General features: G+C 39.4%; 1 protein-coding gene and 1 long non-coding RNA gene across 7 annotated transcripts; one reads left to right on the top strand and one right to left on the bottom strand.

Annotated features, from left to right (window-relative positions):
* Positions 1–4,552: 4,552 nt before the first annotated feature.
* On the bottom strand, positions 4,553–27,267 carry HNRNPA3 (heterogeneous nuclear ribonucleoprotein A3). Of its 6 annotated transcripts, XR_012154303.1 has the most exons (14): positions 26,607–26,736; positions 25,375–25,491; positions 22,066–22,168; positions 15,694–15,816; positions 15,458–15,604; positions 15,165–15,375; positions 14,824–14,913; positions 14,628–14,741; positions 14,457–14,531; positions 13,348–13,515; positions 10,673–10,798; positions 10,520–10,589; positions 6,669–6,744; positions 4,553–4,631 (listed from the first exon to the last, which is right to left on the bottom strand). XR_012154303.1 is itself a non-coding variant. In XM_073305958.1 (13 exons), the coding sequence occupies exons 3-12, from the start codon at positions 22,129–22,131 to the stop codon at positions 10,537–10,539; spliced, it is 1,173 nt and encodes a 390-aa protein (XP_073162059.1). In that variant the 5' UTR covers positions 22,132–22,168; positions 25,375–25,491; positions 27,190–27,267; the 3' UTR covers positions 7,404–10,409; positions 10,520–10,536. The 6 variants fall into 6 exon arrangements, 4 of the variants coding, with proteins under 4 accessions (XP_073162059.1, XP_073162060.1, XP_073162058.1 ...); XR_012154304.1 differs by lacking the exon at positions 10,520–10,589 and having other exon boundaries at positions 26,607–26,745; XM_073305958.1 differs by lacking the exons at positions 4,553–4,631; positions 6,669–6,744; positions 26,607–26,736 and adding exons at positions 7,404–10,409; positions 27,190–27,267.
* LOC140895677 (uncharacterized) lies at positions 25,933–49,002 on the top strand. The gene is made up of 3 exons (XR_012154307.1): positions 25,933–26,194; positions 35,280–35,397; positions 48,515–49,002. It is a non-coding gene; the product is annotated as an uncharacterized lncRNA (long non-coding RNA).
* Positions 49,003–63,383: the final 14,381 nt, after the last annotated feature.

Below are 63,383 nucleotides of genomic sequence, written 5' to 3'. Positions count from 1 at the left end.
TCAGGTTGGCCACTCCTACTCTAGATACTAAAGAGTGCATTAACATAGCACAGCAGGGTCCGGGGGAGAGAGGGTGGTAGAGCACAACATACAGTCTGTGGCTTGGGTGGTGAATCCAGCAGCACCTCAACCCACTCAAAGTTGCTGCAGCTTGCCTCCTCAGGCCCTCACTACAGTCTAAAACTGTCATCCCCTGCAGCTGCAGTGCTGATTACTATATTAACTAGACCTGAGTGATAGTGAGACATATAAATGTATGTACACAAAACCAGACAGAGCGGTCAGACCAATGGTCCATCTAGCCCTGTATCCGGTCTTCTGAGTGTGGCCTATGACAGGTGCTTCAGAGGCAAAGAAAAGAACATGCAATTATTGAGTGATCCACTCTATCATCCACTCCCAGCTTCTGGCAATCAGCAGTTAGGGACACCAAGATCACCTTTTTTTTTTTTTTGAACCTCATAGTTTTGGCCTTCACAACATTGCTGGCAACGAATTCTACAGGTTGACTGTGCATGGTGTGAAGTACTTCCCTTTGTTTTATACCTACTGTCCAAGTTCATTGGGTGACCCCTGGTTTTTGTTATGTGAAGGAGTAAAGAACATTTCCTCATTCACTTTCTCCATACCAGTCCCAATTTTATAGGCCTTGTAAAGTTAGTAGATGTAAGCCTGAATTAGTAATTTTATGTTTAAAAAAAATTGAGGAAAATTGAGGGTTGGTATTTCTGAGTGTAGTTAATTAAACTATAGGAAGAAAGTTTAAGAGTTTACAGCATAGATAACTGAATTAAAAATAGGTTCTTAAAGAAATTTAGTGTTGTCAGAACTCATCTTGAATTATTTAAACTATCAGAAAGTTCTATAAGGATAGGGGAAATATGCTGTGACTTCCCAGACATAAGATGTTAAACTAATGCTTTACAGTGCTAGAGTTCTTTTGCATATGATTGACACCTCCATAACAAATAACTTGTTTTAACTTTTACCTTGAATTTTATTTGATCCTTCTCTTACCCCTAACAGTATGGGGTGGGGGCACACAAGTAACACACCAAGTTTGTCCCTTTGTACTGCCACTGCCTACATTTCTTCAGCCTAAACAGGGAATGCATATACTATGACAGAGGTTGGAATAGTGATCATACTATGGTGAATGCAGTAAGCTATTATCAGATGATTTAGCATGGTAGAAGCAGAACAGCACTGCCTTCTGAAATAGTTGACTAGTAGTGTCTTTATGAAATATTGTTCTAGCACTGTTGTTCCCAGCATGTTAGAGGCAAAAACATATTACCTCACCTATCTTGTATTGGACCAATTGCTACTGGAGAGAGCTTCTGAGCTTACACAGAGCTCTTGTTCAGGTCTGGGAAATATACTTGCACTGTGTCAGCTAAATGCAAGGTGAAGCAGATTAAGCGTAAGTAGTAACAATTCAAGGGACCACTCAAGGTGAAGCAGCCAGTTAGCCCCTCTCCAGTTATTGGTGGTGGGAGTTAAGGGTTACAGATGGTAGTAAGATAAATCAAGTGTCTGTTCTGTCCATGCTGTTTAGTGTCTAGCAGAGTAATGAATTTAAGCTCTCAGGCTCATAGGTGGAAGGTGTTGTGCAGGTTTCCTTTGAGGATGAGGACTGACAAATCAAATATAGAATGACTGGTTTGTGCAAAAGCATTCACTCACAGGTGATATGTTGTGGTTGTCATGTTTCTGAGAGTTTATTCAAGAACATAGTGCTTGTCTCATTTCACCCATAGTAGTCCCTGTTAGAATGTGCACCACCTACTTATGCTAAACAGTCTATTCAATCTAGTCTTTTAGCTGTGACAGTACCTTTTCACAGACCTGAAGAGCTCTGGGTAGCTCAAAAGCTTGTTCTCACCAACAGTTTTGTCCAGTAAGATATTACTCACCCACCTCTCTTTCTAATATCCTGGGACTAACATGGCTACAACACCTCTGCATACAAAAGGAAAAGGCACCTTACCTGGAAGACATTCTCCTGGGTGCATTTTAGAAGCCCAATGCAAACAGAGATATGAGAAGTCACAAAAGACTTAGAATAGAAAGTGTTAGGCAACTAAAACAATTAAGGACCATTTTATAAATGGTAAAGTTGATTATCTTGTAACTCTAGTTTGCTTCCAGTGCTACATTCACCCAAAATTCATTATAAACACTACTAAATTAGCATTTTTGTGAAGAAACAAAACAGCTTCAGATATGGAATCTGTACTTTAAGAGTTTAAGGATATTTGACGTAATATTTACTACTACATAAATTGTGCTAGTTACAACTGTAACTACACCAAGAGAGCGTACTATTCCTGTGTAGGCTGCTTTGAGGGACCATAACATATATGTTCATTCTCTCAGCACTTAAGCCCTCACATCTATCAAAGCTCTCTGAACTTGTGCAGAAAAGATGGTCCTTCCTTACTTCCCACAAAGTTACAATTGTATCCACAGCTGCTTGGCACTGGACCAGCATTTAAATGGTGGTAATTATTCTCCCCTCCCCAAGTATGGTCATCATTTGTCCTATTATCAATTGGCTAGCACAGTGGTTCTCAAACTTGTGTACTGGTGACCCTTTTCACATAGCAAGTGTGACCCCCCTCCTTATAATTTTTTTAAATATATATTTAACACTATTACAAATACTGGAGGCAAAGTGGGGTTTCGGGGAGAGGCTGACAGCTCGCAACCTCCCACATAACCTCATGACCCTCTAAGGGGTCTCGACCCACAGTTTGAGAACCCCAGGGCTAACAGATGGTTATGCCAAGACGTGGTAGAGGAGTGGGGAGAATCACATGCTCAATCCCCGGAAGAAATCTGGGGGGAGGGTTTCTAGCAAGTTAGGTTTAACACAAGACCTTAACAAGTCCTACCTCATCTCTCCTAAAAAACATTAAGAGCTGAGCTCAGAGAGCCACAAAACCGCCACATGCACAGCTTTCCAGTTTAAAGGGTGATTTCAGCACACATGAAAATACTAGATAGCCTAAGAACACAAAGCCTTTTCTTCCCAAGGTGCGAGTCTGGGGAATACAAGTTACAAGGGCAGTGGCAGTGCAAGTTTTCCTATGCAACCCTGCCAGTGTTACACAACACTGACCTACTATAGTCTCAAATCTCCATGCAGATTCAATTCATTTCCTGGTCAACTCCTCCAGTTCCAAGTGCTGCGAACGCTGGACTAGGAACTTTATTGACTTAAGACCACACATTTCATTCAAGTCAACTAGCATTAGAAGGGTTGCTTCTGGCCACAGGCATCCTTTTAATGGCTCTAAATCCAATTACTCAGTCTTCTACAGTACTATAGGAAGACTCAACAAAAGATCTTACTGACACACTATATGCTCGAAAAAGAACTTTATTAAAAAAATTAAAAGTCATGACAATTTACAGCTCATTCTTGTACAGAAAATGAGAAATATTTTAATTCATATATATGCATTGACAATACTTTGATATACACAGTTAACATTTATGGATGTTCTTTTCTAAACCTTGTTTGAATGCAAGCTGTAAAGTTTCACTACATTACCACCCTTTAAGCCTTTATCTGACATTTTAATTATAGATTTAATTTCTGTTTTCAAATCTTGTGACATTATCCTCTATGGAAGGGTCATTGTTCTTCTACGATGGATAGACTTGCACCACTGAGTTCAGGAAAAAGTTATCTTAGAGGTACAGGAGTCAACCTGCAGCATCCACAGTAGAAAAAGAATCAGATACATTAGAAAGTTAGCACACCCCAGACTGTCTTGGTATCACTACCATATTTTTAAGCATATTTTAAAAATACAAGTGGTGATAAATGGGATCAGATTGATATTTAAAGGAATACTCCAGACTGTACAATGAATAAAACAACATTTAAAGTGTCTTAAACATATAGCCAAGAGACAGTAAGCCAAGGCATTGTGACATTCTGATGCAGGACTACAATCTTTCCCTCCAACCATTAAAGTACTGGAAACCAGACTGTTTCAAAGTTGCACTATAAGATAACCAGTTTAATTAAAAACGTTCAGACTGATTTCCAAAGTTTCTAGCAGCAAACCAAATTTCAGTCTCACTCTACATCAAACTGGGTCCCTGTTGGGAAACAGGACAGTCCACACACACAGAATGGAGGGGACATTTAAAAATATATACACTTATTGAAAAGTTTTCATACTTTTAAGTATTTAATGAAATTTCCCATTACAGTTGCAATGTAGGAAAAAATGCCTTGTAACTCTTTATCCTGGATAGGAAGGACAGAAAATTAAGATTTATTCTCTCTATTATAAGCTGATTTTATCTAGCAAATTTCACACTCTTGGTATCCTAAAGTACTTTACAAAGCAACCAATTAGAAACTGGTATGGCAGTTACTTTGTTCACAAGCATGGCAGCTATTGCTAATTCAGCAACTGCACCAAGTAAATTGGTTCCAATATCTGAAGCGGATCCCAGTTTGGAGAAAGGAAAGTGCTGGTCATGAAAACAGGACAATCCTCACTCTTTAAAGTGCCTATGTAAATATTACCTGGAAGTTCAGATATTCAGGTATACCATCTGTCCAACTTTTCTTTAAGGTAATTTGTTCATCTCCTTGTCTGATGAAACTAAAAACAAAGAATTGGAAGACAGTAAGCAGAAGTAAATTCGTTCAATATTTTATATATCCATATTGAGACACTAATTTCAGAAACTCTGATATCCAAGCTTTACACTTAAAATATTAAGAAGACCTCCAAAGCACGTAAATCTACAGAAAAGACTGATGTTTTGTAGCTATTTTCTGGAGTCATCGGAAGAACCACCAATATATCAATCTTACAACTGAACTAAATACTTTCCTGGAACTGTATACCTAGATACCCCATACGTTCTTAGCACCTGAAGATGTTATAGGCAGGCTGCAGCAAATCAATGGATGATCTAATCTAGAAAAAAGAAAAGGAGTACTTGTGGCACCTTAGAGACTAAAATTTATTTGAGCATAAGCTTTCGTGAGCTACAGCTCACTTCATCGGATGCATGCACTGAAAGCTTATGCTCGAATAAATTTGTTAGTCTCTAAGTGCCACAAGTACTCCTTTTCTTTTTGCGGATACAGACTAACACGGCTGCTATTCTGAAACTAATCTAGAAAGTGACCCTTTGTTTATCATGTGCATTCAGAAGAGATTCCTCTTAGCCAGGGTAGGGAAGGTTACAGCAGGCAGGCACTAGCAGTTTTCAACCTCCGGCTAAGAAAGCATGCACCAAGGATGCAGCCTTCTGCCTCAGTACACAAAGCTACCTTTTCAACCTTGGCTCAACCTAGGGTGAGGGAAAATAGTGCATGATTACAAATTAAATGAATGATAATTAAGTGAAATTTTCATGGTGTTTACAAACATGCCATCTAAAATAAGTTTGACTGTAGAAAAAAATCTTTACTAGAGATCAAATGAGTCAATGAAAACTAAAAAATTTAACAATGATTCACTGTGTTTTCAAAGGTTGGATTTTTAGGTGCTCAGAGGCAGGTGCTGACAGGACTCAACTGGTGGGATTCTAGCACTAATGAAAATCCATATATGAACACTTCACAACTAAAACTGTTTAAGTGAAATGTGTTCATTTGAATTTTTCATTTTAGTGCAATTTAAGCAGACAATACCGGCTGCGTTGTACTTGAACTCGACTGTTCACTCAAAGTCTTAAAATATCAACTAGTTTTTACTTTTACTTTATCTGACTGAAAAGTTTAAATAAAAACAGGTCCTAGACTCCAGTGTAAAAAAGGGCTACAACAGAAACATTCCCCACCATGACAGCTTCAGATCTAGAGAGATGAACACAGGGAAAAGAAAAAAAAACAAAACACCAACCCAGCAAGCGTCCAAGAGTCAAGGACTGGTGTGCAACTTAGAGAGAACAAGTTATTTTATTGTTCTGTCCCCAAATAAATAAAAGCATTGTTTTGAGCTAAAATCCACTTTAAGTGATCCCTACTTGTTATAGGACATTCTAAGGAAAAAACTGCAAGAGCTAGAAAAATGAGACTGAACCTACATATCCTGATGTGTCATTTCCTTTGCTAATTACTAATGTCGTTAATGAGCCTAGACTTTTGCAAAGGGTTAGATCATTGTTCTCGTTAATAGGAGGAACGCTTTCATCTGCATTACTCTACAGTCACCATGTTAAAGATTATTTTGAATGGTGGTCAAAAGGTTGTTTAGAAGCTCTCTTAACAGCGGGAAGACTTTTATCCGCTGCTCAATTACTGATCCACATATTATTGCAAGACAGAGTTGAGAAATGAATTATACAGAACTGCTTTCAACCCGCCCCCCCAAAAATATCTTTAATTCTGAGAAGTGGTTTGTTCCTTCTGATCCAGCTCATACCATCTGTTTCTACTTTCTTGCTTAAGGCAGATGGTAGATTATAACAAAACAGTATTCTGAAATTTGGAGGCTCATGTCCACAAACAAAAAACTTAAAAAGGCAGCAAATGCTGTGATTTGCTAATATACTTCTTTCTCCGATCTAGGAAAAAAGCTCACTCAAGTTAATAAAAAGGAGAGAGGGGAGGGGGAAAAAAAAATCTAGAAGGGAGCGAGTTAAAGGGTCATGATCAGATGCTTGTTGTACATGACAAGTCTTACCTAGTCAGAAACCTTTGAACTGAAGAGGATATGCAAGACATTCCTCATTTTGTCAAGCAGCAGCTTCTCATTCAACCTGCAATGTAAAGAAATTACTCTTACCTTGTTTAAAAAAACCACTACTATTCTAATTCATGAAAAATTTTTAAAGGCAAACCTTACCTATCTCATTGCCCTTCCTTTCAGGTCTAAATGCTAGACCTATTGATTTTGTGTCAACTCAAGTGGCTATCACTCAAGGAGGCTCCAAAAGGTGAAGAACTCTTGCTAGACTTTCTTCGATATTTCAGCAGATTTAACTAGCCTTTGGAAAGCTGCTCACTATCAGCACAGTATCTTATGCCTTCACTTCTCTGGAAGTTGAAGCTGCTGTTGCTGCCGCTGCCTTGTCATTCTTTAATTATGCTGACTTGTCCATACTCAATAGGCTGCTGAAGTCCTGTCTGAGTCCTTTGATCCATACTTTGCTAAGAAGTACATCCTAGGTTCTTAAAGCTGGTTAATCACTGTCTCACAGCTTACACTTTTCCATATTGCATACCACAACTAAGCTACCCCACCCACTTAGGAACAGTTCACTTGCAGACTTCAACTGTTTAAAGTTGCAAATGAGTCTTGATTATAATCAATCTTGAAACTAATGTAGTAAGTTTTACAGGGCAACTACAGAGGCCTTGTTAAAAAGAACACTGTCAAGACTTTACCTCAACCCATCCTAATTCTTTTCCTACAATCAGATGCAGATCCAAGACTACCCAAACTCCTTGTTAGCAAGAATTTGCACATGCAAGTCAAGGAGTAATCTAAAATGTTGTGTGACTGCAGAACTCACCCACAATTTTGAAAGTATCCAGATCAGATGCCATATTTGATGTATCTTTTAAGTTTGGCCATTCTCTACAAGCTCCTTGGAGGTGATTTAAATCTAAGTGCTACCTTTTCAACTCCCATCTCAATGCATGCCATTTTACTATAGTCTGGATTCATGCAGATACTGGACTATTGGGGTTTTTATAAAACTACAGATAAAAATTTTAGAACGTTCCCACAGGAAAAAAACCTGAGCAGAGGAGAAAAATCCAGTTTGGTGCCTACTAACCTTGACAGTGTTCCTTGTTTCTTTAGTATTCTGAAATTTGAACACACTCCCATAACAATGTTTGGCAACATTGTTTAATAATCTTGATTTCTTCTACAACCTCTTAAATAGTAACTTATTGTAGTTTGACTGGTCGTAACTTAAGCCATTTCATAATATCTTTGAAGATGGATTCCTGTGCTGGAATTGCATTTACCTTATACTGCACATTGACTCAGAGGTGAAAACAGGTGAGAGCAATTCGAGCATCACATACTGTCAAATGTCTGGGGTTTTTCTTCTACTGACTGTATCCCTACTCTTCTGGGTCTGTATGACAGAAAGCACTGCTCTGGCAGAGTTGAGAGAAAAGTCAAATCAAGTAGAGGAAAGGATGACCAGTGCCTCAATTTGGGGTTCAGAGTAAGGCATTAAGCATACTTGCTAGGGCTATATACCACAATCTCAAAAATGGCAGACTGAAAGGGACCTTCAGAGGTCATCAACTTCATTTCCCTGTGCTGAGGTAGGACCAAGTAAACCTAGACAATCCTTGATAGGTTTTTGTCCAACATGTTCTTAAAAGGCTTCTAAATGATGCGGATTTTCCAGAGCCTCTTTTGGAAACCTATTCCAGAACTCAACTATTGTTATTGTTAAACAGAATTTCTTAACAGCCAACCTAAATCTCCCTTGCTGCAGATTAAGCCCATTACTGCTTGTCCTAACTTCAGTACATATTGAGAACAATTTATTACCATCCTTTTTGTAAAAACCCTTAATATTGCTGAAGACTTATCAGGTCCCCCTTCCATGTTCTTCTCCCAAGACTAAGCATGCCCAGTGTTTTTAGCCTTTCCTCATATGTCAGGTTTTCTAAGCCTTTTATTTGTTGCTCTCCTCTTAACTCTCCAATTTATCCACATCTTTCTTGAAGTGTGGCATCCAGAACTAGACACAAAATCCTCTAGCTGAGGCCTTACCAGTGCCAAGCAAAGAGGAGTAATAAACACCATCCTTCTCTCCCCTCCCATACCCTACATGGAGACACTCCTGTTAATACTCCCCAGAATATTAGCCCTTTTTGCAAATGCATTATTGTTGACTCATTTGTGATCCACTATAACCCCCAGATCTTTTTCAGCATTACTGTCACCTATCCAGTTATTCTGCTTGTATTCCACTTTAATACACCACCACCACCCATATCTGAATTGATTATGGGCATCTCTTAAGCAAACTGACACTGGTATCAAATCTAGCCCAAACAATGGAACTAAAGATTTCCTGCCACTAAAATATGACCAAGTTTATTTTCAAATAACCCTAAATCCCTTACTTGAACCCATATCGTCAGAAGTAAATGACTTGAACTATGACAGTTTGCCCATCATCATGAGGCTTTTTAATGAATTACCTGAGACTGTCAGGGATTATACCTGTGCTACTCTTTGCTCCAAGTCAGAAGGATGTGTCCAGAAAAAATGCCTAGGGTGTGTACAAGGAAGCATATAGCCATTAAATTGTTTTACAACATATACCTATTCTCTCACTACAACAGCAGGTTCAAATGAAATAGTTAATTCAAGAGAAAGACATCATGGCTGCTCTCTTCAAAGCACAATTTCATCCACAAAAATATCTAACTTCATACCCTATGGTAATAGGCACTTGAGTTTCACCCTTTTGAGCTTTACAAGAATTTGAAAAAGGTAAAAGCAAGTCCATCTCCTCTTCACCCAGAACTTGAACAAGAGACTGCAGATATCCCCTACATATCTCCAAATGAGACTGGAGGCAGTTTGAATGTAGCTAAAGAGAGTCTTGTTAAAATATTTATCATGCCTTATTTTCTTGCAGAGCCAGCACTAAGTAATACAGAACTACAAATTAAAAAATATGCACAAACCAAAAAGTAATTTGAAATTTTCATTTGAAAGTAAGCTTAATTCTATCATTCACAAACACTAGTTTAAATAACTCAATCCTAATACATCTAAACAAACTATTATGCAACATATGTTCTCTATTTGCATATATATATATATATATATATATATATATAACTCATGTCAATGTGAGTTATATATACATTGAGACTAGACCCCTTAAGACTGCAAATCAGCAGGTGTTTCTACAGTTAAAGTTAACACAAAATGGTAATTGAGAAATGCATCAATCTTCTCTATTAACAAGAAACACCCTGAACTACATTTCTTTATTTTTGTTAAAGTCTGAACTAAAATGTGGAAAAACTGAACTACACAAATATTGAAAAGTTAAAAATTCCTTAATTGTTTTTTATTCCTGGTACCACTACCACGATTTACAGGGCAATATACCTGATGTAATGAAAGAAAAAAAGAAAAAAAAAAAAAAAGAAAGACAAAGCTACAACAGATAGAAGACCTCAGGAATGTACATCTAATTGACACTACATTGCATTAATCAATAGCTGCACTTTTTTGCAAACTGTGGCTATGGCAGTCCTGAACAAGAAGGGTTTTTCTGTTTAAGCTGCAGTAACTTTTCTGACTATGGATCATCGTTCCTTCTGTGGCAGATTTTACAGTTCCTCTAATGCATTTGGGACGACTGTCTCAAAGTAACCTGCAGCTTTCCTGACAACTCCTCGCTCTCTCTCTCCTGCTAAGAACTGTAGCCTGTTGAATACAGGATAAGAAAATTATTACTCAGTGAACAGCTGTATAAATTCTTCATCATTGTCATCTATATATATATATATATATATATATATAAATAACATACCCACCCTTTTTCTGGTTCAGTTTAGAATCTTCGGCCACCATAGCCACCACTGCCACCTCCAGATCCATAACCACCTACGAGTAACACACACATATATTTTTACGTAAAATTTCTTTGCAAGCGTTTAAAATTTTTTGCTCAAAGGAGTTATATTTACCACCATAGGGACTGCCTGAGCTTCTGCCACCAAAACTGCCACCTCCTTTCATGGGTCCATAGTTTGACTGCTGTTGTCCACTATAATTGCCAAAATCGTTATAGTTTCCACTGCCACCATAGTTACCTGAAACAAATTTTATTTATTTTTAATCATCCCTAATTTACCATCTAAGGCAGCTTCAAACACAAAAACCTGAAGAACCCCTCCAATTGGCCTCTGGTTGTATACTTAAGCTACAAAAGTGAAAGGCAAACTCAAAACTGGTATTGTTGATGTAGCCCTTAACAAAGAAGTTCTCTCCCCCCCCACCAACAAAAGAAAAAACGTGAACCATCCATTTCTTACTTCCCCCTAAATCAGATGTGGTCTTAACTTTCTTATGAGGGAGAGCAATGTGGACAAGTTAGCGTTTATAATAGAGTTTTACACAATTCTGGTCATATGGCTTTCCACAGCCTCACACTAACCCATGCCAGTCCAACTTTCAACACCATCTTGGGGAAGAGAACATGTACTACCTCGCCTTTGACCAAGCGTCCACATCATTGTGTCACTCCTATTTCAACCTCCATTAAGACAGAAAATAAGTTTTTCTACTGAGGCACCCTAACCATAATTACCAAAATTAATTACCTTTCACCTGTAATTCAGTATCTCTAAGGCAGAACTTGTAGTAGGAACCCACAAATACTGCTATATTAGTTGCCGAAAAGAATAGGTAGATGAAGATTCTACAGTTAGAGATAACAGTTAAACAAGATGAACCCCTTTTAAGTCCTTGAAAGCTGCTAACTAGCTACCAACCAGACCTGGAAAAAGAAGTTATCCAGGAAGACTGAAGAGAGCTTGGATTTTTTCTTTATAGAAAAAAAACTCCTCTATCACCTCAGGCCCCACTCCTCAGTCTAGATCCAAAAAGGCCAGTTAACCATTAATGGCTTGGTTAGCCACGTACTTAACAAAAACACTATCTGGTTTAACTACTGAAATGCCTTTGTCGGGGGCTCTTAAGTCAGTTTAGGAGTGGCTGAACTAATATGACCGAGTTTAGCTAAATTTATGTTAGCCATTCCTTCACTGATTTAAGGAAGTTTCTGCCAAAGGGGTTCCACCGGCTTAACTAAATCAACTGAAAAGCCAATTTGTTAATCAGTGAGCTAATCCTATTAATCACTGCAATGCCTGAGAGTATAAAAGCCCCATAAACCCTGTCAACATGAGCAAAAAAATTTCCAATCAAGCCAGATAAGCTCATAAGATATAAAATACCTATATAGACAATTGTAATGTGTTTGGAAGAGTTTCCAATCAAGTTGATTGAAATTAGTGGAAAGACATTTTTGTTGTTGATAGGGTCTTAGTTACCTTTCAAAACAGACTCATCCTTTGGCCAGGTCTACACAGACCCCAGGGCAGGCCACAGGAGTGAGTTGTGGCATGCATTGCCAGGAGTATATGAATGTGAACTAGGTAGCTTTTATGCTCATGCTAGCAAGGTCTACACAGGGCATTTACAGCACAATGTTTTAGTGCATACTGCAACTCACACCCCCAAAGACAAGCCCTAGGTGGGCTTTGTGGGTATAGCTATAGGGGTATATTACAATGGCAGAGTGCTCTTAGTATAAGTTCAGCTTGTACCTTCACAACTGCTTTTGCTGGCATATCTTATTCCAGACACCAAGGGATGTACGCTACATTTGGAAAAAAAAGTTTTTCCAGTGTACCTGCATCCCACAGTAAGGATTTTTACCAGCACAGTTATGTTGATCAGGGATCACTCTCCTGACCAGTACAGCTATACTAGCAAAAATGTGTACTGCAGACCTGGTCTTTGTTCCAATACACAATTATACAACCAAAAACACTGAGTGTCCTCATTGAAAGCTGCATCTATAGACACTGGTGATAGTTCAACTTTTCAAAAATGCCCCTCCCTCCTTAGCCATTCATAACACACAGGGTCTTGTTAGCAAAGCAACCTTTTGCTAATAATTAAGCTGTATGTAATCCCTTTATTAACTTATATTGGTGGTTTGAGACTAATAAGCTTAATTGTCAAAAATAGCTTACATATCAAGATACGACAGTGGTAGTGACTAACTTCCTGACTTTTACAGTCTAATTAGTAATTTTGCATTCATTTCTTAATGAAAGAAAATGCAATAAACTGGAATACTTAGTGTTAGTATTTAAATGTCTTATACAGACTTTGATGTTCAAACCTTGTGGAGGATGGAGAAAGGGAAGTTTCATATCTTAACTTACTGGCCAAAATAGCAGTACACTGCAGGTTATGAAAGATGAAACTGAATACCTTCATGCCACGTTATACAGAATTTTGATATATTAAGTTGGGCATAGTCCTGGGAATGCTCTACTCCTCCTCGCTCAAGACATTAGACCAAAGTCTCTCCTCTATCTGCTTCCCCCCCTCACAAATTATGGTCATTGCTCTTTATAAGAATTCCTGAGCAATGGAAGACCGTACAATTAAGTATAAACATAAGGAAAATTCTCTTACCCCCTCTGTAATACCCTTATGTTGATTATATTTGGGGCCAAAGCCTAACCTCTGTCATTTCTAGAAGTGTTACTATATGCCATAATTTTAGGTTCTATAGAGTTTAGATTTATGAGCTACATTTTAAAGATCTGCAACTACTACTTACCGCCACCAAAATTTCCTCCTTCATTGTAACCATCGTATCCACCTCCTCCTCCACCACCACCACTGCCACCATATCCACCACCTGGGTTTCCGTATCCTGGTCCTCCTCCACCACCACCACCATAACCCCCTCTACTACTGTAACCAGGGCCACCTCCATAGTTCCCACCTAAAAAAGAAAGACTAGTCAGTGTACCACAAAAATTTAAGTGTTGATTTATGTAGAAAGAGTAAGTATGCTGCAACTGAAATGCTATGTTTTCTTCAGCTACAAGAATATTCTTTGATAAATTAATAGCTAGATAAGTCACAACACATTAGTCCATATGTCTGTACCAAAAGCAATAAAGTACCTTTAATTATATTTGCATCACTGCCATATGTTCTTGATTTATTTATTTTTATAAATAAATAAAAATAAAAGTAAATAAATAAATAAATGCACGCTGAAAAAGATTCAAATCAATATACTGCATAAGGGACCAATCCTGCAAACATTTCTTTGGGGAGTAACTTTACACACAAGAGTAGACCAGTGATCTCAATGTGACTACTTCACATGTGTTTGCAAAATCAGGTCTAAAATAGAACAGTGGACTATTTCCTCTATTGTTTTCAGAGGCAGAAGTGCCATTTGTCCATCAGCGAGATGTGTAACTTCTAGAAGTTCTGTCCAGACGTGGGTTTGGAGGCTTATCCAAACCCAAGTCAGCAGAGATTACAAGTTTATGAAATCTGTTACATATGAACCTCAGATATTAAGTCAACTTCCAGGTAATCTTGTCATGTCGGACACTTGAGGTTTCACGCAACAGCAGGCATAGGGACTGGAAAAAAGTTAACTTTCATTTAACTGTTTTCACTCAATGCATATTTGACTATCATTTACTTAAATGTAGATGTGTTTACGGCTCAGTTTCCACTTGGATCAGTTTCATTTTAACCAACTTGCTCATCTCTAGGTAAAATGAAACTGCGCCGGAAAAAACACAACAAAGGAAGTCATTCAACTCATGTTGCACAATATCCAAGTAAACAATCACTGCCAAAATAATCTCATTTTCCAAGTCCAAAGCCAGTTCTGATCGAGTGGTATTAGGATATGCTTACCATCGCCAAATCCATTATATCCATCACCACTTCCAAAGCTTCCACTTCTCCCACCACCGCCACCACCATAGCCTCCTGGACCAAAAAAAAAGAGGTTTTCATGAACAAATACAAGTCTGGTTGAGCCAACATCTCATTTTGATGAAATATGAAAGAGACTCAATCATCTACCTCTGCCACCAAAGTTTCCTCCTCGGCTGAAATTTCCACCACCACCACCACCACCACCTCCTCCTCCTCCAAAACTTCCACGACCCATGAAGTTGCCTGATCCACTCCCGCGACCTACAAGACATTTTACATATAGTAAATGAAATGCCAACTAATCTACGTAAAAATATCCCATTACGCACCACCCCAAACTCACCTCTCTGTGAGCTAGCAGTCTGCATCTCTTGCTTAGAAAGTGCTTTTTTCACTTCACAATTATGTCCATTTATAGTATGATATTTCTGAACTAAAAAATAAACATATTTTGAAATAGTTTCTCGTTTTCACTGTCCACTAGAACATGAGCTACACAAAGCTTAAATAAAAGCATAAGCACAGGTTAAAAGCAAAGATTATACTGCATGCAATACATTTCTTGTAGTGTGCTTTCAGTCAACTACTTGCTTACTAATAACACATTCCATGCATGGTTCAGGTCTATGTAAAATCAGAGTTATACTATTTCAAGTAATTTCACATTCTATAACAGTCACATACCAACAATTTTATCAACTGTATCATGATCATCAAAAGTTACAAAAGCAAATCCTCTTTTCTTTCCACTCTGCCTATCTTCCATGACTTCTATGGTTTCAATCTTGCCATATTTTTCAAAGTAGTCTCTTAAATTATACTCTTCTGTATCTTCTTTAATTCCACCAACAAATATTTTCTTTACTGTTAAGTGTGCTCCAGGCTTTACAGAATCCTAGAAGGCCAGAAATTATATTTAGTACTTTATATTTCTCAGGACTGGATATACTCAGTACAAATTAAATGGATTAACTTACTTCTCTAGAAACTGCTCTCTTGGGCTCAACCACACGCCCATCAACTTTATGTGGTCGAGCACTCATTGCAGCATCTACCTCTTCCACACAGGAGTATGTCACAAAGCCAAAGCCTCTGGAACGTTTTGTTTGTGGGTCTCTCATCACCTACAAGAGCATAAGAGACATAGTATCACCTTACTACCTTTAGATATTTACATTGTTTCAGAAACATTTTTTGAATTATGACAACTTACCACACAGTCTGTGAGCGTGCCCCATTTTTCAAAATGTTCTCTTAAGCTGTCATCTGTTGTTTCAAAGCTCAGGCCTCCAATGAACAGTTTTCTCAACTGTTCTGGCTCCTTTGGGTCATGGCCCTGCAAAAACAAGACATTCTCTCATAAAGCCACACCAAACACTTATGTCCTGTAAAGTTAAGTTTGGTAGCATTACTAACAATTCTTCTGAGTTTTTTTTTCATAATATAAATATTTACATAAAATTATTTTTGTTAACAATAAAAAATGTTTAACATTTGGTGAAGAACAACTGTAAGTAATTTCAGTTGTTAACTTCTTTAGTGATGAGTGGTTTTGTTTAGAAGGCTAGAATTCTGGTTTTGAATTTTAATATTAAGTTTGGTCCTACCTAGAGCTAGATACAAGAGTATCAAACAGTTTATTTTTAAAGTGTATCCAAGTATCTATGGCATGTTAATGCTATTTGATATGCAAGTTTCAGGAACTATACCCCATGGATTTCATTATAAGTGAACCACCACTATATACTGACAAATAGCTTCTACAGGGTTAAAAATAAAGCAAGACACCCCAAACCAAAGGCACTGTCAAGAAACTGAAGACCAGAGTCTCAGTGGTCTGAGAACATGCTGTTTTGCTAGATTTAAGTGACCAGTGATTTTGGGAGCCCAACTTGACATACTATAAAGGGGCCCAAATTTTCAGAGGATGAGATCTTTCAAGATAAGCAACCAAAAACTAAGATATAAAAATCAGTCACTTTTAGAGCATCTTGGCCCCTGTACAGAGGCAAATAAAGTTGTAAAAGCTTTATTATAGCAAGATTCAAATTTCTCCTTTGCCAACCTTTCTGACTAGACAGCAAGAATTCCAACCACCACCAGCCATTAGCTAGGTTAGGCTGAAAGTGTAACAAAAAGCACTGTGGCCCACACCTTGTCCAAGAGCGAAACAAGGTCTTGTCTAAATGGCAGAGTTGCACTGATTTACCTGAAGCTGTTATTTTAAAAACAGATTTAGTTAAACTGCTGCAAAAAGCTGCATGAACATGTGAAGACCGCTCTTAAAATGTGACTCTTATAGAACACCAAAGTGCTTCCCAATATTAGTGAAGCAACTACAAGTATTTTTAAAGAACATTTAGGTCATGTTAGAACATGTTCTATGACTTATTTTTGTAGATCAAATTTAAGACATTTTTGGAAATTTGAATTAAGTGTAAGCTTACTTTACGTCTTCATTCAACAAACATTTTTTTAAAAAGCCACATTGTAAAGTATCTTGAAACACTAAGTCTCACAACAGTGCTGTGTGAAAAATTGGCCCCAAGATGCTTTCTTGAGCTGTGCCCATCAAACAAGGTTAAAGCTGGAGGAACATCTACTGGAAAATAAAAGTAAGGAAAAGCTTGTTTCTAGTTTAGTTGAGCTAAATTTTAATGTAAGCTAGTAAAATGAAATGCAGTTTAGTTTTCCAGAGCGCAGCTTCTCAGGGCATTCTTTAACAGTATATTTTCAATTTTGTTTTTAAGTTTAAAGATGTAAGGGTTCTCTCCTTCCTATTAGTTTCAAGCGACTTAAGCAATGAAGGAGATAACTGACAAAGTACTGACAATGTACAACATTTTCTGGCAAACTTCCCAATTATTGTAACCACAGGTTTTACTAAACTACACAGTAGGTTAAAAATTAAGAGTGTTTTTCAAGTTGATACCATCTCTAAGTCTACTGGGCAACTCATACAACAGCTCATGTGGAAAAAGAGGAAGAATATTGTAATGTTTCATGAAAGCATAGTCACAAAATAAGAAATAGGAAACACCCCAGAGTGGAGTGCTGGCATAAGGCCCTGTGCACAATTAAAGCCCTACAGTGGGGATGTGCATGAGGGACCCATTGCATTTGCTCCCAACAGGCTAATGTGGGGCAGATACAGGGCAAGCTGAAGGACGGCTGATTGTAGATACAACTATATGGATCAAGTAACCCTGGCCTCAGACAGATGTGATCTGCCACTCCAATCTGCAAGTAGAGCATTCCAGTCCTCCTCTCAGGTTAGGGAAGGTCATTTGGCTTTTTTCAGAAAAAATGTTTTTCCCTTTGAGTGAATGCAATTTGGCTGCTTTGAAGGACAACATATTTGTAAGTTACTTGTTCAAGAGTGCTTAGCAAACAAATGCTTAAGACTGAATTTTGTACCACTTCTGGGAAATATTCAATTAAGTGGGTTCCAAACTATAGTGCAAAGACCTATGGCTGGTGGTTCATGAAGAGCTGGCTCTCATTTTCAGTTGAGAAACTGTATAGGTAGCAAAAGCATCCCCCCCCCCACATTAGTTTTATATTTTAAACTGACTTAGTTACTATACAAATAGTATGTAATGGTTAAGTGGAGAGGGGAGGATTTCAGGGGTCCTGTGACTGCAAGTGGGAGACATGGTTCTTGAAATACTTTAAATGGTCCAGACTCTGAAAATATTTGAGTACCTTTACTTCAAATACTTTAGTTACATCTGTATTTAAAATTTTTAAAGGTTCAAGTTTAGTCATAGTGTAATTACTGCTTGATACTAACTGCAATATAGTGTAATCAGCAGCATTCATAATTTTACATGAAGACTCAGTATTTAACCTACAACATGTTTTTTACATTTACATTAGCTAGCTTTGTTTTTGATTGTATATGGACAGACTCCTTTCCCTGCTGTGCCTGTCTGCTTTAGTCTTAGCAGGCACTGACTTTATAGAAGTAAAGGTCTTGAATATTTCAAACTTGCCTGCTCACATTAATGGAGCAAAAGGAAGTGTGAAGAAAAGCTATCTCAACATGAATTTTGTTTGGCAGTTCAGCATGCTAACAGAGAAACTGAGCTGGGTTCCTCCTTTGTTAAAAGGGATCTGCAAAGAGAAAAATTGGACCTGGGTCCCTTTTGTTCTTTGACATGTAGCAGGTCTGCCATTTTAATATAAATATACAAATAAGAGAAATTCAGGTCTTAGCTTATGCTCCAGGAACATGACTGGAGAACTGAAAAGAGTCATTCTTGGTGGAAGGGGAATTCTGCTATCACATTCTCCCCCTGGTTGGTGCACACACTGCAGCCTTTCCTTGGGATTTCACTGTGTTCTCACTGGGCAAGAAGGAATAGATCTTGGTGTATTAATTTCTCCCTGAGGCAGAAGGTATTTTGCTGGGTACTGCACTCTCCTCATGGCGATTTTTTTTTGGCATGAGAGTTCTGAAAAGGGGATGCTTCTATTTTAGAGAAGCTCTCCAGAAAATTATTTTTTTCCCCCCCTGTGAGTTTGTCACTTGTGAAGCAGGGGTACCTTGTTAAGGATTTCATTCGCTATGGGGACGGATGGCTGGGGTTTTCTGGATGTTAGTTTCTTGGGGATGGGATCAGCATTGTCCCTCAAGCGTGTGTGGAATGGACTGTAGTGTTAGTCTCCAAGACTGAAGATTATGCTGAATATTACACTTCTCCTATCAGCTACGTTCAGCCTGTTCTCTTCCCGAGCAGATGGTTACAATGAAAAGGAAACGCAGCCCCTTACACAGGAGAAGGGAAACCTGCCCCAAGCCCACACTGCGGGCCTGCGCGCCATTTCGCGGCGCCGAGACGCCTATGCAAGGGGCGCATTCCGGAACGAGAAGCGGCCAGTCTGTGCTGCGACCCGGCACAGGCAGCACGCTCCGCCGCCAGCCTCCCTCCTCCCTCCCGGCAGCCTAGGTCAGCTGCCACGCTCCCTCCGCGCGGCGCTAGCGCGGCGGCGGTTACCTCCATTTTGTGACCGGACACAAGTCGCCGCGTTCACCCTCGCCTCAATATGGAGCAGAGAGGAAAGAGGGATCACGTGATAGGGGAAAGGCGGGCTTGAAACCAGCGCGCGCACCCAGCTGTCGCTTACTGGCCAGGGGAGGAGAGCGAGGGCGAGGGCCTGTTCCTCTTTCTCCGTCTCCAACGACCTGACGGTATCTCCTGTGAGAGCAGCGTCTCTGGCCCCATATACGAGACCAACGTTTTCTGTTTGGTGCCCCCAGGATCGTTGTACTAAGCAGCCACAACAGGCGCGCATGAGGAAGGGGCGAAATACAAGACACAGCCGGGCGCGAACGCTGTGTCTTCCTTACGTCTCTGTACTTCCCTTGCACAGGCATCCCCAGATCCTAGCATTTCCACCTACATATGGAGACCGCTGCCAAAAACCCCTCTGCAAGCCCCCACAGCACTCCATAAGAATCCTACTTTGTCTGGATTCGCTGCAAGCTAGCCACTGAAGACTAAAAAGCACTTAAATGCAACACCAAATTAACTTTTGGGAAGCAGCTCCAACACCAGTTCATTTGTTTCATATTTATAGCACAACAGCTTCTGAGGATCACCCTTCTAGATTACAGTGCTTTCCCAGATTATTTACAGGTGCTGTTTTCACAGCCCCAGATATCAGTATCCTTTATCAACAGGAAAAAGGCATGCAGATAGGAACTGTGGAGAAGCTTGTGTTGGCACTGTCAGTGTATATAAACGGATCTGCAGGGACCAACCCTAGCTAAGAATAAGATATGGCAGCACAATCTTCAAGCCTATTCAACCACTAAGTATTTTCAGAGTCCAAAAGTAAGACTGACAGTTAGTGACAGTGTTTGGTGGACACACTTGTCCTGTGGAAAACTGGCTGCAGATTTGTCATGGCATTTTTAATCAAGAAAATCAGCACAATCATGGTAAATTTAGTAAAAGCCATAGGTTATGATTTTTTATAAAATACTTTAACATAATACCTTGTTAAAATCATAGGCCAGCATCTACAGCCTTTCCTCTGTTGTGTTCTCCTTACCCTGCTGAGGGGGCACTGACATCCACAACAATATCATTATCCTCTACACAGCAACTCTAATCTTGGCCCAATGAAGAAGGGGATGGAGGCTGAAGAGCAAGCCTGCCCTACATTCATACCAGTGGCAGCTCCTACATCCTGTAGGACTTAGCCTGGTTCCCTGCTCTGGATATTGCAATCTACTGCATGGAATCACATCAGCACTCAGGTTTGGCCTGGTCACCCCTCAGTCGTGGTGGCACTGCACCCCTGTGCACATCTTGCAAAGCCCTGAATGGAGAACCAGGCCCAACCCCATAGGAGCCACCACTGAGCAGCGAATGTGGGGCAGGCTTGCTCTGACATACCCCCATCCTCAGGGCCTCCCCTCTTCACCAGGCTGGCAGGCCAACCCACCTAGAGCCTTCCTGCATGGCAGTCAGAGAAACCACATCCATAACATTTTCACCACCATGAAATCTGCAGCCCTAAAATGACCATTAAACTCATTTTGTGCTTGTGGGTTCAGATGCTGAGTGACTGATGTTATTTTTTTGCATCTTTGGATAAAATGTAATAGTTATGGCATTGTTTTTAAAAGGTTTAATGACCACTTTTGGTACAAAATATCGTTACGCACAACTACAAAATGGGGAACAAATGGCAAGGTGGTAGTACCACTGAAAAGTATCTGGGAGGGTATAATAGATCAAATTGAATGAGACAGTATGAAGAAGTTTAAAAGGGCTCGTATTCTTGGGTGTATTAACAGGAGTGTTGTATATAAGACACAGGAAGTAACTCTTCAACTGTAATTGGCACTGGTGAGGCTTCAGCTGGAGTACTGGGTCCAGTTCTGGGTGCCACACTTTAGAAAAGATGCAGGTAAATTGGAGTGAGTCCAAAGGAGAGGAACAGAAGTGATAAAAGGTTTAGAAAGCCTGACCTATAAGGAAAGGTTACAAAATCTAGGCATTTTTAGTTCCGAGAAAAGACTGAGGGACCTGATAGGGAAGTTGTCACTTCCACGAGGTATAGCTCACTTCCATTCTCAGAGGTTGTAAGGAATGTTCATTTTAGTTACAGATAGCCTGTCTTGCCTCCCATTGAGAGCAATGGAAGGAATTCTGAACAAGGTCAAGAATTCATTCATTTACTGCTGATGCTCCTGTGATCATAAGCAGTAAAGCAGAAAACACCTCAATCAATAGTGAAAACTGGCAACTTTGAGGACATTTGTAAGATAAATTTTGTTATAGTAACTGTAGAGAAGTATAGATTTTATCTTGTTCTAAGAGTCTATCCTGTAGAAGTAATAAACTACACAACATTTTAGTAAACAAGTTTGTTGTTCAGACCTTGTTTTGTTTCGGTTTTTGTAATGCAAGGGACAGGAGTGTCTGAACAAGTGGTTAATAGAGCCCACCAGGCATGAATGGTGTAGTGTTGTTATATACCTGGCATAAAAGCATTCATACAGACAGACAAGACTCATCTACCCACACAGGAGAACCAGAATGAATTTAAGAAATAAAGGAAACACTACCTGTGAAGATCTTCTTCCTTTCCTCTTGTAGTCTTCAATATCTCTCTCCTCTTTGATCCCAGACATTTTGGAAGGATGCACTAACTCAATTGCTCCTTTTAACCTAGGTAACAAGCAGTGAGTCAGTATTTACCTCTGTGGGTCTTTCTTCCCCATATGTAAAGAAGCAGGCCTTTCCATGGGCTGGAACAAAAGAGTGGCTTTACTAAGAGGGACAGGGTATGCCAGTGGGGTAAAGCTCTATGAAAAAAATAGTAGAACAAGTTATGAGCCAGTAGATGGAAGCTTAGAGGAAGAGTGCTACAACAGGATTTGTTTGTGTTTAACCTTTAGGTTATTTTTAAGATAGTTACTCTAATTGCTAGTTAGGGAAGTGAGGTCTGAAAACATGTTTCAGAGCTGATTTATAAAACACCATGAAATCTGACATATGTTGACTATGATAGCTATACAACAGCAGATATCCACCTTACTACATAAAATTTTATTTCTCGTCTTAGATTCTGTTCCTGATATCCTTTAAAGGAGTGGTGGGCAACCCGCAGCCCATTAGGGTAAACTGCAGGTTGCCCACCATTGCTTTAAAGCCTCCAATGTTTAAAAAATATTGTTTGTTAACAGGATGATTTCCCTACTTTACTGGGTATGTTTCCCCGTGTGTTCTACTCACTGAACAAGTAGCCTACAAGACTGGAGCACTATAACATGGGAAAAACCATTGCCATAACAGCAAATATTGCTCTAATGCTTTACTTTAGACATTAATGCAAGAATCCTCTAATGCCACTGTGGGTTTCTGCTAGTTCAGAAAGTCCAAAATAGTGATCAGTTGACCACTAGTGATCTGTATATAGAGTACAACTGGTCACATGGTTTTGTCTCATCTTTGTTTCCCATTGTAAGTTTCATTAAAGCTAAAAACCTATAACATTTCTAATACCTGTCTTGTAAACAACTGCTTACAGTTACCAAGGGCACATGCAGTCACAAATAAGGGAGGTAGTCAACAAGACACTCTTCAAAATTGAAAAGCGTCTGAGCTCACATGCTAAATCAGCAGTTCTCAAACTGTAGGTTGGGACCCCAAAGTGGGTCAGGATCCTGTTTTAATGGGGTTGCCAGGGATGGCATTAGACTTGCTGAGGCCCAGGGCTGAAGTCAAAACCCGAGGCCCACTACCCTGGGCTGAAGCCAAAACCCAAAGGCTTCAGCCTCAGATAGTGGGGCTCAGGTTACAGGCTCCCCCCCCCCCCCCGGGCTAAAACTCTTGGGCTTCGGCTTTGCTTCCCCCATTTCCCCCGCAGCGGGGCTTGGGCAGGCTCAGGCTTCTGTCCCTCCTTGTGAAGTCATGTAGTAATTTTTGTTGTCAGAACGGGGTCACGGTGCAATGAATTTTGAGAACCCCTGTACTAGATTATTGTCCTTTAACAAGTGAAGGACAGCATGTCCCCTCTGCTCCCTGGTTATTTCAGTTAACACTGAAATTTAGTCCCCCAATTTCCTCTACACTTTTAAATTAATAGCTGGAAACGACTGCACACAGGTTTAGTCACCATACGAAATTTACAATATAATCTACTCAGCAGAGAAATATTCTGGTAAATGTATTCCAACGTGGGAGTAAAGTATAAGCTGAAAAACACAAGGACATTTTTTCTCTGCCCTGGTGATAATTCAGTCAGTTTACTAAATTTAGCTTTTATATACTGTCTTTTACAGGATATATAAAAATTAGTGATTTCAGTGTACTTTTTTTATTTCAGGCACTAAAGAATATCCTGGAAAAGGCAGAGACCCCAGTTAGTAAGAGTCAGATGTACAGTTCTTCAGAGGGCAAGTAGTATCATAATCTAAAATTATCCCATATATCAAAGTATGCAAAATATTTTGTTACTAATAAGAACCCCCAATAAGGGAAAAATAGTTTTAATATTGTATGTTGGTTTTAGATTTAATTCTAACAATACAGTTAACTTATTCAGCGAAATATAGCAATGTAGAATCTAGTAAATCAGGAGCAATTTTATGGATTATTCCAACAATGGTATTTGAAAAATGTAATTAGTAAACCAAGTAACTGCTTGACCATCACATGTGCAAGTTACCAAACAGAACTATTTGCTTTTTAGGTAGGCAGTCTACACATTTAATGCATGCAATAGATAAAAGTTTTGATTCTACATTAAATGAGAATGAACATTTATCCTGTAAACTAAAAAAAAAAAAAAGACAAGATTTACATAAAACTTTAATTTGACCAGATTTTAATCAAAATTTAAACGCTGTGATTTAAAACAATCCACCCTGTTTAGAAGCAAAAGCTTTTATAGGAGCATTTATGAAGTACCATCAGAGCATCTCTGTTGTCCTTGAACGTGATCTACCTCATTGCTAAGTTTTGTGCAGCTTCATACATGTCATTTCAGAAGTAAAAGTCACCAATTTCTCTCTCAAGATTCCTTACAGCAGATGTTGGAGAAAATAGGAGTCTATTCCCTATACACTTCAGAAGCAAGGAATTATGGGTAGCTGGAGGTGGTGGAACCAGGAATTGGAGGCAGTCAGGGGCTGCCAAAGGGGAGCATGTGTGGGTTTTCACGCATGCTAGCACAGGCCTGGGGGAGTTGTTAGAGGTGTGGGAGGAGATTCCCCAATCTGTTCCCCATTTTAGACCTCTATTGTGCCTTTTTAAAGTTCTAAATCCCCTCGATTTCCTATCAGCAGCTGTTGTCACCGCAAGCTAGGCTCAATGCAGGCCAGCACTAGCAGGAGGGGTAGAGAGATTGCCTGAAATCTGGTGCCACAATGAACACAGGAGATCAGAAGGAGATATTACTGTCTGCTTAGAGGCCAGCTGAATGCATGAGATATCAACTGGGATGCAGACAGGCCTGATGGGCTTGCAATCATGCATGACATTTGACAGTGCTATGTCTACAATGTGTTTCACACAAAGTTAGGGCACTGCATTTAAACACAGCTCTAGTTAAGCCAATTCTGACAAGGATAATATATTGCAAATATATCTGAAGATTCCTTTAAAACATAGTTTCATAAACAGAATTAAAACTGGGCTAGAAACAATGTAAATGGTTTACACTGTTGCAGATAACCCATTCCCAATATAAGCAGCATTATCTCTGGTGAAGAGCAGGAAAATATCTGATTAGGAACACCATGGATTTTCAAGCTTTATTAATCATGATCCACATTGTTAAATGTCAGTAGGACAGTTCCCCTACCATATGCAAACTGTGCAACATCCCTGAGGCAACTAAAACAATTGCTTACATGGAAAGTTATTCTGACCTGTTATACTACCGTCTGGAGTTTCCTCTCTGCCTCTTACGCAGTAGCAGTTTCTATAGGAGGCAGCCAGGTTCTCCCTTTCTTCTAGTTGCTTTTACACGCTTCAGGCCTGGATACCTGAGAAACGGAGTGGTGGAATCTTGCTGTGAGTTTCTACTGGGAAGGAATACCCACATCCCTCCCCAATGGATTGCAGAGAAAGGAACAGTTGTGCAATAGTTCTCTCCCACAGTTGGGGCATTACAAGATCTTCCATGGGTGGTGGTAGGATTTGCTTTGTATCTTATTCTCAGTGTGGGCCAGATCCAAAAATCTATTGAAGTCAATAGGAGTCTGACTGACTTCAGTGGGCTTTGGATCAAATTCCGTGAGGGAGACTCTTCCCAGAGTCGTGGCAGCTGCATGTTGGTTGTTTTGGTGGGTAGGACAGACTTTGGCTTTAGACGTTAGTCCCTCCGTGGGGACAGTGAGGATTGTGCTGCTGTGGGTGCAATGCAAGACTCTTCTGGGGGCGTGGAAGTGTCACGTATACCAGCCTCTCCCCCAGGAGGTGCAGTGAGAAGGATAGCATTTTGCGGTTCTCTACCGGGGGGGGGGGGATAGAAGTAGGATCGCATTTTGCAGCCGTGGGTTGTTGCGGGGTGTTTATCGCTCCCCACCCCCCGTCTTACACTGGAACAGCCGCTTTCTCGGGTGCCGACTGGAGACTGTCGCCGCCGGGAGAGGGGGCAATGCTGGAAATTACGCCCCTCCCTTGGGTGCGCGCGTTGGGGATTTTACTGGAGGCCCAGGCTCACTCTCCACCCCCACCCTCCCGGCGGTAAGGATATTACGAGCATTGCTGTTTCCTGGCCGGGCCCATAGTGTCAATCTCCCTCCCTCCCCCACCCCCGGAGAGTAGAAAGCTCAGAGGGCGCAAAATGGCGGCTGCAGCCCCATTGCTTGAGGGGCTGGAGCATGAAACACAGCCCTCCCCCCGCCCCCGGTCAGTGCGCCATTTCGCAGCGCCGAGGCGGCTGGGCCGGGGGAAGAACAGGGGGAGGGGGGCGTTATGCCACCAGCCCGCCCAACACACCCAGCTGCCTGCGCTCCCGTCCCAAATCCACCCGCATGGAGCCCCGCCGGGCACGAAAGCAGCGCGGCAGGAAGCGGCTTCACTACCCCTCCCTCGTGTCTGACCAGACAGCAGCCCCGATCCCTCCACGCAGCGCTAACGCGGTGGCGGCGATTACCTCCATTTTGTGACCAGACTCGTTTCCTTCAGTTTCAAATTCAATATGGAGCCGAGAGGGAGAGGAGAAGAGGGGTCACGTGAGAAGAGGGGAGGCTGGCTCGAGCCAGCGCGTGCGCTCAGTAACAGAGACTTGGGCAGAGCTTTCGCGCGCAGTGGCAGGGTCGCCTCCTCCCGTCCTCCCCTTCCCGCCAGAAAACCGGAGGCGGCGGCGGGCGCCTCAGGGCCAGCCCGACCCGTGACGGGGGAAGAAAGCTGCGAACAAGAGTGCTGTATGAAACAGCCACAGCTGGGAGAGGGGGAGGATACACATCCAAGATACAGCGTGGGGAGGGGCGGGGAAACGAATGTTCCCTGGGCCAGGCACGCCGTGCCTCCTGAACGCCATGCCCTGACTCTGGTATCCACCTAGGGTGGCGGCACAAAAATCCAAACCCTTTGCCTCAGAGAATATCCCTGTAAGAGCCTGGAAAGCAGCCTGGGGAGCTTGAGTTGTACATGCAATGTACTATCAACAATCACCCTTAAGTACATATACACAAAAATGAGGGCCTCCCCCGACCTGATTGAAGGACCCTACCCACCTCGGTCTGGGAGCTCTGTCCCACTGCTGCTCTACGTCCAGCGAGCCTGCCCCTCCCCGCCCCCTCCAAGTTTCCCAGTCTCTCTTCCCTGCCCTTCCAGATTCCAAGGCCCTCCCTTCTCAGCCCTTCCAATAGTGCTCACCACAGCCTTTCTTCCGGCTATATCGGACCATTCAAAGAAGCAGCCATCTTCCCTGACAGCCAACTGCCTTCATTCCCGCTGGAACGAATGGGGGTGAGCCATCTTCTCTAAGGGCAGCCATACTTTCACCCTCAAAATCCTACACAATTCAGCTGAGGGTAATGTGGGCTCACTTCCATCAAGCAAAATGGAAAATAGCAGCAGTTTTGAGGAAAGGCAAAGAAAGATACACAACATTGTAGCCAGTAAACAGCCTTAGCTAAAGAGAACTACCCACTCTTCAAACGCTGAATATTATGAAAGTTAGTAACTTAGCGAGATAAAACAGTGTTCTAGAGTTTAAACAAAAACAAGAACAGGATTGCCACCCTCAAGAGATCAAAAGTCACAAGACAAACCTCTAAAGAGGAAAGACTGGCTCAGAAAAATCAGTTTTTTAATCAGTATTTTAAAGGTCTTTGATTTCTTAACTCCCCCTTTATTCCTCTGCCAATGTGTGATAATGTCAGGATGACAAGTCAACCAGTAATGCACACAACATGCAATCCTCTCACTGGATGCTCAGATGGAGACTCCACTTACTCTCCACACCCCTTGAGATAAGGGTCTTCACCCAACAGAAACACCTCCTTGTCTCTGGCTGCCCTGGGACTTTTCCATCTGTGACACACCACCCCCTACTTCTCTAGGGCTTCTCCTCTGCCCAGGCTGAGTAGCATCACATCGCTGCTTCCCCTCACCCCAGTTCCCTCTCCCTGCTTTAGGACCGTGCACGTAGGCAGGGCAGGTCTGTAGTATTCTCAGTCCCAAGACACTCACACAAGACTTTGCCAGTATGCCATTGCCCAGCCCAGAAAAAAAGTCATAGCTCAGAGAAACTTCTCACATGACAGCAGTGCTCCTCCTCCAACTACCCAAAAAAATGCCCTAACTCATGATCAGTTTGCAAGAGTTGGCATAACTATCTTCTCCAAGTTGCTCAGAGGGGCCTCCCCTTCCCAACCACTACCTAGGATAGGAGTGCTGCTGCCATTCTTTCCTCCAGCACTTTACTCTGCACCCCCTCAGCCCCATGCAACCTGTAGATCCACCTGCTGCTCTACCTTATTCTCCCCCATTCACAGTGTTTCTGCTGCTCCTCATGGTCCCTATGTCCTGTCTAGCTCCCTAAACCACAGAACAGCAACCATTTTGCCTACAGGGATGGCTTCAATCTCACTGAAAACAGTGGGAGATGGCTGCCAACTTTCTAATGGGCAGCCTCACTACCATATGCAGAGGAACTGTAGGAAAACAGTGGCCAGCTTGGTAGCTTCAGCTCCATTGATAGTAGTTGGTGGCCTATTTGAATAAGGGGAAATTGATGCATTGGCACTATTCAGCATGTTTTCATGAGACATTAAAAATACCACAAAATCACTACAGTCATGATAAAATCATGAGACATATCAATATTGGAAAAGCCTTGCCTCCTGTCTCAAAATAGTATTTTTTCAGAAGTCTGCAAAAGTAATCTTCGATTAGCACTAAATTGTGCACAAATGTGGTCAAGATTTTTCAGGAGTGATTTTGCATGCCTTAGTTTTTGTATATTCAACTGGATATACTGTAAACAGCTTTCACTTGCAGGAATTATTGAGCACCTACACTTTCAAAGTCAGGTCATGTTAAGGTGTCCCAAGTTGAGCACTAAAAATAAAGGTAATAGTTTCAATCTGCAGTCACCTCTGAAAGTTTTAGCTGCAGTATTGTAACAAGCAAGCTTATCACTAATTAGGCCTGGTTTCTCCTGATTTTGTTATCACACACATATGTAGGGAACTAGAAGAAGTGGACTAACAAACTGTCAAGTAACCGAGTAAATGGGACTGGGAAGTACTCAAAGTTGTTTGTTACATATAGCATAGAAGAAGGACACAAACTGAATAATTATAACTATAGGTAGGCAATTCTTTCTCTCTCTCTGGAGAGGGACACTAAAATAAACATAAAAGCCCCCAAAACTATTCAACCTGTAAAAGTCTTCTTCCTTTCTTCTTACATAGTCTTGAATATCTTTGTCCTCTTTGATTGTAGTAATAGCCATTTCAGGAGGATACACTAACTCAAATACACCTTTTAGCCAAAATAATAGGTAGAACAAATCAGTATTTAGCCCTTTGTAGGCTTGCCTTTCTTCCTCCTATGTATGGTCACAAGACCAGTTTATTGGGTGGAGTAAGTCAATAGGTGTGGTTTTACTGAAGGGGGTGCAGGTGGGGGAAGGCTCTATACAATTTGAGCAGAAACAGTATACAGAAAGTTATGCGTAAATAAGCAGAAATGTAGAGGAAAATAGCTACAAGTGTGTTAGCTACTATTATTCCAAGATTGTATTTAACTATTGTTTTGTATTTAAACTTTCTTTTTGATAAACACATTGTGATTGTTATAGTTATACAAACAAAGTTTGGGGGAAAAGGTCTCCATGGTCTCCAGCACAGTATCTAATGACTCTTCTTTCTATAGATCGAGTATCTTAAATCTATAGTACTCAGAAGATTGCTACTCTTTTAGATTCAGGCCAGATGCTCTAGTTCACTCCAGTTAATGCAAAGGGGTTAGAAAATTACTAGATTTCATCAACCAAGCATTCCACCAAGTTGGGGCAGAGATGGTATATCCTTGGACCTGGTGTATGGAGTGTACTGGAGATGGGAGGGGATGTGATCAGATTGCTATTGTGCTCTGGCTATTCTCAGTTAGTGGGGAGATGGCTTCTTAATGGCCATTACCAAAAATCCAAAGCTGGCCCTTAATATCTGATATTTAAACAAACTTCTCTGCATTTAACTAGCTTTGTTTGCAAATAAAATAGTTCCCCTAAATTTGGCTTTTGTTTTACTCATGCTCTGTTTCCTACAGAATTAGGTACTATGGGCAACAAAGCTAATTAATGATCATTGTAGCAAGTGTTGACCAAAACTTTTTTTAAACTAAAAAAAATAGCAAAAAGTCTGCTATTGGTTTTTGCTAGGATTGCCTTACAGCAGTCAAAGAGTGACATGGTTCGACTCTTTAGTATTCCTTCAACTGCAAAAGCCAAGAAGTTATTGAGGTCTCAAGATGTACTCTTTTTATTTATATTTAAACTTAAGACTGGAAACAGTAGTACTCTGACCTAGGCTATATCTGTGGAATTTAACTTTGCAGTCATGCAGTGAATAAAATACAATTGATAACAGTGTAATATACAGTGAATACTTTATTGGAAAGGAGTAATAATACTCATAAGGAGAGAACGTAAAGGTAAAATAATAAACTCTGATCCATCTATGACAATGTGGGAGAAAGGTGATGGTTTCTCAGGGACTAATGTGGTTCATATAATATCAATACATTTGGTTTAACAAAACATTAAACACGAGTAAACAGTTATATAGAAATATTCTGTTCATTAACACAAAACATAGTAGACAGGGTAATCTTCCTATTAGTTCCTTTAAAGATTTTTTTCTATAATCATCTTTTTGTGTAATGATGTTTTCAGACATTATTGTAAAAATCTCAGTCCCAAGAAAGTAGGTTTAATTTGCATGTATCACCTGCAGTTATCACAATAATTTTAGGAGCGTAAATTGTTTCAAATAATGTTCAGTAGTATTGGAACTCTGTTTTCCTCTGATTTGATCTTGTTACCAATCCACAGGCAGATCAAGTTTGAGTTCAATAGTCCTAATTCACAGTCACCACGAACTTCATGAAGTCCTTTGCACAAATGTAAAGTTGTAGTAAAATGCTACTAACTTAGAATGGTAGCATTTTACAACACATTTACACTCACTTTGCATTGGTCAAGGACTACATAAAGTGCAGGGCAATGTGGCTGACGATTTCACATTACACAGGTTCACATTAGTTTACCAGAACTGGATGTAGGACTAAGTATCAGCATAGATGAAATAACAGAGATTCAGGACAATCTTCCTCTTGTAAAACTGGGATATAATGGTATAAACAAAAAATGATAATGGGACCATTCTGAATAACTAAGGAACTACAGAATATAATTTACTGATTTTGCCAGTGAGTTACAGGAGTTTATAGCATTTTTGTTAGCTAGATAGCATGCCCCAGGGATTCTCAAACTGATTAATCATATCTCCTGGACATATCCCTTTCCATTTGTGATCACACAACGTTGTTTACATGGAAATGTAATGTAGTTATTTTTATCCATTCTGCTGGTGGCTCTACTTTCCTCTTTCCCTATAATGTGTCATATTAGGTAGCAGCAGCTACCAGTGGAGGCAACTAAGATGTCTCCTTTTTTTCCAGCTGCTTTTGCAGATATTCAGGCTCCCCTTCACAATGACAAAGCTGATAGACAGTAGTTTGTACTTTTAAAAAGCATGTGGTTTAAAAAGTGCTGTATGGTTCACGAAAGTCAAGATGAGTTTGCAAGGCAGTAGGCTGCTCAGTGTATAGTACTTTCCCTGGATTTATAAGAATATTGTATATTTAAATATGGATGCTACTGCAGAAGCTTGAACTATTATATATAATCTGAAATTTCTTTATTTAGGACCCATCATTCTGACCTCTATATTTGATTTTATTACCCAACTTTTACTGAGCAAACACAGGAACATACACAGTATGTAAATGTATTTAAATTCTGTTAGTCATAGTTATATTCATTTTTATCCAGTGTAGACTGCAAACATTCACTTCACTCAATTAATGTTAAAATGTTTAAAGCCAAAATGACAATAGGTGTCAGGATGAAAAATCTGAACAAGCTATAAATTTATTGTTTTAAACATTGTTTGGTTTTTATCTATTCTATTAAAAAGTCTCTCTCTCTGTGTATATAATGTATATACATGCACAGAATAACAAAAGGAACCCAACAAATAACTCCAAACACCTTTTCCCCCTGAAATTATGACTGCTCTAGTCTGTCTGTTGTCTTAGACTTACATTGTATGACTTCTGTCCCCCAAAGAGGCACATCTGGTTGCTGTGACTCTCATGGGCTATAACAGTGAAAAAAGAATATTAAATAGTCAGCAGGTAGCTCAACTAAAAGCACTTTTAAACAGCTTTTTTTCCCTTGGAGATGCTGTATATTTGGTTTTCATTCAGGGTCAGGAGAGAGATTTTTTCTATAAGCAGCATACTGTATAAAAGTGTTTATATTTTGTAAAGATTTTGCGTGCACACACACTCTGCAATTAGCCTTTACCATATGGAAAAATAATCTACATCTTGGATTACTGTGAGTTGGATACAATTTTGTAGACAATTCAAATCCCTTTAACATGCTAAATACTAATCAAATCTGAACATATTTATGGTTTAGGTTCTGTGGTTTTAGCTCAATCTTATTCCCTTTTTTCCTTTCAGACTGTTTGGATGGCATTTTTCTCTTTTTAAATTGTATTATTGAACAAATGGTTTTCTTGAATAAAAGAGAGCCCCTCTGACAAAAAATGAGGGGGAAATTGCTTACCAGGCATGTTTTTCCAAGGCCTATTCAGACTTACCAAATAATGAATAAGACCTCCAAAAATCAGGCAAAGGCAGCTTCCTGAGGTGTCAGCGTAATGTGTGAATGTGAACAAAGTTGCATTCCAGTGGCTGGATCACAGGATAGGCTGGCTCAGAGAATAAAGGACCTAATATTACCAGTTAACCCATTTCCCAGGCTAGGATTTAAAGAGATAATGTTAGAATGTGTTAGCAAACACATTTGAAAAATCTAATGTAGGCAAAGCAGTGTATGTGTTTAAAAATGCTAAACTGGTTGAATTACCCTAGACTTTAAAAGTAGCAGCCATGTTAGTCTGTATCACAAAAAGAAAAGGAGTACTTGTGGCACCTTAGAGACTAACAAATTTATTTGAGCATAAGCTTTCGTGAGCTACAGCTCACTTCATCAGATGCATTCAGTGGAAAATATAGTGGGGAGATTTATATACATAGAGAACATGAAACAATGGGTGTTACCATACATACTGTAACAAGAGTGATCAGGTAAGGTGAGCTATTACCATCGGGAGAGCTGGGGGGGGGGGAACCTTTTTTAATGATAATCAAGGTGGGCCATTTCCAGCAGTTGACAGGAACATCTGAGGAACAGTGTGGGGGGAGGGGAATAAACATGGGGAAATAATTTTACTTTGTGTAATGACCCATCCACTCCCAGTCTTTATTCAAGCCTAAGTTAATTGTATCCAGTTTGCAAATTAATTCCAATTCAGCAGTCTCTTGTTGGAGTCTGTTTTTGAAGGTTTTTTGTTGCAGAATTGCCACTTTTAGGTCTGTAATCGAGTGACCAAAGAGATTGAAGTGTTCTCCGACTGGTTTTTGAACGTTATAATTCTTGACATCTGATTTGTGTCCATTTATTCTTTTACGTAGAGACTGTCCAGTTTGATCAATGTACATGGCAGAGGGGCATTGCTGGCACATGATGGCATATATCACATTGGTAGATGTGCAGGTGAACGAGCTTCTGATAGTGTGGCTGATGTGATTAGGCCCTATGATGGTGTCCCCTGAATAGATATGTGGGCACAGTTGGCAACGGTCTTTGTTGCAAGGATAGGTTCCTGGGTTAGTAGTTCTGTTGTGTGGTGTGTGGTTGCTGGTGAGTATTTGCTTCAGGTTGGGGGGTTGTCTGTAAGCAAGGACTGGCCTGTCTCCCAAGATCTGTGAGAGTGATGGGTCGTCCTTCAGGATAGATTGTAGATCCTTGATGATGCGTTGGAGAGGTTTTAGTTGGGGGCTGAAGGTGATGGCTAGTGGCGTTCTGTTATTTTCTTTATTTGGCCTGTCTTGTAGTAGGTGACTTCTGGGTACTCGTCTCGCTCTGTCAATCTGTTCCTTCACTTCAGCAGGTGGGTATTGTTGTAAGAATGCTTGATAGAGATCTTGTAGGTGTTTGTCTCAGTCTGAGGGGTTGGAGCAAATGCGGTTGTATCAAAGAGCTTGGCTGTAGACGATGGATCGTGTGGCGTGGTCTGGATGAAAGCTGGAGGCATGTAGGTAGGCATAGTGGTCAGTAGGTTTCCGGTATAGGGTGGTGTTTATGTGACCATTGCTTATTAGCACAGTAGTGTCCAGGAAGTGGATCTCTTGTGTGGACTGGTCCAGGCTGAGGTTGATGGTTGGTGGTCAACAAACTTGACCAGCTTAACGTTAATGGGCAAAGCTTGAGGCAGTGTGCTTTGTGTATGCTTTTCAAATGTGTTAATGTCAGCTAACACATCACCTTTAAATCTTAGGACAAGGCTACAGTACAAAATTAAATCAACCTAACTTATGTCGATGTACAGCCACCACAGTAATTACATTGCTTTTGCATGTCCACACTACGCTTCTGGTGTTGCTGGCATGTGAGCTAACCAGGAGTGCTTGCACCAATTTAATTGTCAGTGTGGGGAATTGTGGGATGGCTTCTGGAATGCAGCAACAGTCAATGTAAGCAATGTAGTGTCTACACTGACACTGTGTCAACCTAACTGCATTGACCTAAGTGCTATGCCTCTTGCGGAGGTGGAGTTATTAAAGTCAGTGAAGTGGTCAATTTACATCGGTGGGAACTACATTTTAGTGTAGACACTTACAGAGTTAAGTCAACATAAGCTGCCTTATGGCAACGTAACTCTGTGGTATAGACCAGGCCGGTAGCCTGAACAAGGACAAAGAGATTGGGTGTGTTTTGTCAGGAGAAAAAGGTGAGTTTTTTCAATCTTGTTAGCTCAATTGAGTTAGCTTACCACTATTGAAAACCCTGTTAAGATGCAGGCTAACGTGTTGAAGGTAATACTAATAAATGCACTTAGATCCAGCCCTGCTCAAATATATATATAAAAAAAATCATCACAATATGGAAAGAGGCAAAGAATAAATATAAGATTTTTTGACACAGATCTAACTAATGTGGGTGTCCTCTCCACAGGAAAGAAAAGATCCTAAGATATCAAGCAAATGATCCATGAATGGGAAAGAGAAATTCACAGAAGTAATATTACCAAACGCGAAAACAAACCCAGGATATGAGCTTTACGGCAATTCAGGTAAGACATTTTCTGCTCCTTAAATCAAAGTGTTCAGAGTAATATTTTATTTTATGAATAAACCTTAATATTTTAGATGATTATTAATTCCCCATAAATGATTAACAGCTTGGAAGACATTAATAAGAAATAATTGTATTATTAGGTAAATACTAAACATTACAGGCTATAGTGTATTACTCGGGGCGATCTGCAACTGAATTTCCTGATTGTCTACATATCTGTGCATGTGAAGAGGGTAGAGGAAATAAATCTTGTTCCTTCACTGACTGCAATGCAGATCTGGCTTGGGAGGGGTTTTCAGATCTGTACAGCTCAACACATGGTCAGCATTCAACCAATAGTTAGCCTTCCATCTGGGACTGGATTAAAATGTGTGGGATTGATTCAAAATGCTTTTATTCCCTCACTGCTAAACATGGAAAACTCTCACTTTTATTTTCTAATCTGAATTTACACACTCTCCTGACTCTGAGTACATTATATAAAGCACAATTGTGACTACTCTTCCAGCATAAACAATAGCTCCCTAAAAATTGTTTTATGAAGGATTATCCCAGAGTTTTTAAAAAATATCATATTACATTCAAATAAGCAATTCCTACTCTGCACTTATTCTCCCACTTATGTTTACTGTTCCCAGTGGCTAGGATCCTGCTTTCTGATTGTAGGATGCCTTATCTTTTTGTTTTCCATGTTCTGTTCACAAATTGTGCTTCATTTTAAAAAATGTCTGAAATTTTTAAAAGGTGATCTCAAATTGATTTTACATACAATATTTCCTCGTCTATTCTTGCTGAGGGAAACTTCTTGTCTTTTGAGACTTTCAGAGTACTTATCTGAGGAACATGGGTACAGTTTCTTTTTATATATAGCACAAAACATATGTAAATAGAGATGTGTCTATCACAAGGTGCCAAAATGAATTTGTTGATTCCTCCAGGGGAGTGTCTCACATCCACATTTTATACTAATGTTTGCAATGAGACTTTCACCTTAAGACATATCTTAGAAAAATACGACATCTGTCTAGTGATCCCACTTTTGAGTAAGCAGCTGTATATCATTCATTTCTCCCTATAAACCGGAAGAACATTTTTATTTAGGAATAAATAGTTCTAAATACAAACACATTTCCCCCTTTTATATGAAATGGTCTTAATTTAAGATTGTGTCAGGACCATAGGTGACTTCCACATGTTTTCTTCTAAGTACCCCTCTCCTTAATTTTTTTTCTGGACTACACCTGCAGCTCCAAAATGAAAGCTGTGCATCTAGCATAAAACCATAGAGAACGGCAGAGCCCCATTAACACATTGTAGCTATTTTAATTGCTTATTTGAGATGTATGTGTAAAATCAACTGGGAGGATTTAATCTAAAACAAGATGTCTGCGTAGGTGTTAGTGAACAACAGCAGCAGCTAATTTCTAGGGCCAAATTTACTTTTAAACGCCTGAAAAACAGGGACATATTTTCTGAGACAGCAAATCATATTAAAAGATAAAACCATTTGTGTGGCACTAATATGTTCAGATTTCACCACAGTAATGACAGTGTACACCTGCTTACCAAATACTGTAGGTCACATTGCAACAGGCACAGTTGGAAACTGCTGAATATACTAGAAATATTTATGGCAATATATAACCTGATGACATTTCGTACCTTCAGGGCACAGTTGATTTGAGTTCTCCTGGTTTCCTTGACCATATAATTAATCATTTTCCATATATTAATATGAAAGATAGTAATGTAAGCAGTTTACACAAACAAAAATCTAAGATAAGGTCAACTGTATAATACATAAAAATGGAATAATATTTTGAGACAGTAATTAATTTTTTAGCAAGTGATTTCACATAACTGAAACAGCATTCACATTGGAAATGTTGTCTTTTTTTTTATGAGAAAACTATTTCAAGTAAACAGCACTTAGCAGGATTAGATAGAAGAAGCAGACAAATGTGGACTTTTGTGAAATATCCATTTGATCTCCTCTGGGTCCTGTTGAGAAGTTGAACTATCTAGAAGTTTTCATAATGTAAGGCTTTGCCCACACCAGAGCTTGTATCAATGCTTGCAAAAACACTGATGCTCAAACACAGATGAAATGTGGTTTGCAACCTGTGACCAGGGTCCCAGTGGGAGCCAGCTGTGATCACTCAAGTAGGGTGAACTGCAAAGAATGAGACAGACAATCCACAAAAAGCTGGTGGATATTCCAATACTTAGATTTACCAAGCCAGCATAAAACAGCTTCTTTTATACCTTACTGGTTACTCAGAAGTTCAAACAACACAGTTTCCTTAAAGTGATCCAGCCTCAGGCCTCCATCCAGGTACCCATGTCAAATATGATGAAGATTTCTGAAAATCTTATTTCATCATATAAAAGAAAAGGTTCTACCAATCCCAAAGGATCGGACACATTACCTCCCAGGTTATTGACTATTCCGGATCTTACCCAAATACACGCATACAGCCAATTCTTATTAACTAAACTAAAGTTTATTACAAAACAAAAGAGAGAGAGTATGGTTAAAAGATCAATATACATACAGACATGAGTTCAGTTCTTAAGATTCAGATTCATAGCAGAGATGGTGATCTTTGTAGTTGCAAAGAGTTATTTCAGAAATAGTTCATAGGTTATAGTCCAATGTCATTGTAGGGTGTTCCAGTTTAGGACTGGGATCTCAGTCCTTATGGCCTAAGCTTCCCCTGTATGAAGCCTTAGGCGGATCTGAGATGAACAGGATCAGGACCCAAGGATCTTTTATACAATTTCATGTCCTTTTTGACAAGTTGGAGTTCTTCCAGGAACAAAAGGTAATTAGCATGACTTTGAAGGAGGTCCATCACCAGTACTTAGCTATATGAATTAACATAAGGCAATTTGCTTGTTCCTCCACCATTCACAGATGACTTGCTATACATTTAAAAGAGAGATGAATACAGAGAGATCCTGTATTTACAATTCATTTAAATACTAGTATGTTCTTTTGATTGAATTATCAGACTACAGTATAGACAAGGACTGTTGATTACATTGTCCACCCCCTATCCATATATATGTATTTACACAAAAACACAAACATTATCTACCCACATGTTTTTAAGGGTTGTTTAATTTGCAGGATGTTTAACCCTTTCTGGCCATGTGTCACCCAATCACACTCAACATGGTGTCCCTCTAACCTACACTTACTATATGTCAAGGGAACTGGTTACAATACTCTTTTCCCCAATGTGATTGAAACACTTTGATGATTTTGTAGTGTTGGTGGAATCTAACTCTTTTTTAACAATGTCCTCAAAACATAAAAAAAGCCTGGATAAAGTCTTTAAAAGTCATAGGATCAAATCCTCAGCTGATGTAAGCTCCTGAGACCTTGATAGAGCTGTGTCAACTTATAGCAACTGAGGCCTTGTCTACACGGGGGGGTTAGTTCATACTAAGTTGACACACACTAGTTGGTGTGTAAAGTACTTCAGAGTCTGAGTTCCAGCCCGAACCGCAATGTTTATACTGCTGTTTTTAATGCTGTAGAGTGAGCCTCAGATGTCTGAATCTGTAGACCAATTTGGCATAGGGAGATCAACTGTTAGGGGCATTGTCATACAGGTGTGTGATGCTGTGCATTAAGGTAGTGCACCAAGTTATAAAGCTTGTAATGCTCAGGAGATTATCGATGGTTTTGCACACATAGAGTTCCCAAACTGTATTGGGAGCAATTGATGGGACCCAGGTGCCTATTGTTTGCCCCTCTCACCAGGGCTCAAGAGTTTATAAACAGAAAGGGGTATTTCTTCCTGGTGCTCCAATGCCTGATTGAGCACCGTCGAAAGTGCATAAACATAAATGGTAGTGTGCAAAGGTCCCATGATGCTAGGATCTTTTGGAACTCAGCTCTGTTTGCCTTTATGAATAAAGGAAGCTGCCTCCAGGTTACTGTGGCCATTAATGGTACGGAGGTTGCTCCCATTATGCTGGGAGGGTTCTTCCTGGCTAAAGATTATCCTCTGCTTCCCTGGTGAATGAAGCCATTCTCAGGCCACTTGGACAGAAGAAAGGAACTCTTTAACTATTGCCCTGATGTAATATTCCAAACTGACCAGTGGGAAGCACAAGTTCAGCCAGTCCTGAGCATGACTGTAGTGTGTATAGTGGCTAATAGCGGGACTCGGGAGAGAGCTATTACTGTTAGCCAATTGTGGATGATTCTTACACTTGGCAATATCACTAGCTACTAACCTGCTGCCAGCTCTATTTTTACCCTTTTGTTTGGTTCAGTGACCCTTTGTCAACAATTTCTACTTTAACCTATGGATTGCATTATGGTTTTAACAAATATATATGTGCTTACATTTGTGTATTGTTTTTTTTTTAATCCCTTTCTGCACTGGGGCATTAATGTTTGCTAGTTACGAACAGTCAGTTATCAATAATTGGAACAGTGCTTGATGTGAATTTTCAAATACTGCTGTGGCAAGAGATGGTAGAAATGTTTTGATTTAAAAAGTGTTGTAAAAAAGTCTTTTTTAAAACAGAAATTTGTGTAACGTTTTAATGTTTTGAAATTTTAATTTTTTTATGAACTCCAAAACCAAAAGAAGTTGGTTCTCATTTTTTGCATTTCAATTTTTCCTTTTTTTCCCATTCCCTTCCACTCTTTTTTTTCAGTGTCAAAAGGGGAAAGTAGTAAAAAGGGAAAGACAGAAGAGAAAAAACTCCGAACTGATAATATTCCAATCAAAACATTTTGAATAAATTTATGAACCCCTGGATTTTTAATTTTTTGCAAAAACACTCTTTATCATTTTTGACCACCTCTAGCTGCTGCTGTTTGGTGTGCTAGTGTGAACAGAGCCTAAGGGCTTGTCTTCACTACCGTGCTACATGGGTGCAGCTGTGTTTGGCTGTCTCTGCCCCCAGGAGGCTATTCATTAGCTGAGGGTTGCTGGAGGGTAGTGTGAGCACTCGAGCCATACCTCCTTCTCAGAGGAAGGCCTCTAGCATGCCGCCCATGCTGGGGGCTGTCTGGAGGGTGACATAAGACATGGCTATGCTGGAGTAGTGCAAAGACACTAGGGTGGGATTCAGGACTGAAGACACAGTATATAGATATCATTACTTAGTAACTAAACTCCCATCTACACTAAAACATGGTTAAAACACAGTTTTGTTGTATGGTACTGAGGGGACTGGGCCATGTTTTAAGCCAAATAATGTCTACACTGTCTAGAAAAGCCAAATTCACTCCCTTCTTGGGGTTCTGCTTTGTTGGTATTTAAATAATTGAACATAAACCTCAAGCCTAAATTTTCTCCCCAAATCTAACTGTTCCTGCGGGACTTCCCTGTTCCTGTTCCTGTTCTTACATCACTCTGATCAGAACGTAGTGCTTGCACCCTGGGTTTGTTTAGGAGCCCTGAATACTTGTGTAGGATTGTAGATCCTGCTACCTTGTTACAATTTCTAAATTGTGCTACAACCCTTCAAAGTCACAGACTGTAGCATGGTTTGGGAACGTGGATATATTATAGTTTGTTCCCATCTATGCTGCAAAACAGGGATGTGTTTTTAACTGGGGATGGAGGTCAGGTGGGGGAACTGTTTTGTAAATGGGTATTCTCCAGAATAAACATGGTGTGAGAAACAAGGTGGGTTAGGTATTATCTTTTATTGGACCAACTTCGGTTGGTGAAAGGGACAAGCTTTCAAGCCACAAAGAGCTGTTCTTAAGTCTGGGAAGATACTCCAAGTGTCACAGCTAAATGTTTTGAGAACACAGATTTGATATGTTTCCTATCACTTTTGAGAAAAATCTACACACATATAATGAATTTGAGAGAATATATCTGTGTGCTTTTTATAGTACTGAGTGAGGGGAAAGAATCATTTTTTTTTTTGCCTAAGAGTGTCACATACAGCTACAGGCAGATGACTAAGTTTACCATAAATGAAAAACAGTATTCCCTGGTTTATTTTTTAAGGTGCTTTTTTCCCCTTCTGTAATGTGCGTGCTACTGAGAAGTAGAGCTGAAAGTTAAAGCCAAAGTGCAGCTTGTTACGACACGTGGTCTCAATCAGAGTATTGCCCTGGCAGTTATTGTTCAACAGGGAGACTTTGGTCTGAAAAGAAGGTCAATGTGAGTGATCTGAAGAAGAAAAATCAGCTATTAATGAGTAAGAATGCCCTTATTTCTGATTCTCAAGTTCTCCTACTTTTGCTATTGAGCCAAGCACTGCAGATTAGTAGGAGAAAATATTTTTGTTTTTGTTGATATAGTAAAAAAGTTGTTGGAGAATTGTGCGGTGGAAGATATAGAAAGAAAAAAAATCTTTTGTGGGTGGATACTGACTGTGGAGGCCATGTCTATCATTTTTGTCTGCAAAACTTATCTTGCTCAGGGATGTGAAAAAAGCACACCCCTGAGCGACATAAATTATGGTGGCAGAAGTGATAGTGTGCACAGTGCTATGTCGGCGGGAGAGCTTCTCCCACCGACATAGCTACCGCCACTTGTTGGGGGCGATTTAATAATGTTGACAGAAGAGCTCTCTCCCATGGGCATAGAGTGACTACATGAGAGATCTTAAAGCGGCGCAGTACAGCTGTGCCGTTGTAAGCTCTCTAGTGTGGACATAGCCGCAGACTCCCTTGGGCTGTCTTTGATCATACTTAGAATCATAGAATCATAGAATCATAGAATATCAGGGTTGGAAGGGACCCCAGAAGGTCATCTAGTCCAACCCCCTGCTCGAAGCAGGACCAATTCCCAGTTAAATCATCCCAGCCAGGGCTTTGTCAAGCCTGACCTTAAAAACCTCTAAGGAAGGAGATTCTACCACCTCCCTAGGTAACGCATTCCAGTGTTTCACCACCCTCTTAGTGAAAAAGTTTTTCCTAATATCCAATCTAAACCTCCCCCACTGCAACTTGAGTGGGGGAGGTTTAGATTGGATATTACTTACATATGGAAGAAACTGGGAATAACTCCACCAAAGTCAATTGAGTGTAAAACTGGGCTACATGAATAGAATCTCAGTCATTCCTGCATTTTGTCAAGTTGTGTTTACATAATAGTCTAAAATTTTCCTGCTGCATTTAACCTTGTTTTACTAGATGTTGGCCCAAGTCACAAAATTCAGATTCAGATCTGAATTTTCGTGAAGTTTGGAGTTATTTGAATTCAAGGTTTGCATTCTGGTCCTTCACTAATTGCTGTCCATTGCTTTGTTTGTTTGATAAGTGAAACTAGTATAGTCCTTTTATATAATATTCCTTTGTTTGTAAATGGTTGTCATGTCTCCTATCACTCTTTGTCTCTTCTTTTACCCAGTTCTCAAAACTTTTCTTCATACATTTTATTTTCATACCTTTTTAATTTTAATTTTTCACCTCTGAGCCCTCTCCATCTTTTTTTAAATGTGATGACTTGCACTGCACAAAACAAACTTACTTACATGTTAAAAATAAACAATACTCACAAGAAAAATCTGTTTTATTTCTAAGTAATACAGTGTCAGTATTGTGCTTTCTGAGGCCCTAATCCTGCAATTGCATCTGTATGGGAGAACAAATTGGAGAAGCAGGGCCCAAGTTAGTCCTGTTCTTCTCTATCATTAAAATAAATGTATCCCCTCTCCCAGAACTCCTGAAAGGTAATGCTACTTTAAATTTTGCAAGAGAGATTGTGAGATTGTTAGTAGAATTAATTAGTTCTATTATAAAGTAAAATATATGAGCCAGAGGCCCAGGTCTGCATTTTGAAATATACTATAAATACAAAGTATGCAATGAAAACCAGAATGTATATAGCATCCTTTTTTTAGTACCCATACCTTATACTTTGGTTGCCTTTTGTTTCCCTAGTCAACTAGTGATCAAAGAATCTGATGGTCCTAAATACTGGCTGCAATGCTATGGTCCATCTGCCTTCTACCTAACCCTATTAAAAGAAGTGGCACTCCTATGCAGGGTTATGGACTGCTCTGATAAGAGTCTGTTTACGACACGTAATTTTTGAATGCCTTTCTGGAAACTGACAGGTTTCAGAGTAACAGCCGTGTTAGTCTGTATTCGCAAAAAGAAAAGGAGTACTTGTGGCACCTTGCATCCGATGAAGTGAGCTGTAGCTCACGAAAGCTCATACTCAAATAAATTGGTTAGTCTCTAAGGTGCCACAAGTACTCCTTTTCTATCTGGAAACTGGAAATCAGATCCAGATGAACTGATTAGGTGAAATAGTTTTGTAGTCTCAGTTTTAATCACTTGTATATTTTAGCAAACATCAAATACACCAAGTAGTTAGCATGTTTATTGATGCCTGGGATTGGAAACATCAGGAGGTCAAATCAGAGTTGTTTTGGCAGAGCTAAAGAGAGGAGTTTATACAGCAGCACTAATATCAATGTCTTGGAACTGAACTACAAAATTAAGATTTGGGTTCATATTATCAGCCCCATCCCCACAAACTTCAGGAGTGGTTAGATGCAAAGATGTGGTTTGGGTCCATCTCTAGTCTTAATATGCATCAGCACTAAGAAAAGGGCTCCTGAATCTATGAGGAAAAAAATATACATTGAAGTTCATTAAATAAAAAAGTATACATTTGACAAGTAAGTCTATGCTTGTGACATAGAAACTGTGTTTTACTGCAGAGAATTGCTTTTTGCACAAAATAAAGAGGTGAAAATTGTCGGTTTTGTGAAACCTGATTTTGCTTTGTAAATGCCTTCCCCTCCCCCCTCCCAACCACTCTCCATATAAATACTGAGAAGCTTGGCATAAAGAATGCAGCCTGGGGCATACCCCATAAAACTTACAGTGCAATTAAATGAGCAATTTCTATTGGAAATAAAATGGGTACGTTGAGAAGAATATGAATTAAACCAAGCAAGAATGGAGTCAGACAACCCAACATAGTACTCAAGGCTCTTCAAAAGATCCCTGGGGTCAGCAGTACCAAATGCAGCTGACAGGTCAAGGCCAATCAGTAAAGAAAGATAACTGCAGTTTGCAATGAAAAGCAGGTCATTCCAAATTTTGATTAATGTAGTCTCAGTGCTGTGGCGTCCACTCAAATGGGTTAGCAAAATAAAGACAGATAGCAGTGGATTAATTCTAGCACTTCTTTATCGTACTGCAACCATTACAAGCTTCTCTACTGCAATCACTATAACTAGTGTTTCTCCAATTTATGACCCTTTGTCTCACATTGCCATCTGTCCTGAATTTTGTGGAATTGCCTCGGTTACATGGGACTGTTCTATTGAGCATGTGCAGGACCATCAAAGTAATCCAAAATAACTTTGGGACAGTGCAACACCAGCATGCTCTGTTGTGACATTATGATGTGTTGATGCCATGACAGAACATATAGCAATGAATGGCAACTGTAGCACCCTAGAAAGGGGCTGTAACTTATTGTTTATTGACAGGGTTTTGTTAGACAAAGCTCAGTCTCAAAATCTGTTGTATTAACTTTAGTTGCAGAAACAACACAGTGCCAGGATAACCTGTAACAAACAACATTTGGGCATTTGTAAACTCCAGATGTATTTAAGAAATGTTGATATTAAACATCTTGTGAAAGAAAAGATATGTGCCCTCACCCCCACACAATCTTTTTTTTCCTAATGGAGAGGTGGCCATTGCTGTTTCTTTGTGCTCTTCTGTTTTTAAAAGAAATTAGACAACAAAGTGTTCACATTCACAACCCTGGCCAATGCAGGATTGAAACCTGCTTAGAAAAAACTGCCACATTGGCCAAGAATGCAAGTGGAGCAACCTTAGAGAGATTTAAAACATCGAAAGAAAATATGTTTTGGCAGTGTTCCTCTTATTACTCTTCAGGATTTTTTCTGAAAAGTAACAGTTTTTAATTAGAGGAAGGAAAAAATGTGGCACCAATTTTAATAGTTGCTGACATTTTATTCAATAACCCCCAATTCTGCCATATATATCCTTCCAAATCCATAACCTAGGAGAAATGGTGGTCTCAGTCAAGACTACAGACTTTATGAAGTCTCACTCCAGTAGCACAGATAAATTCTGTGTCTGTGTGTAACCTCTTCAGTGACAGAAGTGCTTAATGCAACTGCTGGTTTTGCTCCTCTTTTTGCTCTGGTAGTGAAGCAAGGTGCTGTGGTGCTGTCTTACGGCTAGATTCTGATACCCTTACCAACATGGAGTAGTGCCGTACTCTGTAATGGCCCCATTGATTTCAAGGGTATTGGGAACAGAGAGTACCTTGTAGTGCTGTGTACAGACTATTTCAAGAGTTATATTCCTCACATCCAGAAAATGGTTTAGGACAAAAAAATCATGTAAGAGGTGTACTTTTTCAGATTGGGGATTAAAACTGCTATCTTCTATCTCATTGAATATCACCCCTCCCACAAATACATTGTGAATTTGGGATTTCCTGTTGTCTCAGTGGTGTGAGCTTTTCTGTGGGGAGAGAGAGGAGACCTGTTCAACCGTTGTGGGGAAATAGGGGTATTGGCTAGATATTACACAGAATCTGTAATGTGGATGACATTGCTAGTCAAGGTGCAAAACAGTCTCTCTCTGGCTCTGTGGAAGATAGCTGAAAAAGTGAGTACAGCAGCACAGCCAGATGTTGCACAAACTTTCCTGATAATCCCCCCATGGAGCCATCATGGCCAGAGGGGCCTGGCTCCAATGAAGCTGTGCTGCTAGGCCTCAAAGGTAAATCACTGAGGGACAGAAGAGCCATTGTAACTGCACAAGTCCTCTGTGCATGCCCCACGTTTCAGAGTGGCTTTTCTGTTGTGTGGATGTGGGAAACTGGATTATTCTTAGTAACGATTTCCTCACAGTGTTAAACCTCCTTGGGGCTTTTCACACAGGAGGGCACGCATGTTCAGGCTCCAGATTTGCTTTGCTTCTGCCCAGGGTACTGATATCTGTATTACATATACATTTTTATTTAGTTTTCTTTTTCACGTAAACAAGTATAAAGCTAATGGACAATTTGTGATGGCTGCCATGTATTTGCTTGCCATCTCTTCTAAAGGCATCCTGAAAGAGTCAGAACAGAGCACAGCAATGCAGATTTTAGCAGTGTCAGGGCTACTCCAATCCCAGAGCAGAAACCTAGGCTCTTGGGGCATCATGTACAGGCAGTAATTAGGAGAGGGAAACCAGCAAAAGAGACCTACTGTGTGAGTTTTATTAGCAGGTCCAGTAAAGAAGCTTCCTTAGGAGTGAACCTGATGTGCCCTGTGCGGTTATTTGGGACTGGAAAGTCTGGTGAAGTGGCAACTGATTTGGATTTATACCCCTCATAACCCAACATGGTGATCTGTATACTTTCTCATCTGGGGGCGGTGGGCAAATCAGACCCTTACGTCTATGCACAGAACCATTTACTTCTGTTTAATAAAAATGAGCTCAGAGTCCATTAACTTTATACATTTATTTTTTCAGCAAATGACTTAGTCATCATGGAGAATACTACCTTCAGACTCATTTTAGTTTATGACCCCAAATATTTCTCATTTGCTCTGAATAATTGTTTTCTGTTGAAAATTATGTGGCTGGGTGGTTAATTAGTAAAATATACAATGGGCTACATCACCACATTTTTAAAGCTATGGTGCCAGCTAGTGGTGAAAGATGATATACAGCTGGTGTCTCAGACCTGTCATTTATGTAAGTGTACAGTATATTTTTATGTGCATCATGATAATGTGACATTACATTTTATTTGTCAGTTATCACTGCATTGTGACTGAAAAAAAATAAAATCAGACAGCTGCCATCATTTTCCAGTTGGGGATTGTTTATTTGAAACCTTCTTGCCATTATTGATGGAGAGATTGCATTAGACCGTTTGCCAATCTTTAGTCTCTGGTTTCTTGTTTGTGGACATCACTAGCTATCTAGTCTGGACATGTAACTACTGTAGCATTTGATCAGAAATACTACATTTCTTAAAAATGTGGTATATTTTAATATTGTGGTTTTTTCAAAAAAATTCAGTTGAGAATATTTCTTTCCTGAGTGTACCTAAGCTATCTCTGTTATTGATTCACTTATGAACACTAAGAAGGAGAGCTATAATGTGGCTAATAAAGTGTAAAACTCTTCAATGACTATTTTTTTTATTCATCACGTGAAAATAAAAGTCCAGTTTTTATAAGCATTTAAGATAAAATTCAGCTAATTTCTTATGTACATCAAACATTTGTATTCAAATCATCATGTAAGTGAATAGAAAGAAGTAAAATTTGCAGGGAAATTGAAAATAATCATTGGCCATTTTTCTAGTTTAATTAAGCAATAACTGATCTTAGTGGGGGTGTGGAAGGTTCTTGGATACTAATAAATAAAATCCAAGGCTGAGGCATTTCTTTCATTAAATAGTGGGACCTATTTATAACTCTATTACTTACTGCTAAAATCAATTATTATTACTAATACTCTACAAGTAATTTATAACTAAAAGCACACTGAAGGTTATAAAGGAGAACTTTTCTTTTTAAATGTCACATGTACCCATGAAGGTCACCTATTGTGAATAAGGATACCCCAGATGAACACACTTGCAATAATGTTTTGTGAAGATAGATCTAATGTTCGTGACATCTGCAAGCAGAAAGCAGAACTGTCACAATCTTACTGGCAGTCTAATGTGTGTGACTGCACTAGTGTGAAAATACATTGTTATATCTAATGCCATTGAATTAAAAAAAACAATGATTTTTGTTGAGGGTTTACATCAACTGGTGCAAACTCACAGGCATATTATTTAAAAGGATAGTTGAGCTAAAAGTTATATGGAAGAAAAATCTTTGTTACTAAAAGCAAATTAGTTTATATTAATTGTGAAGGCATTTCAGACAACCAGTGTGCTTTTCACTATGTGTGCTGTTTGTTCACTTTTTGTATTTCATTCTGCTTGGACTGAAAAGAAAAGATTCTCTGATTCTTCAGTCATTCCATGCATAGCACTCATTATGAAGTCAATGGGAATTTTGTGTATAGAAGGCCTTCTGGCAAAAAAAGCTGATTTATTATTTACCAAGAAGAATTGCTACATTTGAGTTTCTGATGGCTAAATATCCTATCCTTTATTCAGAATGTTGTCGATGGAACCCTCCACAGATCTCTCCCTTAGAAGATGTTGTGACTCAGTATGGGAATTTTCCACATCTGTTAGGAAACTGCTACAGATGGTTCAACTCATTAGCTGACAGAACTCCTAGTGAACATCATCGAAGAGTACTGGGACCTCACTTGGACTAAATGTTAAGCTTGCCTCCTGTTCAGTGCCATTACATTTTCTCTAAAATAAGATTCTTAACCAATTCTATTGGACCCAGGATACACTTTTAAATGCAGCCAGACTGCAATCCTGTTTTATACAATTGGCAAATGTGACTAAGTTAAACAGCACCGGTTATCATTGTACAAGCCTCTATCTAAGGATTGTGCCTCAAACATTGTAGTAGCTTGTAGTATCTTTTAAATCTTTATTGCATCTGCTATTATTGCATCTCTCAAATGATGATATAATGAACTTAATTTTTTTGCTGTTTTAATTTTTTCTATTTTGTACTATCTTAGCTTGCAAGTAAACATTTTTTTCTTCACCATTTTTGTGCTTCTTCCTTTGGCAAACACTGATGCAGTGTTTCCCCCCTCACCTCCATCCAGCTTCATGTTTGTCATGAAGTTGCTCCATGTTTGTATGTCAGCATCATCCATATCAGAACAATTATGGCAAGTTTGTTACTTTACTTCTGCAGCGGAGCCTGTAGGAGGAGCTCACAGTTTGCTATTTTATGCTTCTCACAGGTTTAGGGCCAAATTTTCAGCCTCTAATTTTGAATACAAACATTTTGAGTATACAATTAATGAATTTGCAGGCACAAACAGGTGGTATTGCATTTGTATGGACAAATGAAGTAATGGTAGAAATTGATTCATGAATAATTTTATGCTTGAAAAATGAGCTTTGATCCTGCAAAGTCTTACAATGGACTTAACTTTATGGACGGTGAGTAGTCTCATTGACTTGCATTGGACCCTAGAGATAAAAAAGGTGTTTCAGTATACCATGTTTTTTAAAAAATATGCATTTTAATGACAGGTTAGAATGGCTTCACACTTTGCAAGGTCAATCACTATACACATTACACATATACCACCTGTCGGGTGAAATGGCTTTAAAAAGACGGTTCTGGTCTATCAGGTAAATATTGGATACTTGGAGATGTGTATATATGTTAAATATACCATGCAAAATATCCTATATGGTTGCATATTTAACCATAGAGATTCATAGAGCAGAATTACTCCGATATCATTCTTATTTCACATTTTGTGCCTGATCCTGAAGTCAACTGGAGTTTTGCCTACATCAGGGTTGGACCTTGAAAGATTTTGTGTGTGTTTAAACAATGCAGTGAATTAAGTATTATCCTGAAGTCTGGCTATTATGTTTGTCTGTTAAACTTTATTTAAATGTGGGTTTTTTTTGTATTTAGCAGTATGACACTATGTGGTTGGTTAAGCCAGGCTGGGTTGATTATCACTAAAGTGTTATTTATTTCTATTTTATTAAGCCCCTTTTTACATTCATGTTACTGGTTAATTTATACTTTTATTTCATGCACTAGTTGGTTTTACTGATTAATATGCCCCATGGCATTCAATAAAGCCAGGCAGAGGAGGAAATAAGAGTGGTATTAATTTCTAACATTGCTATAAATTTGCCTTAATAAAACTAGCTCAATAACACTGCAGTAGTAATACAATGGATGCCTCCAAATTGTTAGCAAAGACACAATTGAAAGAGTAACACATTTTTTCCTGATTTTAACATTGCTCTAGTACCTTTGTACTGGTGAAATTAGATTTTATCTATTACAATGTTAACTCCTCCTTTTACATGGTCCTCTAAGAACTGGTAAATATTAAAGTCACAAATGATTATTTTAATTCACTTCATTGGTTCTAAAGGTGCTTATATATTCTTTGGATTATGTGATCTTTTAAAAGTGGATCGGTATTCATGACTTCTGCTTTTCTAGTCCTGCAAGTTCACATATGCAGAAGATATTTGCTTTGGCATCTGAGCACAGTCATTCCCAGAACTGAAGATGCTCTAAACACTAACTTGATTAAGATGGCCAAATACTGTAGTTGGTGGCTTTTACAACCAAGTGTGACTGAGACAGTTTCAAGTGTGTTCCATATTTACAACACTAGAGCAGCCTAAGAACTGAATATGTTTCTCAATGGATATCGCTTGAAACACGAATCCCATCCAGTCTACTTCAGAGTAACCCTAGAGAGATCTCTCACATATCTTAACCACTTGAGAAAAACTGACTGGTTAAGATACCTTACTCACATATCAACCTTCTAAGCAAATTGGCTAGCATTTCATGGGGAGAAAATGTTCAAAAATCTCTGATCAACCAGTTTAGCCCTCTATTACTCTGCAGCATGATGCTGTGCTCTGGTCTGGTTTAAATCATCTCATGTTAATCTGGTTGACACACAACTATATTCAACTATGCAAATAGTAACTTGGATGATTAGACCCACACCAGTACCATGGCTTCCTGTGTTAAACAACATCACTCCTCCACACATCCATCATGGTTGAGAATATCAGGCAAAGCAGAGCCTACCACAATAGACCTCTTTGACCACCCAAGAGTGCACCTGTTGCCAAAGTGCCCATTATGGGGCCATTTACGCTGCCCAGATTTCTCTGTGGCATTGATATGGTGTTAAGAATAGTCTGCAGCTGATGTCAGAAAACAGTCTCTTATAATTGACCGGACTGTGTGTGTACCCAGCTTTGATTTGCCAAGCCAGGCCCTTCTAAACAAATTTCAAATGGGACAGGATCACTGTGCAGCCACCCTTCACGCCTGGGGCCGATAAGGGGATCCCATATGTGGCTGTGGCCAAAGGCAGACAATGTCACCCATCATTGATGACTGCCCTCTGACCAGATTTAATGGTGGTCTGAGAGCTCTGCACTAATTGGTAAATTGGCTTGGCAAGCTCCACATCCAATAAGAAGACTCATGACTGCTCTTATCTCATCTGGCCATCAAAATTAGCTTTTAAAGTATCAGAAAGCATAAAAGATTCTGGAATGAGAGGCAAACAAGAGAAAAGTGGATTAACTGATTTTCTTTTGAGTAGTAAAATAATTACTGTTGATTTACATTTTGCAATTGATTTACATATTCCATTGCAGGAGAGGGGAATTCTTGAGAAAGTAAGACAACTAAGGACTCCCGAGTGGTAGAACACATTGGTTTGGTCTAATAACTGACCATTATTATGTAATTTTTCCCCTATATTTCATGTTGGTCCTATGATTATGATACCTAGGGTGTTATCATCACCTTACAAAAATATGTAGTTCTGTCAAACTTTTTGCCCACTTAATGCCCTACTTTGGCAAATTTCTATTGATATCATTGGAAGTTTTGACTGAGTAAATGCTTCACGATCCAGCCCTTATTTGTCCTACAGAACATAGTTTAAGCATTGTAGTTTGGCAACAGAAGTCAACATAAAAACATGAACAAAAATGTTTCATATATATATAAATGAAAGTGTGTGTGTGTGTGTGTATGTTTATATCTATACCTTGCAAGATCTGGCCCTTAACAAATCACTGAACACATTATACAGAGCACTTGTGGGGAGAAAATGTGGCCTATGTTTAAAGATTTAAAATAAATATATGTAAAATGTAACTTATTTTTACACTCAGAGTGCTATCAAACAATGCTGTCATTTTAGTATATGTATTTGTTTGGTAGAATGTAGCGTATTGTCCAATGTTAGGCCCTGAACCTACAGTCAGATTCGCACAGGTCAAGGATCTGTCTATATGGATCCAATGGCAGGATAAAGGCTTTATACATCTGTGTATAAAGCAATTAATTTTTCTAAATGGTGTCAGAAATTATAAAATAAATAACATTGCCTTATTTATTTAACATATAAATTATATGTCCAGAAATAAAGATATATCATTGAGTTTGCTTATATAGCACTGATATATTTTAATTATATTAAATAACTTAATTCAAGTGTTTTATAACCTTTTAATCATAGTCATTGAAGTTAGAAATGGAAATGACCTCTTTGATAATCTAGCCCATCTCCATGTCAATTCAGGTGTAACCCCTACACTACATTGTGTAATATTTTGTCCAGTCTACTCTTCTCTTGAAGGCTTCCAATTTTTCAGCTATATTTTCAACTTCCAATTTTCAATCCAAAATTAAATCTTTTTGTTTTGATCCAAGATAGTAGCCAGTAATATGAATAGTAACATTCACTGTTACATTAGATATAATCCTTCATGCTTTAGCATGTATGCCAACCACTAACTGCATGAGGTTGGGAAAAAACTTAACTATGGATGGCTTATTCCAGAATTGTACTTCATGGGTTGCCTTGCACCTTCCTGTGAAGCACCTTGTCTATACTACTATGGGAGACAGGATGTTTGATTAACTAGACCATTGACCTGATCCAGTTTGGCAATTACTTTGTTTCTGAGAAGTGCTCAGCACCTGCATCACTTACTAATATGATAATTGATGCAGACTATTAGCACTCCTCAGCTATCATAGACATAAGCAGGAATTTTAGGATCAGGCCCATAATTTGTATTTGAGGTGGGTATATATAAAATAATCTAACTATGGGGCCACTTACCTTGCCCAGATTTCTCTGGGGTATTGATATGGTGTTAAGAATAGTCTGCAGCTGATGTCAGAAAACAGTCTCTTATAATTGATCGGACTGTGTGTGTCCCCAGCTTTGATTTGCCAAGCCGGGCCCTTCTAAACAGATTTAAAATGGGACAGGATCAGTGTGCAGCCACCCTTCACACCTGGGGCCGATAAGGGGATCCCACATGTGGCTGGACACTTTACAGGACACTTCAGCTTCTAGGCATGAACACAGGCAACAGTAATGTTAATAGTGGAAAAAGAGAGTGCACAGTTGTAATTCTCACACTATTTACCCAAATGCAAGAGTATTGCAAACATCAATTTTCTTGTGTTAAAGCACACCCATGCAGGGTAAGCAGCAGTGTTTGCAAGATGGGTGGGGGATGAGGGTGCAGGGAAATATGTTTGGGTATTTAAGCATAACATTGACAATTAAATATGGAAAGATCTCCTTAGTTAATAGCGTCTAGGAAAAAAAGACATATAGGGATGCAAGTAAAACAACAAGGGTTAAGGCAACATCTTTTCATTTTCAGGGTTGGAAAGGGTTTTTCCCAAAAGCCAGCTATTTTAAAAGGACATACATAAAGAAAAGCAATTAAAGAATGGTGGGGTGGAGGGAGGCTAAACTACCCTGCCCCTGGTATTCCACTTATCTTAATATTGATGTTGAAACAAGAAGATTATTTTTTCCACTGAATGCATCCGATGAAGTGAGCTGTAGCTCACGAAAGCTTATGCTCAAATAAATTTGTCAGTCTCTAAGGTGCCACAAGTACTCCTTTTCTTTTTAAGAAGATTAATGTTGTTTCAACTTTTCTCTTACTTGGTCTATTACCAGTAAAGACTGTTAATTTTTCTTTGTACATCCATATAAGGCAACTGTGCTTGTTTAGAAGGAACAGTGGTTTTCTTTCTTTCTTTCTTTTTCCTTCAAAGGAAATATTTACCATTTTTTCCATTCTTTCCCTTCACAGAGTTTTCCTCCCCATCCTATATATTTATATGAAATTAAAGGTGTTGTCTTTATTTATAGCTTGGCAATAAATATAATTTATTTCTATACCTTTTTTCTTTATGGCTCAGTCCTGAAAAAGGAATTGCAGTCAAAACATTGTTGCTAAGTTTTATATTTTCAGTCATGCATTTAAGTCACTTTTGCTGCAGAAGGAATAGATCACTTTACAGACGACATTTTCTGGGAACCAAAACTTAAAATGTAAAAACAATGTAGCCAAAACCCGTCCCTAACTGCTAAAAGAACACACATTGAATACAATAAAGCCAAACAGTCATAAATGCTCTCATTATAATATTTTCTGGACATCAAAAGTAAATCCCCCCTATGATTGATGCAGTTGAAAGGCTGCATATTACATAATCTGGGATTTTGCACTGATAATGTTCATTACATGTCTGAATCAATCTTTATTGGGCTTTCCTTGAGAGGAAAAAAATTATAAATGAAAACTTCAGTTAGTACAAATAATGAATAATGTCTTCAATGTCAATGAATTGTAGAGCTATATGTGGAAAGAACACTTGATGATTATCATTGCCCTATTCTGGTGAGTGTCCGACTTTATACCAAGACGTCCTGACAATGTATTTTAAGGACATGGAAACAAACTTAATTAAGTGTGCAATGGAATAACTCCACAGAGCAAGGTTTTTTATTTTTTTGAATGTAGGCTAGACGATTTATATTTCCAAGCCACAGGGTGGCGCCATTACCCACTGCTCCGTATTCCGAATCCTCGCCCCGGCCCCCACCCTTTCTCTGCACTTCGAGAAGCTGCTGATTTTCCATGCATGCGGCGAGGCAGTTCAATGGATCAATATGATTGATGTGCAATAAACCCTAAGATCTGTTAAAATATGCAATAAGTTTGACGTTATGCGATACAATTATGGTAATATGATCACTGGGCAGGGATCATTATGGGATCATTGCACTGAAAAGGGGATTGCTCTCTGCCTGCAATGCAGCTTCCCCCAGCCCAACGATTTGCATTCAACTGCAACATCCTGAATCTTTGCAGCGTATTATTGCACTGGAACTCTAGTGCAAAAAAGTGCATGCAAATAGTCAGATTCTTGTTTGGGAGTGAGGGGAGATGATATGATTTGCATGGAGCCATAATTCTTTTCCTCATGTGCGTTTACATATTTGTTTTAAATCCTGCTTGAAAGGCAGGTGAAGGGAAATATTTTGCCCCATAAATCATGGAAAATTAACCTCAGCTGATGGCTCCTGTAGGACGCAGGGATGGTAGGCAGTTTAAATGAAACCCTGTGCGGGCTGGAGCAGAGGATAAGTTTGGGAATATTTTTCTTCCTGTCTGCCTGGAGTTTATGGACCCTTGAACTGGAGGCACAGCTCGAGAAAGACGAGTTTTATGCCGGCGCCTGTCACATCAACCTTGCCTCTTACGCGTGATAATAATAATACCCCCCGCCCTGACATCAACGTGTGGGGAAGATAGCAGACAAAAGGATCGCGCTGTCAATAAAGGTTAAATAACAAATGAAAATCCATGGGATCAGATTATTTCCAACCACCTCCCTAGTCCCCTCTGCCTACCCCAGTTAAATAAACGTTGTCTTTCAGATCCGAGCTAAAAACAAAGGCCAGTTTTGTTGTGTGTGTGTTTTTTTTAAACAGATGTTTGCAGAAATCCTTGCCCTCTTTTGGCCGCACTAGCAGCAGCTTTATTGGAGGCGCCTGGGAGCGCGTGGATGTGGTTTGCCGCAGTTCAGCGCAGGTACCAAACCCCACTCTTAACTGCGCAGTGCAGGCACCCACTGTTAATTGCAAAGGTGGACAGCCTTTTTAATTAAAAATCAGTGGGTCTGATTTTATTGGGCCTCGCTTAGATTGATGCAAGAGAACCACGCATTTTCTTTAATAAATAACTGGCACTTAGGTGTGTGTTCAGTAGAGTGCTGAGAGATTAGTACAGATGAGTTGTGACGCTCTCGGTGCTGGAATTTCTGTGCTCTCTATAATGCAGCTTGTAGAAAGCTATTGAACGCGTTCTCATGTTGCAGAATAGGGACCACTTGTGGCAGGGGCACTGCTGCACCTACCACCTTCCCCAGCTCCCCTCCCCAGACATCCACCAACCTTTGAGAGTAGGGCCTTAAAGTTTGCTCTAATACCCTGTCCCTACCCATTACATTTTGTTGGTTTAGGGAGGGTACAGGGCTTTGTGTCTTCAGCACTACATCTGAGGTGATACTGCTCCTTGTCATGATTATTTTTATCATATTTTTGTGAGAGAAAATAAACAGGAAAAGAAAGTTTCTCTACACAACTACACGAGGCAGTTGCTACAAAAAGCAGGTTTTCTTGGAAACTGGAATATGCTCTTCTAAACCGCAGCAAAAAGGACTATTTCTGGCATTGATTACTTGGATGGGGGAGGGAGAAGGGAGTAAGATGGCAGTGACAGAAGGGGTAGCTGAGAAATACATTTACTGTAAATAATATAAATCTCTAGGAGCAATACACTTTTCACCTCTGGGTGCCACTGTTCAACTGTTTCTTGTTCAGTGACCATCTGTCTGGAGGTCCAGCATTTACTAGAGAAATATTCCTGAAAGAAGCTATTAAAGAGACATTTCCTATATCTCTGATTATCTGAGATACAGTTTTTCAACATATGAATGTTAGTTATGCACTGTTCTGATATATCTATTTACATACTAAAAGATGAACTAGTAAACTGAGGAAGATTCATGTTTGCCCTATTTAATGAACAGAGTAGTCTGATTCTTTGAATCTTCTCTTCACTTTTTGGCTAGAGGTTGAAAGTTAGGTGTTATGTACTCTGATATAAATTTGTGTGCATATTTATTAAATTGTTAAATTTATTCTCATATTCCAGTTGATCTAAATTCTGTTAGAATGCCAGAATTAATTTGCTTTATTGCTCACAAACTAGTTAATCTAAAAATCTATTGACTGATATCATCCCTTTCCCACTACTGTGGAACTGTTAATATTCAGAGCAAAATTAATTGCATTCTGTGTATCCAGCTGTTCCACCAAATTAATTATACTGTTTCTTCTATAAACTGTGCCAGGCCAGAACACATTGTTGAATGGCACTGGACCACATCTCAGAATTGTGCTGTGACTTATTCTAGTCAAGCAGACATCTCCTCTAAACAGTAGAAGGCAAGCAGTTTAACTCCTTCACTGCTACAGGCCTGCATGTTTTGGCACCAGTTTTTAAAGAACATCCATTGAGATCAATAGCGTGCAAGGTCACACCTGGTATGTCCTACTGCACTGGAGAGGACCACTACAAACTACCTTGGCCTACGGCTTTTTCAACCCATTTTTTCAACCCATTTGTCACTTTAAGCCAACAATCCTGTTAAGATTTGCCTATATATTCAAACACACAATAGTTTTATGATAGCCTTTATAAATAAGCACACACTCGGTATAATAATATCTTCATAATATATGTCCTGTGCTGGAGAGCTCTGTTCTTCCCTTTTATGGGATGAAACTGGTGATCTAATATGTCTTTCATTCTTAAGTACTAAACTCTATGCTAAATTCTATACATGTATTTTTTTCCCCAGTGTCAGAGGAAAAATTCAGAATAAAACATCTGTTAAAAATTAACTTAGTCCCAGATCTGTACATTTTTCTATCTAGTTACATTTGGAAAATCCTAAATAAAGAATATTTTGAAAGAAAAGAATTTAACTTTATCCTGGGAACATGCAGTTCAGGTTTTGAAAGGGGAAACATGTAATAAAGTCTGTTTTAAATGAAACTGGTAAGGCAGTAAAATACGTAAGTGGAAACTTTGAGGAAACTGGCAATGAGAAACTGGAAATCAAGCAGTAATTTAAGTTTCACTCCACCACCCTTTGCATGTGTGAGTACAAAGGAGAGACTGGGCATGAGTGTGAGTCAGAGCCCTCCTCTCAGGAACCAGAGGGACAGAGATTCCCAGCATCTGTTTCCTTAACTATCACCCAGAGGATACTGGTGGTAAATCACAGTGAGTAAAAATAGAATCAGAAGACTAGCTCAAAACAAATGAGATACTGTACTATGCAGTATATTTAATAGTGTATCTGTATGTATCACTCTCTTGCTCAACCTTTATCAATTTACAAACTCTATGTGTCAAATCCATTTTACGTTCAAGCAGATTGTTGTTATTAAAACTGCAAATGTGGACACTTAGGATTTCCCAAAGAGAACAGTCTGCCAAATCTGTTTAATAGCTAGCAGAGTTAAAGAACTCATATCTTTTAAACAAGTATACGGAAAGAGTTTATTTAGACATGGAAAGCCAGATCCTTTGGTAGTATAAATCATTATGCTGATTTGCATCAACCGTGATTCTGGCCCAGAGATTCCATTGAAAGAGTGAATTTGGAGTCATTATGTTTTACATGGCCCACTGATGTACAGAAAACTCTCAAGCCATCCGTACAGGATAAATCGGAATACAGATACTCACTTGCCTTGCAGGGCTGTAGGGTAGTTTAATTAAATTGCTGTGGGTGCAAAGAATTATCATCATCCATCAGAGTTTTCAGTGTGTACATAGGTACCAAATGTTTTAAATAATATTTTACTCACTTATTAAACTCCTGACATTTTACAAAAATGTTAAAGGCTATCTTTCTGAACAGGATTCTCCTGTTCTTCAGCACACAGAACTGGATGAGTTACTGTAAGCAGTATTGTAATTAGCAATGGTTCATTCCTGAATATAAAGGAATAATGCTTCTGGGGCCTTTCGATGGAAAGCTCAAGTGTTTATATTAGAAACAGGCATGTATGTTTAAATAAACTAAATTAGATATTTCTTGGACCTGGTTGCATTTATAATATTTTATTAAATTATAGTTGCAGATTTTCAACAAATATAGCAGCTTTAATAAATGAGATTAAGTGGGAAAAGTTAACAGTATGTAATGGAATTGATCCACTAAATTAGTATTGACACCTTAGTGGCTACCTTTAAATATACATTATTATCAGGAGAAAATGTAACGTATCTGCTTGTCTTTAATATGTTGCTTCTGCATATTTCAAGGATACACTTTTTGTCTTGTTTATTCATCATGAAAAGTCTTGGCATTACTGCATTAATTTAGTTTTGTTTCCAATTCAAGATGTTTTAGGAAAAGCCAATTCTTCTAAAGAAATATTTTATAATTCATTTAGATAGTATTTAGATAGGTCTAAAAAGACTCCTGGTGTTGATTAATGTGTTTTGTTAGAACAGTTACATTTTGCTGACAAAAACATAATATTCAGAGAGTAGAACTTGCACTGAGGATCAGAGGCAGCCAATCTCTCAGTATTATTATGTACAGTGAATGTGATTTAAATCAGTAGGTACTGATAGTGAAGTGGCAGAACAGAAATATGCTGCCATATTGAGATTCAGATTTAGATTTATTCAAATTTGCTTTAATCCCAGAGAAATTTTGAGTTTGAGAGTCTCACAATTCAGAGTCTCAATCTTCAAAATTTGAAATTAATACAGGCTTTGTTCAGATTCTGAAAAATAATTGCTTTAATGTCTATTTCAAAATTTTGAAAATTACTTTTATTTAATTTACAACTAACAATCAACAACTTATTATTTTGCTTTCATAATTATTTGTATCTTAACTATGCAGTTGTGCACAATCCAGTCTTTTTAATTGATCAGAATAATCTTCTTGAAGTACTTTTCTTTGACATTTATATAATTTAGAATCTTAGTCTCGTGGGACAAAGTCTAAATTTTAATGGAATATTTCTTTTACATTTGTCTATGTAAATACATTTGAATTATTATTATTTAATATTCATATTTATGCTCATATCATAGGATCAGGGAGCAATTCTATATAGATTCTGATCTTGCTCTCATCACAGTAGTATTTCTACTGTACAGAACTTACTATTATACCACATATGTATATACACAAATATATATATATACATATATATAAATATACACATATATAACACAAATGATGATGTGGGATCCCTGCCTTGAAGAAGTGAATCCCACTTTCATTTTATTGTGAGGTAAACCCGTCAAGGTCAGCACTTTACTGCCACCTATGGTTGACCCCATCTAGTTTACCTGGCAAGAAAGCTAAAGTGCTTTGTTTTCATGTTTTTTTTTCCCTTGAGATAGCTCACATGTTAGTCATGCTGAGGTAAAAAAACAAATCCTCATATAGCAGTGAAGACAAGACCTTAGTTGTTTAAGGGCAGTTACCACTTGTGCTGGTGTTTTTCTGTGTTTTCCACAGCTGTGTGGAACCCCATTTTGGTATGTTTGCTGCCTGTTTGTATTGTACCACTTTTAGCTGTTTATCCATCTAAAATGATTTTGATGCTTCTTTTGATACTGCCTTGTGACATTCTTCTGCACAAAACCCCCTGACATCTGTCATTTCTGTGGCAAGAGGGAGACCCTGGTGTACATCTACAGAGGATGCGTCAGAGTGCAGCCCATCTTCTGGCTCTTCCAGAACCTCCTACTGAGTTTCTGGCTAAACTTTCCCCCACATCTGCTGATCTATGCACACCGCAACCTTGGCCCCACAAAGTCACAGGATCTCCTCATCAACTTCCTTCTGGCACTGTCCAAGATAGAAGCTGAAAGGGGTCGGGGTGCCCTGCAATTGTGGGGCCTATTTCTTGTCTCTTGTCTGCTCACATCTCTCGGGAGAGTTCCTTTGGGCAGTGTCCACTGACTCCTTAAATGCCTGTGAGGAGCGGTGGGCGCGGTCTCAGATTCTCTACTTGGTGTCCCTTTCTGGTTCCTTGATTTTCAACCTTTGACCTCACTCCTGTTCCTGGTTTTCCTTTGTTGTCCCCCAGTAATCAATTGGAGCTTGGACTTAATTGTTCCTCTCCCTTAATTGTGGGGGAGGGCACTTAGTTATGGGCAAGCCTAGACTTGCGGGCACCAGTACTTCAAAGAGTACACAGCTTCCAACTTCACAGACAACAGCCTCCTTCACTACATAAACCCTCCAAGTCTGACTTCTGTCCCCTCTGCATTCAAATCAGGCAGCTTCTTCCTCCTCATTGCCTGGGTCCAGCAGGAGATGGAGGGAGAGGGATGGAGTAGGGGAACATTAAGAGCACAGGAGAGACATGTTCCCTGCCCTCATTTCCAGTACCTGCCACCTGGGCTGCCAGCAACCCAGAGTTGAAATTTCAGGGAAAGTTGCGCTCAGCCCCAGGCTGGAGTCTGCTCAGTGTGGATTGACTCCTCAAAGGTTTTAGCTTTGAATGCCACCCAGCCACCTCCAGGTGTGGGGAAACTTGATGGGACCACTGATGATTGGTACAGTCTCATTAGAAGGGGGAAGGAGTGCACAACCTGGGGGAATCCGGGGTGGCCCCTCATCCTCCAAAGGCTCTATCCACCCACTGGCCTTTTGGAGGATGAGGAGAGCTATTGGTCCCTCACTCTCCCATTTCATTAATTTAAACTCTATTACCCTCCCTCTTATAACTGTAGTTTCAGAGCTGCGCTTCGCAGATGCTGCAGGTCTTGCCTGATTGAGGTCAGGAAGGAATTTTTTCTTCCCATTGGGGCCAAAATGCCAGAGCCCTGGTGGGATTTTTGCCTGCCTTGCAGCATCGTGGAGGCACAGGTAGGTCAAATAGGAGTAGGAGTTAGTGATTAGTGGGAGTACTTAGTAGGTATGTTAGTTCATTGCAACTTGAGGCCAGTTTTTAGTGCAGTTAAAAGGCTAAAAGGTCTGGTTCCCACATGTAAAAGATCATTCTGGGACTTTACTGATGGGCCTTCTACAAATAGGATAGGAGGACACTTTGTGGCCTTCATGCACCAAGGTCCCTTCCATTTCTGTCCTCCTTGCAAGGGCAGGGGCAAAAGGAGTCAGAAGAGTGAGCTGAATCTTAGGGTAGGTTGAGGAGAGCCTACCCCAACCTATGGGTTACAATTAGAGCCCAATCTGTGATCCACAAATAATGGTCCGTTGATATCCGCAGATTTGCAGGGTTCTAGTTATAATATGTCACAGGGAGCTCTGTAACCCCCATACTGGAACCACTTAAAATGCCTGGTATGTCACCAGGCATTTTAAAATCCATCACTATATCTGTCTTTATTTGCTGATGTGTCCAGCTCTAGGGCTAGCAAGTCTCTGGGCATGTGTGAACTGCTATTATTTTTTCCCCCAAAGACTTATAACTAGGTGTGCTTATAACTTGGCCAAATGTGGACAGATTTTCATGGGGAAGGCTGATACAAAGGCTACTCCCCTTTCTCTAAAGTATGAGGCCCTTATTGATTCTCAGAGAAGATTTCTAACATGGACAAATCATATTTCTGCCCAGCCTTGTTCATGGAAATGTCTGAACTGTGTAGGCAGATACTGGCATGGAAAATTTCAGTCTGAACAGTTAAAGTTTGGTAAAGTTATCAGCAACTGAAAACATGGTCTTATAATTGGAAGTGTTGAGCAACTTTAATAAGGGGTGCTACCACCTCTGCCTATAATAATTCAAATGTATGTAATATGTATCCCATAGGCACATACAGGCGTAAGGATTTTGAGTCTGGTCAGTCAGTCAAGCTGTATGTGGAATGTACACTGACTTTAACTCAAGTTCTGCTTCTGGAGAACTTGAAAAACCTTACTTTGCTGTTGAAGGTCAATAGCTGCAGTAAATAAAATTCACTCAGATGTGTGGCTTGTGTGCCACATTGTGTCATCTTGGCTGCCTATGAATCTACATATGAGACTTGTTCAGTGCTAATGATATGAATGATGGTGGTACTTTGGCACAGTCTGTAGTTTTTATTCCTAGTTGGCTTCTCATTAACTGGTCTTCTGTTTGCATTCACGAACTATACACATCTATTTATTTCAGGCAAGAATGGACAGAATGGGAGAAAATGTTTCTACCCACGACTTAATTTGAAAAAAAGGCACTGGGGTAAAATCGAGTTATTTTTATCAGGTTATTAATAGGGACTAGAAGAAGTTACATAAATGTATCTAGCAGGAGCCTTTTATAGACTTATGGCCAAATCCAGTCATGGTGGAAGCGGGTGCAACTATGTTGGCTTCTCCCATTTACATTGTGGTTGGATTTGGGCCATTCAATTCGTTGGGTTTGCACAAGGTGTAAGTCAGTATTGAATTTGGGCCATGTTGTTTATTAGATGTTTTAGTATGAAGAAAATACTGTAT

This window comes from Lepidochelys kempii, chromosome 11 (genome assembly GCF_965140265.1).
Source record: "Lepidochelys kempii isolate rLepKem1 chromosome 11, rLepKem1.hap2, whole genome shotgun sequence".
NCBI classification, from domain to species: Eukaryota; Metazoa; Chordata; order Testudines; family Cheloniidae; genus Lepidochelys; species Lepidochelys kempii.
This window is presented reverse-complemented; position numbering and strand designations above follow the sequence as displayed.

Coding starts and splice junctions, on each gene's coding strand:
- HNRNPA3 (XM_073305958.1), bottom strand. CDS start 22,131: ATGTCTGGGATCAAAGAGGAGAGAGATATTGAAGACTACAAGAGGAAA. Junction 15,376..15,457: donor AGAGAGCAGTTTCTAGAGAA/GTAAGTTAATCC, acceptor CTGGCCTTCTAG/GATTCTGTAAAGCCTGGAGC. Junction 10,799..13,347: donor AGGAGGAAATTTTGGTGGCG/GTAAGTAGTAGT, acceptor AATTTGTTTCAG/GTAACTATGGTGGCAGTGGA.